A 72089-nucleotide genomic window follows, 5' to 3' on the forward strand; every position below is an offset into this window, starting at 1 on the left:
CTTAAATTTAACAGTACAAGGGGATTATACTGTTAAACGTCTGCGTAAAATTAATAACTTCTACATACGGACTCTGTTTTTGTCTGTCTTTTTACCGTTGATTTCCTATTAATGAGATCTTCAACTCTCATTTATGTTGCGTAAGCCAAAAACCGCTCGAACTAAAATTCGAGTTTCAGGCCGTGCACTGCTAAGCCGAATCTTAGAAAAATCATAACTTCTTCATACGAAGTCAGATTTGGGCGTTCTTTTTATCGATGTTCTTAGTTTAATATATTCTACGACTTTTGTTTATATTGCTAAGGCTAAAAAGTCTTCTATCGTAAATTCACTATTTACGTCTCCCGGTGTCGTGCCGGTTTTGTCGTAAAACTTTGGCGGGCCATAACTTCTTCGTTATAGCTCGGATTTCGGCATTCTTTATACGCACGGAAACCTTGAGACATATTCTACAACTTTATGTAGAGATATCGGGATTATCTCACACTTTAATTTTGACGCTCATTTTTATTATTTATTAATTATACATTTATAATTAAATAATAAACACATAAACACACATAATTCACATAATACTCAAATATTTCATATTTATTACTTCAAAAAGAGTTACAATAGTTGACTTAGACTATTATATTGACAAAAATGCTTAGCCCTGAAAACCCGGGCGTTACATCCACTTCATTCTCAGTCAAAGTTTCTATAGTCAATTGGCTAGGAAATTCAAAACCCTGCAACAAGCATATCAAGATAGGGTCAAAGACTTCATCCATCGCGAAAGGACACGAGCAGAATCGATCGATCGATTTGTCGGGAATAAAGGAGACGAGAAAAAAGGGTTTTCAAAGAAAACCTAAATTAATGAGGTCAAGGATACAGTCACCATTAAGATGCCATGTAGTCTTCTTTAACCGGGAATATAAGGGTCACCGGATGATAAGGACTAAATTGTTCGGTTTATCCAATTTATTGGGATTTTTCATTTAAAAAAAAATTAAGACTTTTTTAAAACTATTGCCAAAATATAGGGACTTTACTGTAGTTATCCCATTAAAAATGAGATGTCTTGTCTAAGATATTTTGAAGTTGTAGTAGCCTAAAATGTTTTATTTGTTGTGAATTTTGTGTAACACTCTAAAAATTCAAGCCAATTTAAATTTTTCAAAAACAACCCAATTTCGTTAAGTCATTACAAAAAGGTTTTCAATACAATTATTATCAGAGTCTTCCCAAAACCATATCCTAAAACGTAAACATGAGCAGCAGTACGATCACACTTTCGCCTTGCCACGGTCTCCTGAAGTACCTGAAAAACATTAAACCACAACTGTAAGCCTGAAAGCTTAGTGAGATACCCCCAAAATACCAACCACATATACCACGCATAACATATCATAACCGAACAGAACAGCCATGCACTTCGGGTCTACTGTGTGACTGGTCCGCCGCACCGGGCCTTCAATCCACCTGGTCCACCCTCCGAGTCTAGCCAGATCCCTCGAGTCTGCAGTGTGGTTGGTCCGCCCGCACCGGGCCTTCACACCACATGGTCCACTCTCTGAGTCTACAGTATGACTGGTTCGCCCGCATCGGGCCTTCAGTCGGCCTGGTCCACTCTCCGAGCCTCGACACGTCTGGTCCACCCTCGTGGGGCCTACAGCCTATCCGGACCGCTTGTTGGGCCTTCGGGATAACCGGTCCGCCCTGGGTATGTTGGCCTACAGCACAAAGCAAGACCCGCCTCAACCCAATCCAGTCCAACAACCATGTGCACATAAACATATAACATATGACATATAACCATTCACAACTAATCAACCGATCTAACAGATCACATAGCATAGCAACATCCTAACCATGATACCGACCTAACCGGTCACTAACATATACCATCCTACATACCAGGATATCAACATAGCAAAGCAATAACATATCACGACTACTATCCGGATTACAATCTGAATAAGGGTCGGTCTTGGTGCCTTAGACCCTATCGATATAGTGAGGATAACTCACCTCGCAACTGCTGACTGAAAAGATAAGATCACGTTGCTCCAACCTCCGACACGAACTCCACCACTGATAATACCAAAAGATGGAACCCAATAAATACCAATAATTACCAAAATACCCTTGGAAGTCAACTGGTCAACTCTTGGTCAAAGTCAAAGTCCTCAGTCAAAGTCAAACTTCCTTACTAACCCTACTCGCCGAGTCCCACGAACTCTGAGCCACTTCATGCTCAACTCATCGAGTCGTCCCTTGACTCACCGATTCACAGCTCAACCAGGAAAGGTTAGGACCTCACGATCAGACTCGTCGAGTCCAAGGCTATCTTCAACCAACTCACCGAGTTGTTCTTCCAACTCGTCGAGTTGCTGCCTATCTTCAAGCAACTCGCCGAGTACACCCATGTGACTCGCCGAGTACCACTAGCTCTTAACCCATACAAAGGCTTTCCAAGCCATGCAGGGTCTCAAATCCCTAGATTTACTCTTCTACAAGCCATCCATCATGTAAAGTGGCAAACTTTACGTGAATCCAAAGAGATCTAAGCATAAAACACTCTTGGGCTAGGGTTTGGGACAAGAAGGCTTCACTAACAACTCTTGGGCATGAACTTTATGGCTTCCTGGACCACTACAATCCTAGATCTGAGGTAGCAACCTCTATCTTACACCAAACTCGAGATGGACCTCATTTATGCTCCAAAAACCCCTCAATTGATAAATCTAGATGCACAAAAGCTCAAGAACAGATCTCTTACCTCCAATGCAAGCTCCTACTGGAGAATGAACCAAATCTATGCAAAGCCCCTTGCTCCAAATCTTCTTACTCTTCAATTCCCCTCCAAGATTTCCTCCTCCAAGGATCTAATTACTTACAAAGGAAAGCTCACACGAATCTAGGGCCTCTGGAACTCAAAGGGAAGGTAAAGAGGCTTGGGAGAGGGTATTATGTTCATTATATAGGGCTCAACCCCCGGGATTAGGGTTTTCTCCATACAACACCAACTCGCCGAGTCCACCCATGCGACTCGCCGAGTTGGTCACTTATCACGTGACCTGAAACGCGACTCGAATCGTCGAGTCTATCCATAGACTCGTCGAGTCGACCTTCTTATTTAAACTTTTAGCCCTTCCACTTTACTTCTGAATTCCGGGATGTTACAATTCTCCCCCACTTAAATTAGGATTCATCCTCGAAGCCTGCGATAACACAACTTTAGAAACTATTCTCGCAATGCACCACCTGGCATTAACCAAACTAGGTTCCTCAAAACACTACCATCGAAACCCGAAACCCAACTCTTCCCCTTCGGTGTCCTGACCATCGCCTAAAGCCGGCCACTGACTTCATCCTTTGATAACCACACTTATCAACCGAGTACCACTCCATGGTACTTCACTCATTCCAGATCACCATAATCACTTGACTCTTACGAGCTAGATATAACCTTGAACCACCGGGATCCCGACCCGGTACCGCACTGCTATCATTTTCCTCGTCAGACATATCCTTCACCAAATTCACTACTGAGACTTAACCTGATCCCTTTCTGAGTCCAACTCTATCCCTTCCATGCTGACAGGATGACACATCCTTCAGCTTTAGAGCAACTCACATGAGTTCTTCTCTGCCATGACATACACGTGCTGAACTAGCTCTAGCATTCTCAGGTTGGGAAAACCCGACACACTGACGACACCTCCAAACATCCCCCCATGATGAATTACCGCTACATGCATAATTTTCTTGTTCACACCAAACTGGGAATCCAAGGCTCCATCCTTGCACCCCTTCTGAGCCTCTTTGGCTCTACACCCTCGGAACTCCTTCCGTGACCTCCGCATACATCCAACCCGGATGTGATTCCATACCACCGGCGCAAACACACTGCTCAATAACCATGATTGGAACACCTCAATCATACCTACGCGCTACTGCTTTCGCTTCCGTGAACTTACACTCCCTCTCGGAGATACATACCTTTCCCTTTCCTTATCCAAGGAAATATACTTGGCCGCCTTGTCACTATAATAAGTGCCACGGTGGTCGCCCAACGCTATACCATTCCCTTATAGCATAACCGCTATCCCATGCACCACACATGCTATGAATCTACTCGCAAGGACTCTCGAGTCCATGCACTACCCTCCACTAATCATGATCAATACCCGGGGCCAGACCTTCTGATGCTATCACATTGCAATATACTCATCCCATATCCTCATACAAATCTATCAACACATGCAGAGTCTTCAGCATGACTGGACCGCCTTACCGGGCCTTCAGCCAATCTGGACCACTCTCAGAACCTTCAGCATGTCTGGACCGCCCTCTAGGGCCTTCAGCATGTCTGGACCGTCCCCGAGCCTTCGGCCTGATTGGTACGCTCACCGGCCTTCAATCTATCCGGACCGCTCGACTAGCATTTATCATCCCGAACTATCCCTTTGGAAAACTCTCCCATGCACTGTTCTAGCCCTCTAGGGGTTCCGAACTCTAACTCCAGCCTACATACTCACTCCCGCCCTGATCCTAGGCCTTCCACAATCAATCGCCCTTTTTACAAAACCCTTGGTCTGTATCCCACCCCGCTTGCCTGTCACTTGCTCATACCAGCCTACGCTCTTGGCTGACAGAACCGCTGCTGAATCCCAAATAGCTAATCAACCTCTCATGCTTGTCGATCTTCCGGAGAATTTTCCATTTCTCCCCACTTAGAGCTCTGACTATCAACCACCAGTCGTCATGACCGACTTCCCTTAACATCCCTACACAACACATTCCCTTACACGCTAACCGATTCCCACTAGAACGGACAACCTTCACAAAATCACATATCAACGATGTCTCGGACTTGAAAGAAGCCCGACCTTCAGCTAACCACTCTTCAGACTGCAGATGCTACCCGACATTCAGACCAAAAGCCTAATTTCCCACTAATAATCCCCATGGATGATAACAAATGAAACTCCCAATACCAAAACCCTTAACCATACCATAACCCTCAAGGAACAACAAATACAATACCAAAAGCCTGATTTGTGTTTGTTGTCTAGTCATAATTTGGTTTTTGCAAGATTACTTGCATAAATAATCTGCCTAAGGGCATATTTTCCTGATTACCCAATTATGAAAATTTGACTTGACAATGTTGGAGAATTTACATCATAAGCTTTTAATGATTATTGTATGTCGATTAGGATAACTATTGAGCATCATGTTGTATATGCTCATACACAAAATGGTTTAGTTGAGTCGTTAATCAAACACCTATAATTAATTGCAAGAACATTACTAATGCATTATAAACTTCCTAATTAACATAAGGGCATGAAATTTTACATGCAACATCACTTATATGCATCAGGCCAACCAGTTATCATTAGTTATCCCCTATTCAAATGGTTTGCGGTCAAGAACCAAATATTTCCATCTAAGGACGTTTAGATGTGCAATTTATGTACTCATTTCTATACCTCAAAGAAGAATGAGAATTTATGTTGGATATGAATCTCCATATATAGTAAAATATTTAAAATCATCAACTGGAGATTTATTTATAGCTATATTTGATGATTATTATTTTGATGAATAATATTTTCCAACACGAGAGGAAGAAATAAAGAAGCTGGAAAATAAAATATCTTGAAAGGAATTATCATTTTTAGTTTTAGATCCCCGTTCAAGTCAATGTGAACTTGAAATTAAAAAAAAAAAGATAATTCCTTTACAAAATGTAGCAAATCAATTGCCAAAAGCATTTACTGGCCCTAAGAAAGTAACAAAGTCTCAAGTACCGCCTATAAATATTCTAATTATAATTGATATCCTAGAACGAAAAAAAATAGAACTGCAAATGAATCTTAGGCACGCCTGAAGCGTGGAAGATCATCCGATTCCAAAAGATAAAAATCCTCGAAAATGAATTGGAGCAAATACAATTGATGGTCCAAAAGAGAAAACAAAATCTCTTGAAAATATTAATGAAGCTCTAGAAGAGCCCAATAACATAACAAAAGAAAATAAAGTACCTGAAAAAAATGAAAATGATGAGATCTCAATAAATTTTGTCATGACAGGAATAAGACGGAACCAACATAAGACAGAAGTCGACGATAATTTTTCATATGATGTTCCGTGCGTGATTATAAAGAAAATGAGAATCTTGAACCTAAATCTGTTGAGAAATGTATGAATATAATATATTGGCCAAAATGGAAAGATTAAATAAATAAAGAGTTTAATTCTCTTACCCAACGAAAAGTTTTGGACTTGTAGTCCGTACACCAAACATAGTAAGAACACTGGGACACGAATGAATATTTGTGCGCAAAAGAAATGAAAAAAATGAAGTTGTGAGATATAAAGAAATACTTGTTGCACAAGGTTTTACCCAAAGGTCAGAAATTGATTATGAAGAAACGTATTCTCCGGTAGTTGATGCAATTACATTTAGTTATTTTATAAGTTTAACAACATATGTAAAACTGGAGATGTGTCTAATGGATGTATTTACCGCTTATTTATATGGTTCACTTGAAAATGATATTTATATGAAAATCACAGAAGGGTTTAAGGTGCCAGAAGCACAAACTTCTAATTCTCGTGAAGTATATTTGGTAAAATTAAATAAATCTTTGTATAGATTAAAACAATTTGGCCGTATGTGTTTCAATTGTTTTAGTACAATTCTGTTGAAAGAGTACTATAAAATGATTCATTAAGCCCATGTGTATTCATAAAGAGATCTAGATAATTTTTTTTTTTCATAATTGATGTTATTGTAGATGATTTGAACATAATTGGAACTCATAGAGAATTGGAAAATGTCACTTCTTGTTTGAAAGAAATTTTTGAAATGGATGATCTTGGTAAGATGAAATTCTATTTGAGTCTTCAAATTAAGCACACAAAAATAAAGTTTTTGTACATTAATATCTAGAAAATGTGCTAAAAAGGTTTTATATGAATAACTCACATCCATGAGTAACCCGAATGTGGTAAGGCAATTAGATGCCAAAAAGGACCAACTTCAGCATCATAAAAAACATGAAAATCTTCTTGTTCCCGAAGAACTATATCTTAGTGCTATTGGTGCACTAATATATCTTACTATTAATACAAGACCTGATAATTTTTTTTGTCGTAAACTTATTAGTAATATATAGTTCTTGTCCAACAAGAAGATATTGGAATAGAGTCAAACATATTCTTTGATATCTTCGAGGTACAATAGATATGAATTTATACTAATCAAATTCATAAAATGCGAAGTTAATTAGTTATGCAGATGCAGGATATTTATCTGATCCACACAAAGCTCAATCACAAACATGTTATTTATTCACTTGTGGATGTAACGTAAATTATAACAATTTATAAGGTAAATCATGAATGTATTTGGTTAAGAATTTTAACTCAACATATTTGCAAGAATTGTGGTCTAACTTCTAATAGGAATGTTCCAACCATACTATATGAAGATAATACAACTTGTATAGCTCCATTCAAGGAAGGATTTATCAAATGAGACAGAACCAAGCATATACCACCAAAGTTTTTTTTTTTTTTTTTTTTTTTTTTTTTCACTCATGATCTTCAAAAAGAGTGTGACATCAACATCTAGAAAATTCAATCCACTAACAACCTTCTTGATTGGTTAACTAAAGCACTTCCTATATCGAAATTTAAAAAGATGGTACGAAACATTGTTATGCAGGAAAATCAAGTGATGTGCTAATCATGGGGAGTTGGAAACATATTGTACTCTTTTCTTTAGCTATGTTTTTCCCACTGGGTTTTCTTAGCAAAGTTTTTAACGAAGCAATTGTTTCCAATATCTATTATCAATCATGTACTCTTTTTCCTTAATAAAGGGTTTTACCGATTAAGGTTTTAATGAGGTATGATACAATCGTCATTCAAGGAGGAGTGTTATGAATTATTATTTAGTGAATTACTACTGGATTCTCCATATCCCCCGTTACTCTCCATAATTAGTGAACATTATAACAAACATTATTATGAGTTTTATGAGTGTAGTTATGCATCATTATAATATGCATTCATATGATATATGACCTTTCATCTTTTTTTGTTTAGTATAAATAATGAATATTATGTATTGTAAAGTTTGATGATTTCATCACAAGTATTGGAATAAAAGTTCTCTTTACTCTCATATCTTTCTTTACTTTATAATTTATCTTGTTATTTGATCATATTCTATAACAAAATTTAATATTTTCTTATATTAATTAAATTTCAACAATATCACATAATAGTTTCCGGTTACAGCTCCTAAAATATGGAACTGGAACTATTTGTACCCATTAGGACCAATTCTTGAAGCAAATCTCCCTATAAGAAACAATATGATAAATTGATATTTTGAATTTATTCTAAACGATTCTTAAAAAGTCGACTAAAGTCTCATCAAAATACATGGATGGTAATTAGAGCATGTTATATCTTTAGTATATACGCAAAGGAACTTCTAATTAGGTAACAATTACACCATAAGATATTGGTTAAAAACTTATTACATAATTTAATCATATTTATCCTAAGTTTATATGCAGTGGTGCCAACATTTTGACTTTTACAAGATTCTTTCTGATACCATTTTCACATTTGACGCATAATGTGAAATGTGAATATGAGGACACTATTATTCCAAACTTAATTTTCAATTTAGTTTTATGGTAATGAGCCAACAAGAAGCTTTATTCAGAAAAATAGTATCAATAAGAAAAGGAAATAAACAATTAAAAATAAATAACCTCAAACAAAAATTAAAAAAACAAAATATTAGGCGTAATCGGGCATAACCCGTCTAAGAAATCTGATCGGCTCCGATATCTCAGGAGCAACCTCTTCAAAAGAGATATAATTACGCTCCTCATTGTACACGTGGCAGACTGTCAATATTGTCTTCATTAACCGCCAGTTCCATGATGCCTCGTTCATATACTGTGTTGTGTATCACAATTCATACAAACAAAAATAATTAAATTTCTTTTTTACTTAATGAAAAAAAAAAAAACAACTTAATCTCATTTCCCAAATGTGAAAAAAAAAAACAAAAAAAAACTTACTTTTCCCCAATTTTCTTGAAGTGCTTTATGAGCCATTCTCAAATTGTAGCTTGGAATCTTTGAGGAGACATGGTGAGGAATATGAACATTGATATCATGACAAAGGATCTCTATCCTGTATACAATAATTTAAAAAAAAAAGAAAAAGTATTAGAGTAAAAATATTAGTTTAAATGAATTAAAAATACTAGTTTAAAAAGATACCATCGAGGATAATCACAATGCACGGTTCCACTAAGTTGGGCCTGAGCCGGATTCCACTCTTCCGACGATTTGAAAGGTATGTGAGGCGCCGTGTGGTGAACCATCGTGAAAGTGCTCATCTGCAAACACAACAACATCTACACAGTGACAGACTGACACTGACAGTGACAATGACAGTAACACAGACTGAGGAAATTCGTATTACCCAAAAATGATAGCCTAGCCACGGCATCAGCCAGAACTTTATCCATCCAACTAACCCCACTTTATACACAATCAACGGCCATCCAATTGCCATAAATGCGAAAACACAAGCCAGACTAATTTTCACTCTTCCAATTTCATTTGATCTAAATTTACTCAAATTAAAATGCCATATTAACCTGAAAACATTATAAAGTAATCAACAATATGTATTTTAACTATTTTTCATATCCAAATGTCAAAAATAAATTATATATGGAAAATTTACCAATGTGATATAGACATGATGGGGCGAATCGGACCATATCCGAATACAATTGCCTTTTTGAAAAATGGTGACTCATCAAAATGTTTTTTCATTACAGGATGCCAAGCAGTATCTTCGTTCAACCTAAAAGAAAATTAAAATAAAATTGAGCTTCTATTGCAAAAGGGTATTATTGTAATTTTTAAATAATACAATTACAATTACAATTACACGTACATGTTTGTTTTCGCGTGATGTCGATCATGCTTGAAGCGCCATGGCTCATAGGGGTATATTAAGGGTAAAAAGGCCAAAGTTCCAACAATATCTTCTAATAATTTGTTTTTTGAGAAAGATTTGTGTGCACAATCATGACCTATTACAAAGAACTTTTGAAGAAAAAAAAAACTTTAGAGTGATTACAAGAAACTCAAAAAGTAAATGAAAATGTTTATTTACGATTTTACCCCTGTAACTGCAGTTCCTGTCCATGCCCAAGCTAATGGAAGAAGATACCATGGGGATTTGGCAATCATGAAAAGCCCCAATGCATATGAAGTTGCAGATATCAAAACCGATTTCCATGCTTTCATGTTATCAATTTCAAATACCTTTTGAGAATAAAAAAATACATATGAAGTATTAGAGATGAATATGTTTTTAAAAAAAAGGATAAAAATTAATAAGTAAGAGTGTAATACGGATTTGGGAAGAGTATCGATGATGTTCTTCAATGTGATATTATCTGGAAGTGATTCTCCAATTTGTCTAAAACCGTAATTTTCGCATAATTCTTGTCTTCTTTCTGCACTGTCTGATGGTAATGGTGGTGTGATAGGACTGGCTACTGCTTTGACTATTTTACCCTTTCGTAAAGGAATTACATATTTTTGGGTTTTGGTTTTGTGTTGAGGTAGAGCTTCCCACTTTAAAAGAGATGTGCCTGTCTAATCAAGCAAGTATTGTAGAAAGTTACATTATTTAATTAACTATATCTATATACTATTCAGCACTAAATTTCTCTTTAATATGATGCCTAATAATTACAGTATATCTTAAAAATAACTAAATAGAAAGCATGGGAAGTAACTAAAGATATACTCATATACTAAGTTACTAACTATTGCAGCCTAAAAACAAGTAAACATGCATAAAACACCACTACCACCTTTAACACGTTTCATAGTAATTAGCTACTGTTCTTTCTTCTTACTCTTAATCTCTTTTAATTGGTGTCTGAAGGCCCTAACCACATTAGGGATTCTGGTTTTGCAGGTCTAGATAGCACTCTACTATAGGGACAACATTCAATATCATCATTCATCGACTATGTTTGACATCAACGAAGCAATATATAGGTCTGTTAACCACGTGGAGGTTTACATATCTATAACCAGAAAGCCATCACAACCTGATATTGGGCAAAATCATCGATTCTAATGAACAGACTTAACTGTTTAACTGTTTAAGACCGCGTCTTGTTACTAATGCATTGAGACGATAAAACCCCAAATCTCCAAATTAAACCACGAGAGTAAGGATTCATACCTGTTGGATACAGTGACACAAATCTGTGTCCATGAATTCGCTTTTGTTGAGGACCCTAAAATCAAAATTAACCAAGGAACATCAAACAGTGTCTAAGACGAACAAATTCAACTTCAGAGATTGACGGAATGCATGTTACCTTCAAAAGGAAACTAGAATCTGCGAGTCTGCAAGCCATTGGAAGCAGAAAAATGGCCGATTCACGAAACCTTTTGGAGATTTAAGAGGGTAAACAAGAGTGGGGAGCTCTAAAGAGAACCATAAAATACCGATTCGATTCAGTGGGGTTTAAAATGATAACACATAAACCCCTCTTCTCGCCCTCTTTATGGATAGAAGGAGTTTCGGCCCCTCGTTATCCCCAGGACCCAAAGTGATGTTTGATTCACGTGAGACAAGTAAAGTTTATATAAACAGTCCTTGTACTATGTTTCATTACAAAATTGCTCCTCATTTTGTGCAACTATCTCTATATATAGGGACGAAGATTTGGACGGGGAACCGGCCGAAACCGAATAAAATTGATCAGTCCGGGATCGGGACAATATTTTTGTGGATTTTTGAAACCGAAAACCGGTAGAACCGGCAAAAAAACAGAACCGTGTGTTGCTATTTCTCGATGATCGGTTTCAATATTGAAGACACAACAAGAACCAGTAGGAACTGGAATCGATGGAACCCAAGGACCAGTTCGGTTCCTATTTTCCACCAAGTTCGGTTTCCGGGCCGATTCCGATGCTCATCCCTATATATATATATATATATATATATATATATATATATATATATATATATATATATTAAAAAGGAAACTTGATGACATCATTTTCAACAATCGGGACCATTCATTGTATTTCCTTGATTAATTTCAACATTTGAATCGTTGTTGATTTCTCTGATGATGTCATCCTAAAAAAACAATTCATTATTGATTGAAGGCATTCCAAACTCGGTTGATTACAAAATGTCTGTCTCTATAATAAACACCTTCCATGTTGAAATTGATAAATCAACCACCTAGTTAGCGATTTTTGATAAGTCAATAACAATGATTGCAACATATTTGATTGAAATCCTTTCTAAATCACTTCCTCAATCTCAACTATTACGTGATTACAAATATTAGTATTAATTGCATATCTTTTTGTTAATTTAGTATACCTTTATGCTTTTAATTTAGTTAGAATGTTAATGTTTTTTTAAAGGCGAAACAAAATTTCCATCTTATGACTATAAAAAAAACACATGAAAAAGATGAACAACAACCCTCACATTTAAATTTTATAAAAGTTGATAAATAATTATTTGTGTGATAGATGAAAGATCCATTATAAATAATTGTCTAATGTCATGTATTGAGAAATATGTATTAAATAGTAACAAAAACTATGATAATTTATCGCGAATAATCATGTGACAATCGAGAAGATTCTGTCACTGACCACCTTTGGGAGAGAGTAGGAAAAGAAAAGTCATAGATTAATATTGTAATATTTGATTTATGAGATAATAAAAATCAAATATGCCTTTACATTTATGATTAAATCGACTGTTAGGCTCGAAAATAAGCATCTAAAACTTGTGTCGTCTTTTAAAATCGTTAATGTATTTAGAAAGTACTTGTCGACGTGATTTCAGGGATATAAAATTTATAAAAATCAAACTCCGGTTGGAGGAGTTATGTATTTAGTAAAAAGTACAAATGAATTGCATAATTAAAGTTATTTACGTCAAAACGGTACTTAGAGATTGGTTAATTTTTGACTAAAAGTGCAAAAAGGAGATTCGTACTACTCCTTGAGATACAAACTTGGACAAATAATGCCGAAAACGGGATCCGTATTTGAGAGATATGATTTTGAAAAATCATTTATTTTTACCTTTGTTAGTCACAAACAAATGAAAGTCAAAACTAGCTCAAACAACCTAAATGATAGTTTAGTACTCCTTGAGGTCATCGCATAGATATAAAGAGGGCTTAGATCGGAGCTCGCACGAAAGAGTTATGATTTTTACAAAAACATTTTGTGCGTGCGAGGTGTATGCTTATGCCCGTTGCGCACCTGCATGGGATTCGAGTAGATTGCGAGACACGTGGCCAAGTAGGGGAGGTGACATGTGGCAACCTATGGATGGAGCCACGATAATCATGCGCGACGCGCACCTAAATTCATGCCTATAAGTAGAAGGCAATACAAAACCATTTATGCACAACTTTCTCTAAATCTCTCTTTTTATGGTCTCAAATAGGTTGTTACCCTAGGCGATCCTCGGAGTCTCGAGCCCGATTCAACCCTACATCAACAGTTTCACGCGTCAAGGGTGAGTTTACAACCTCATTTTACTATTCCAAAGGTTTTAGGGGGGGGGGGGGGAGGATACATGCTTATCACACTGCTTTAGAAATATATATATTTTATATGTGATTATATAAAGCACAAAACCTTAGGATAATATACTAATAGATACTCTACCTAGTTGTAAGTTATGATATTATGCCTGAAAATTATGATGCATAATAGTCTAGGAAAAGTTTTTACCTAGAGGTTATGCTGACCAATTTCCTAGGATAACATAGTATCTAGAAGTAATGTTGGTCAATTATAGGGATATTCACTGTATCTAAGTCACTACTCCGAGTAAATATCATGTTTTCAACCATAATTAGGGTATATATAGTAAAATTATATATATATATATATATATATATATATGTGTGTGTGTGTGTGTGTGTGTGAGATCTGTAGTTTATAATTATCAAATATAAAGTAAATAAATTATATAGTAATAATTATAGGAGTTATTGAGTAAACGAATTAAAGAAAATATAAAACATCTAAAGTCAAATGTGTTAAAAGAGCTTTTATTACTCATCCAATAGTCTTGATTGAATTCGGCTACCCCAAACCTATAATCGTTACTCCTGCGAGAGCCAGAAAGATATGTATAGATAGATCTATACGGGTATTGTCACCCTCACCTACGATTGCTAGCTACAATCTCGACAAAATAACTTTCTTAATTATATACAAGTAATATTCGACGTCCGATGAAGCGTCGTACGAGGGAAACTATTAGTCTATAACGTCGATTATGGGGCTCATGGTAATGCATACTGAAAACCTTAGAGAACCAACTACCTAGAGGGACGCCTTCAAGTAGTTACTATTATAATAAATTACGGTTAATAAAATATCCTAAAATATATTATAACAAATTAGGATGAGTGAAATATTCTAGAAAGTATTTTAAGTTAGGATTGGCAAAATATCCTAACTATTTCTAAAAGAAAAATGATTATTAATTAAAACAATCAAATAAAATAGAAAACTATAAAAAAAAAGTGTGAACTCACCAACATTACGTATTTGAAATCATGTGTAGTGATAACGGTTTGGAATTCAAAAATTATGCGTTTGAAGAATTTTTGACCGACAAAGGGATTTCTCACAATTTCTCTTCGCATTATGCTCTACAGCAGAACTTCAGGTGTTTGAAGAAAACCAAATCCGTATAAACCGACCGGACCAAAAAACGTTTGGTTTAATCGGTTGATTTTATTCGGTTTTCAGTTAAACCGAAATTTTAAAACCTTATTTTATTCGGTTTTCGGTTAACATTTTGTCTATTTCGGTTAACAGAATAAACCGATCAAGATTTTAAAATAATAAACCTTTTTATTTTTTATTTTTCGATTATACATCTATTTCATAATAAATTAAACTATTAGTTGGAAACTCTTAATGAAAGTAATCGATTTATGAATCTGCTTTATATGGGTTGTGTATGGTTACGCTGTTATGTCTAAATCTTTAATTTTCGTATTTTTAGCTTAAAGTAACATATTTTTCCTTCTAACACAAAACAATAATATAATTATTTTTTAACCTAACCTTTTATTTTTCACCAAAAATAATAACAAATTTATATTTTTTAAACCAAAATTGTGGATATTTTTACTTTTTAATCTAAAACAACAATATACTTATATTTTTAAACCAAGACATGAACATATTTTAGTTTTTACAAACTACAATGTGTTTTCTTTAAAATATGAAATGTTTCACTGCAAAGAAATAAAAATCACCAGCCGAGAGAAAACCAATCGTCTCTAGGAAACTATTCACCAAAATGAATCTGTCACATACGTCGTAACAAGGAAATCATCTAATGCCACCGAAATGAAACCAATCGTTGAAATGAATTAATCTCCGCCGCCGCATCGCACGAGTATGCTACTAATACATCCTTATACATGTATGTAAATGTTATGTGTCTATACATGCCGCATGTTATAGAATTTAATTCTTATTTTATACATGTAAATTCACGTATATAAAATACAAAACATATATTTAGAATTCACAAAACTTGAATTTTTAAAACTCATATAAAAAAACTTAGTGTTATGTTAATCATTTATACGTATCAAAAAGAAAAAGAGAAATTAAATATTCTTTTATATTTTTTTCTCTATTTTAAATGGTGATTGAAATATTATTATTTCTATTAAATACGACATATGTGTGGATGGATATGAGAATACTATTTAATTTATGGTATCAAAATGTCAAAATAGAGATATACAAAACTTGGTACATAGAGGTAATCTTGGCAAATCCCAAAAATATCGGGTAATAACGATAATCTTCAAAAATATCCCTATTGAAAATTCGTAACACCTTATTGAATATACTTTCATGCTACAGTCATAGTTGGTCTCTGTCGAACAACAGTGCTAAACACGTTGTCGTCTGACGTGTAACTGTAACTCGCCTCCCAGAAACCTGATTTCAGACGTAACTTCAAGCTTTCCTTCTCTTTCAATCAATCAACAGTACACCACCACCTAATACATACTCAACCGCCATAGATTCACCACCGACAAAACTCGTCAGTTCTCTACCAGCTCCTAACTGCTACAGCAGCACGTATCTATCTATCTATCCATCTCAATTTCTCTGCACACATAGTTTGCTTTTACAGTTTTAGGGTTTCAAGTTCACTGATTAATACTAATGGCATTGTTACGGAAATTGTTTTACAAGAAACCACCTGATGGACTTCTTGAAATCTCTGAAAGAATCTATGGTAATCAATTTTACCCTTTCGATCTTTCAAGTAGCGTTTTACAACTGTTTTTCTGTTGTTTTAGGCCTAATAATTCGTTTATTTGTGAGCTTGGATTTTTCTCTGTTTGCTGATTGATGGTTTGCACATTTGGTGTTTAGTTTTCGATTGCTGTTTCACAACTGATGCTTGGGAAGAAGAAGATTATAAAAGTTATGTGGGAAACACAATTTCTCAGCTCAAGGACCATTATCCCGATGCTTCCGTCCTGATTTTTAACTTTGGTGATGTAAAATCAAGTCAAATCGCTTCTGCTTTGTCGGAATATGACATGACGATTATGGACTATCCTCGACAATACGAAGGTTGCCCATTGCTTCCAATGGAGGTTATCCACCATTTTCTAAGATCAAGTGAAAGCTGGCTTTCACTTGGCCAGCAAAACATTCTTCTGATGCACTGTGAGCAGGGTGGTTGGCCGGTTTTGGCTTGCATGTTGGCTGCACTTTTGATTTACAGAAAGCAATACGCTGGGGAATACAAAACCCTAGACATGGTTTATAAGCAAGCTCCGCGTGAACTATTACAATTCTTCTCTCCTCTAAATCCTTTACCTTCTCAATTAAGGTACTTACAGTATGTATCAAGGAGGAATGTCGCTACAGAATGGCCTCCATTGGATAGGGCACTCACTTTGGATTGTGTGATAATCCGAATGATTCCTGATATTGATGGAAACGGTGGTTGCTGTCCTATTTTTAGGGTTTATGGACAAGATCCTTTTTTTCCTGGTGATAAAACCCCTAAACTTCTGTACTCAACTCCAAAAGGGAGCAAGAATGTCCGACACTACAAACAAGCAGAATCTGAACTGGTTAAAATTGACATCAATTCCCATGTTCAAGGAGACATCGTGATGGAGTGTATCAGTTTACATGATGATCTGATTCGTGAAAAGATGATGTTTCGCGCAGTGTTCAACACAGCATTTATTAGGTCAAATATTTTAATGCTCAATCGTGATGAAATCGACATGCTTTGGGATGCTAAGGATCTATTTCCCAACGACTTCAGAGCTGAGCTTCTTTTCTCAGACATGGACACTACTGCAGTTTCTACAGTTCCAATAGATTCGACTTATTTTGAAGAAGAGGGCCTTCCTATAGAAGCTTTTGCTAAAGTTCAAGAGATGTTTAACAGTGTAGATTGGTTAGATCCTAAAAGTGATGCTGCAAGAAATGTTCTCCACCAGATAGTTGCCTCAGACATTGTTCAAGAAAAGTTGTCTGTTGAAGCTCATGTTCCTTCAAATCAAGAATCACAAGAAGTTGCAGATAATAAGGTTAAACTTAAACCTACTAAAACTCCATTAATCCCCCCCTCCATTCTTCTACCTAGCCCCTCATTAAAGGACACTGAGGGGGACACTAAGGAGGACAATAAGTCTCCATCCTCCCCATCCATCCTCCATCGTAGCCAGTTAAAAAGGGATAAAACAGATAGTAAGGTTGAACCTTTTCAATCTTTATCTTCCCTCAAATACCCTGCAACTCCTCCGGTGAAGGACAAAAGGGATACTATACTTCAACCTTCTCCACCACCACCACCTCCTCCCCCTCCGTTAAAGGACAAGCCAGTTATTAGAGCAGGTCCCTCTCCATCACCACCACCGCCACCACCACCTGTAAAGGAAGGTAGAGTTGAAAGAGTTGCATCCCCGGTTCCCCCACCACCACCACCACCTCCCCCAGCATCACGGAATTCTTCAGGCCCACCACCACCACCTCCTCCTCCAACATCACAGAATTCTTCAGGCCCACCACCACCACCACCACCACCGCCTCCTCTGGCTTCAAGGATTTCTTCAGGTCCACCACCACCACCTCCTCCTCCAGCATCACGAAATTCTTCAGGCCCACCACCACCTCCACCACCTCCTCCAGCATCACGGATTTCATCAGGCCCACCACCACCACCTCCTCCAGCATCACGGATTTCTTCAACTCCACCAGCACCACCACCTCCAACCTTCTCTAGTGGAAATGTGAAGAAGGGTGTTGTCCCACCTCCACCCCCACCAAAAGCAGGCAATAATCCTGGAGCTCCATCTCCTCCACCACCTTTAACTAAAGGGCGTAGTTTGTCAAAAACAACTTCTTTGAAAACTCAACATTCCAAGAAACTGAAGCCTTTGCATTGGCTGAAGATAACAAGAGCAGTACAAGGAAGCTTGTGGGCTGAGACACAAAAATCTGGTGATCTTGCAAAGTAATTTTTTTTTTTCCTTTTTTTTTTTTTTTTTTTTTTTTTTCTTTCTTGAAAAAGGATGAAGCCATTTCTCCCACTAACTTTGCCTTGATCCTCTGTTTTTCTTATGGTTCATTCACATTAGGGCACCCGAAATTGACATATCAGAACTCGAGTCTCTGTTCTCAGCATCAAACCCTAACCCTGACCAAGGGGCAGAAAAGTCAAAATCTCGGACAGTGGTAGCTAATAAACCTGAAAAAATACAACTGGTAAAATATTGAGTAGAATGAGGTTGTAATTCTTTGTACATAAAGTTATTTTACTATATTGTTCAATTTCCTGCAGATTGAGCACAGGAGGGCATATAACTGTGAAATCATGCTTTCAAAGGTCAAAATACCATTAAATGAATTGATGGTAAGGTCATTTAGATATCTATATTATTGTTTTTATAGTCTATAATTTATACTAAATAATGTTCTTCTCATAGTTCTTTGCTTGTGAAACTTAACAGGATCATGTCCTTGCGTTAGAAGACTCAGCAATGGATTCAGATCAAGTGGACAACCTCATAAAGTTTTGTCCAACAAAAGAGGAAATGGAGCTGCTTAAGGTAAAATGTTAATTCAACTGTTTAAAAAGGTTCTATGAAAGAAATAGCCCTTGCTTTAACTATAACCAACAATTTTTATGGTTAGGCTTACAAAGGAGAGACGGATAAATTGGGCAAATGTGAACAGGTTTTAACTTTGTAATATACACATTTTTCCTAAATTAATTTAAAAATATGTCCACAACTTAAATTAATTTGATGGACACATTTATATTTATTATTTATTACAACAGTTCTTCTTGGAGTTAATGAAAGTTCCGCGTACAGAATCTAAACTCAGAGTTTTCTCTTTTAAGTTACAGTTCAACACACAGGTGAGAACTAAGAAGATATTCATATTATTTATTTATTTTATATATAAATCTAAAACTTGAATTTTGTTGGCATTTAGGTTTCTGATCTTAGGAAGAACCTGAACATAATAAATTCTGCAGTAGAACAGGCAAGTTATGATAGTTAATTAGTTATTAATATATATATATATATATATATATATATATATATATATATATATATATATATATATATATATGTATTTGTCTAATTAATGTTGATGGTGTTTGCATCAGACCAGGGGTTCTGCTAAATTGAAGAGAGTGATGCAAACAATTCTTTCATTAGGAAATGCATTGAATCAAGGGACTGCAAGAGGTGAGTTAAGTTTGACTTTGACTTTGACATTTTATACTCACAGAAATATAAAAATTGATTTTGTTTTAGGGTCTGCGATTGGGTTCAGGTTGGATAGCCTGTTGAAACTTACAGACACACGTGCAAGGAACAATAGAATGACGCTTATGCATTATCTTTGTAAGGTATTTATTTTATTTCTTTTCCTTTTATTTTAGTAAAAGTAAAAGTAAAAAGAAAATTATCCTTTTTTCAACTTTTGTGAATCACGGTGGATGCATGTAGGTGCTTGCTGACAAACTACCTGAAGTTCTTGACTTTTCCAAGGATCTTCAAAGTTTGGAACCTGCAGCAAAGGTATATTCTAGTTTAATCTTCTACAAATTTTTAGCAATGTTTTTTTTTTTTTTAAATGTTTAATTATATTGATTATTTCTTTCCAGATGCAATTGAAATACTTGGCGGAGGAAATGCAAGCTATTACCAAAGGATTAGAGAAAGTTGTCCAGGAATTGTCAATGTCTGAAAATGATGGACCCGTGTCTGAAAATTTCCGCAAGGTAAGAATATCAGTCTGACATAACATGACATAACAGGTTGTACTGCATTTGACATGTATTGGAATGAAACTGATATCAATGGAACAAAAATTACAATTTTTTGTTCCACCAAAAAAAGATGGGTTATGGACCCACTCTCAATCTTTCGCCTATGCAAAAGACAAAAATGCCCTTTTTTTGGTGTGATTTTGTTCCATTGACATTAGTTTCAGTCCAATACATGCCAAACACAGTACAAGATAAGTCGTCTTAACTGAACTATTTTGTGTTTTATTGGCATAGGCTTTGAAGGATTTCCTTTGTTCAGCAGAAGGTGAAGCAAGATCATTGGCTTCTTTATATTCTACCGTTGTATGTCACATATATATATTTTTTTCTTTTTTAAATATAAAATAAGTTTTTAAACATTTTACATTTTTAAGCAAAGCTTCTTATTATTATAGGGTAAAAATGTGGATGCTTTAATTATTTACTTTGGTGAGGATCCAGTCCGTTGCCCATATGAGCAAGGTAATAATAAATTACAAAGAAACAGATTCTTCACATTTTTTATAAGTCTGATTATATTTATATTTATACCTTTTTGTTTTCAGTTGTTTCAACTTTGCTCAAGTTTGTGAGAATGTTTAATCAAGCACACGAGGAAAACACCAGGCAATTAGAGGCGGATAAAAAGAAGGCAGAAAAGGAAGCCTCAAATGAGAAGTTAAAACAACATATAAGTATAACACAATCTCCTGTAAAAAGTATCAAATAACTTTTTTTATTTTTTATATATTTTTATTGATGATCAGGATGTATATATTTAAAATGTGTAGTTGTATAGTGTCAAAGTTTTTGCAGCAGCATACAGAGCTCTCCTGTTTCCACTGAAGGTCAATTTTACTAACTGTTGACTTTTGAGGTCAACCATATGACTATTTAAAATGTACATTTTGATATGGATTCTGTTAGCATATAAGGAGGGCATGTTGGTAATTACCAATTACGCAGTGTTTAGTTTGTTAGCTAGCTGTATGACTACCAACAGTTGGCTGAAAAGTTATGTAATAATGGCAACGACTTTTTGGGTTCTTTAGTACATAGCATCGTGCTTTTCACCTTTTTGGTTTTATTGAAATTTTAAAAGAAAATTCAAGTACAATATTTTGAAATCCGTAATAACAATGTACTTCCATTTTCTTACAATAATAGCAACATACTTGGTTTCAATGTTTTTACTCCTTTTTACCTATATAAACAATGTACTTTATTTTTTTTATTCAATAATCAATATAGTAACACACTTGCATTTCCTTATTAATTATGCCAATCATGTTTCATATTATCTATTCTAATAAATAAATATTTTTTTTGTTATAGGATACTCTTACTCATTTTGCTATATGTTATTGTGTAGTTATTTTAAATTAGTTTTTTTTTTTCCACATCTCATTTTTAAGTTTTTTATTTTATTAAATTCCACATAATATTTAAATATAATAATTACAATAAATATAATAATATATATATATATATATATATATATATATATATATATATATATATCAATTTCATTAATTGATTTTTTTTTTTTGATTTCAAAGTTTATAAATTAAAACATCATTAGTTTATTTATTTATTTATTTAAATTATTTGTTTAAATTAAAAAAAAAAAACATTTTAATTTTAATAATTCAATATATATTTTTAAAAATTTTTCTTATAAATTCAAGCTTTTCGAATGTTTAGAATTTCATATTTAATTTTTCTATTAAATAAATTCATATAATACATTGATCTTATACCTAGTATTTTGAATATTCACCGAAATCAAAATATAACATTTTGAAAATTTTATACAATTACAAGATTTTACATTAATCCTTTTATATACCCGAACCACCCTCAACAAGGGCCTTATAACTTACCTAGTACATTCAAGAAAAAGCTAAAATAATAAGATAACATAAAAGAAATATCAATTTATTCTTCTATAATATTAATTCAAATCTTCTTCAAAAAAAAATATTAATTTAAATCAAATGGGTTGTGGTGACTTGATAAAGATTGTGTGGAAGAGGTGGCGAGTAACTTATCGATTCATGTCGAATTTTAACATTACTTATTCTTATAGACATGAAGGTTCAACTACAATGAGATTTGAACATGAAACATAGTCGACCCAAGGGCCGGACGAGATGGGCCACAACCTAGGACATCAATTGAGACGAGGATAATAAATTTTATAAAGTTCTGAGTATATTTTGTTTGGGCCAAATTTTAGATCCACACTAGAAGTCCAGCCCAAATAGAAGGGAATAAGCGAGAGTCGACTATAAAGGATGAAAAGCGAATGCGACAATTGAAATTTAGAGCATCCACAATGTGAGTTTAATGAGAGAGTTGAATGAAGTGGCGAGTCTAGGTGTCATTCAATGGATGAAACTCTACCATGGTGAGATGCCACCTAAGCATTCAATGGATTTGGAGTTAAATGAAAAAGGAAAGTTTTTAATCATTAAATATATACTATAAATTACATTTTGTAATATTCTATTGAACTTTGTAGAGTTTAATGCATTGTAGAGAAAAAATAATAGAGTTGTATGGATTATAAAAATATGATGTGACAATCCATTAAACTCTATGAACTTCAATATATAATGGATGGGGAGAAGCCGAGGTGACAAAAAATATGGCATAAAATCTGGTTGTATAGGAGTGGTGCTAAAAAATGGACACTTTTGTCCTTGATCTTTCTCTGAATTTTTTTTTCTTCTTCAGATTCCGAACAACACCACCCACCATCGTCCATCGCCTCTCAAAGACGATAACTTGTTACCAAAAATACTTGAATGTTCTTCATGTTTTGGTCCAAGATCTTTCTATGATTCTTCATGACATGTTGATTGACATTGATTGGAGCTTTCACAATAATAATAATAATAATAATAATAATAATAATAATAATAATAATAATAATAATCTTTTAGATAGATTATGCTTTCATCTTTTTAGTACAAATTAAGTTTTGCATATCCTCCCCTCTTTAATCTGCATCCAATAGCTCATTTCTTAGTCGCAGGTAATTCATGCTTCTTTCATGTCAATAAGTGAATGAATAAATGTTTATTGTTAACAATTCCATGTCGAATTGGGAAATCCAATTATACACTACTAATACACTTTACAAAATGTCTCATCATTGTTGTCTTAGAGCATCACCCTCTAATGAAGACTTATTTCAAAGCTTTTTTTTTTAATTGATTCATATCTAATTTTCATTTAACACTATTAACTCCAATGAAAACTTATTTTAAAGATTTTTTAATTGATTCATAACTTATTTTCATTTAGTACTGTTATAATAGATTGATTTATGTGCATTTATATTGATCACACAATATATATTGAATCGTCAATAATCATTATAGTATAAAGCTTTAAACATTTAACATTTTCTATTTTTAACATATATTATTTTTATCCCCTTAATTATATTTTAGTTTTAAATATTTTTCATTTATTTAACTATTTAATTATTTCTCTCATAAATTTTCATTTATTAAATGTTTATATACTAATTTCTAATGATAGCCTTAATTTAAAATATTTCATATTAAAGTATAATATATGTAATGACTACTAGTTAAATTATGAGGTTTTATGAAGATAAATGAAAATGAATAAGTTAAATTTATAAAAAAAATATTAGAAAAACTTAACAATCGAAGTGCTCATTTAATTAGAGATCAAAAGTATTAAAATAATAATTTGACAAAAATATTAAATGATAGAATAGGTTAACCATTAAAGATGTTTTTTTCAATGTTTTAAAACCCGGGTTGACCCGGCCGGTTCAAGCGGTTGGACCGTGACCCGGGATAGAAGGCGGGTCAATTGAGACCGGTTTTTTGTAAAAATACGAACCGGATCGAACCGGCCGGGTTTCCTCTAAACCGCGGTTCAACCGCTTATGTCGAACCGGTTAAAACCGGATTGACCCGTTTTAATAGGATTTGAATAGTTGAAAACAAGTAGCGAACGCCAAAACAACGAGCCGTTTGTGGTTTCTTCAATGTTTTTAAATATTTAAACTTTGTGGACATTAAATTATTGGTTTTATATGTTTATGCATTATGCATGAAAATAAAAATATATAAAAATAGAAAAAGATCATAAACCGGGTTGATCCGACGGTTCAACCGATTGACCCGTGAACCGCTCATCATACCGGGTCAACTAAAAACCCGGGTTTTAAAACATTGGTTTTTTTTAAGCTTATTACTATTTGATTTAAGTTATTTATCACTTATTATATATATATATATATATATATATATATATATATATATATATATATATATATATATATATATATATATATTTGATATTGATCACTCAATAAATATTGAGTGGTCAGTATACTTTTTAGTATATTTAACCATCTCATTTTCTAATCATATTTTTTTTTACCTTTAATTACATTTTAGCTTTAAATATTTTTAATTTATTTACTAATTAATTATTTCTATCAAATATTTGATGACATATTAAGAAATCCAAAATTTATAACGATTTTTAATGATTATAACATTAATTTTTTAATATTTCACGTATATAAAATAAAGATCCAATATACATTTGTTTCTATTTTTGTTTGTTTGTGGCGTTTATAAAACATGACATGAGTTTAAAAAATGACTAATTAAAGGGATAAAATTTTATAGACTATTTTGAATAGACAATGATATATTACGAAAAATAAAGAAAAATCTATTGGAAGAGGTTAATCATTGAAGATGTAATTTAATTATAGGTTAAAACTAATAGAATGATAAGGTGATAATAATTTTAAGTCATAGTATAGGTTAACAATTGGAGATCCAGGTGGAGGGAGTCATTTCCTCCCAACCCATTTAACATACTGTCATATAAATTTTTCTTTCTTCTCTCTCTTTTATCTTTTCTACCCCACAACACATGAAAAACTTATTTTTTCCAACCCACTCAACCCATTCATTTTTTTTTTTATTTTAGAATAAACACAAACTAAAAAAAATTATACAAAACTAATTTACATAATATTAAAATATACAAATAATTTCGAAACTAATTAAACATAAAACGGTTATCTACAATAAAGTCCCTATATTTTGGCAAAAGTTTCAAAAAAGTCATAATTTTTTTTGAATGAAAAAGCCCAATAAACCGGACAATTTAGCCCTTATCATCTGGTGACCCTCATTTAGCCCGTTAAAAAAGTCTACATGGACTGGGCATGCTTAGGTGGATGGTGAGTCACTTAACGAAACTTAAATATATACATCATTCATTCGTTCGTGCCCTAAAATCGGACCAGGCAAAAATCAAAGCAGGAGGAGTAGCTACAAATGTCGTCTTTATCTTCTGTAGGAAGCAGAGGTTCAAATCGAAGAGTGATGAATCGACTAAGAAGAAAGTGCTATTGTGGTGATCTCGTTGGCAAATGGACTTCGTAGACTCTGTTTAACCCATGAAGAAGGTTTATAGGTTGCCCAAATTACCAGGATGAACTCAAAGACTGCAAATTCTTCCATTGGGTGGATCCTCCTCAACCAAATCAGTGGTATGCAAATCTCTTACTAGAATTTCACAACAATATTAATTTGGAGAACAATGCAATTTTCGGGGACTATGGACAACAAAAAGTTGAAGGGAACTTTTTTGGGGACATTGTGGAATAATCTTATTATTCGGGAAGTCAATACATGAAAAGTGAAACACAAGAATAATACTAATCGTATATGGCCCCAAACTTTTGAGTATAAATAAGACACCTTTATTTAATCACAATATTGATTATGCATTATTTTTTGTTTCGGGTAATAAACTTATTACTTGAATTATAACAACAGTTGTCCCATACATCAAGCATGCACATTATGTTTACCTATGGTCCTTACTTTGTGAAATAGATCAATTGAAAACATTTCCAATGATGCTAATTTCACAATTCCTAATCCTTATCACTAGTGTAAGAATACCAAATTCTTCCCACTATTAGAATATGTTAGATTCTAACATTTTATGCAATGATCCTTTTGTAATCTTATTGCACAAAAGCCACCAAGACTTTGCCAATGAAATTACAAAGTGCTGTATTGGGATTGTTACAAGACAATTCCATAGATGTGAAGTTTCACATTCAAAGTACATTCCTTTGAACATCCTTCTTGCATAAAAGTTTCTAATCTATACATAGATTCTCGATATCCAATTCTCAATATGGAAACATTTCCATATTTTCCATACGACAACTCATTTTTAATAGATTCCTATCTATTCATAATAATGTCAATATGGTCCATCCATTACTATACTTCCAGCTGTCCACAAGCGACCAATCATTGGTGAACCTTAGATTGTCCTTAACAACTGTTTAATTAATTTAGTAATATCCGGTTCTAGTCTTTTTTCCCTCTTAATCCCCTAGACATTTGAAAATTTTTAGAACGGTCAAATATTACAGCAAATGCAATCGATCCTATACCCGAATCGTACATGATACAATTCATAACGAAAAACGTGATACTTTACCAGTTTCTTGCTATAATATTTCTATTTGCCATGTTCTCACAATTAAAAATATGAAGAGGGATTCCGTAATCATAATCGAATTTTGAGAACGCAAATAATATATACCATTGACTAAATTTGATTAAAATTTCTTGATCTAAGCTTTTAGATTTTGAAACGAAGTACAATATTCTCTCCCTTAATTATAGCAAAACAACTTTGCAACCCCTGTAACTTTGCAAAGTGAAACTTTTGTTTTCTTTAATTAATATTGCTAACTTGCAATACTTTTGAAATAATAATCATGCTCCCACTAACATGATGATTATATCCATACCATTTATGCTCCCACTAACTTTGATACGTATTCAGAAAACAGTTGGACTTCTAGAAAACAATACTTATTGACTTCCGAAGCTCATTTTTATAATACGATAAGCTTCGATAAGCTTTTATCTAAGCTTCTCAAACTCACACACCTTTCCTAAGATAACTCACATGTGTGTCTAAACTAATTCAAAACTTATATTACTAAGTCTCAAATGTTCAGACTAATCGCCAAATCTCACAATTCGAACTATGATGAGGGATGCCGTAATCATAATCGAATTTGAGAATACAATTTACACAATCAACATCTCCTTAAAATCTCTCTTAGTGAAAGCGTTTCCTCACAATCATTTTCATGAAATGGGGGAAACTTTATGACGCTTCGATTTTATGGTGTATGTGTTCCTATCAATATGAATTTTTCATAACCATAATCGTAAGACAAGGTTTAAGACAAATCCAAACTTATATGGACTAAACTTGTTCATCCTTAATTTCTTGCCATCAAGGGTCCCACTATTGCTTCCAAGTTGTTGAGCAGCTCACCCATACCTTTCAATGTACTTTCCATTGATCAGGGTGACTTGCCTCTATGCAATCAATTGAGAACTCATAGAACTCACATGCATAGTTGACCAAACCGTAATGACACATAAACAAGAATATGTCAACACGATAGGTTATAAACCTCAAGTCATGTGTTAGTGTCTAATAATAGGTTTACTCTTGATTAGTTCTTGAAACCTTTCAAGATCATTTAGACTCCCACTGACTACTTGACATATAAGATTCTCTTGTCAAGAAACATTTCTTGACAAACAAATATTCAAGAGTTAGTGAGGATTCTTATCAAGATAAACATTACACACAATTGGTCTTGGTTGGTCTTTGTCTTATTCAAGACATCATAACTTACCAATTTCAAATGTGCAAGAGTAAGAAAAGCATTTTTCTACTCCACATTTGATGAGTGTGTTAAAAAATTCTTAAGATGCGTCACTCAAGTCACAATCTTGGAGTATGACTCTAAGACTTGATTTTTGAACAAAGTATGATTTATCCTTTTGATTTAATCATTTCAACAATTTCCGATTCCTCTTCTTATCCATACTAGTGCACTAAGGTCTCATTAGAGGATCAATTATGATATGGTTTCATAATCAATAAGACGATCATAAAACATGATACTAAAGTACTCTCCCATCTTTTTAGATTGGAGAACTTTTTTCTTTCTGCTTATTTGATTCTTCTTATTTGTTCTGCCATTCATTGAATCTTTTCAATGATTCAAAATTATACTTAATCTTGTAAACATAACCACATTTACTAGACCTTTAGTAAATCATGATGAATAATCTTATCGTTCTTTGTGGTGGACTTGACCAGTGCACAACATTGTGTACCAATTCTCCTAGTCGTTCACTTGACTCTTTGTCAAGGATTAGTCTTAATTTTCCAAATATAAAGGTTCTCATTCATCTACAATACAAGTTCTATGATTCCAAGTTTCTGTCCAATTGAAACTCGAGCAACAAGAATCTTTCCTTAATTGTTAAATTCTCAACATTACCACAAATAACATAACTAAGAACCACATCCATTTCAACATTGCTAAAAAACATCAATTTTCATTCATGCCATTGCAAGGAAATATAAATAAGAGAAAACACAAAATTTATTTTATTTATAAAAGGTGCGGAAAAACTTGTCCTTACAATGCAATTCAAATGAAACTGTGCTATTACATATTCCTAAGCAATATATCATAACTCTAAAAGTAGCAGCTCAAAAATCTGATTATCAAACCATGTGATCAAAATCCATTTCTTCGCGATCAGACTCAACACACTTCTTCCTTTAAGCTTCCTTTCTTTTCTTTGATCCTACAAAACATTAAAATGCAATCTTATCACATCACGTATTAAGAATCTCTAAATAGGGACTTAATAGAGTTAGATAGTGGATTTTATCTAAAGCAGAGTCATACATCTTGACTCTCCCATCTCTTAGATCTCTCAGGTAGTCGGGGCAGCTTCGTAACCAATGCGCCCTCTTTTGGCAGTAGAAACATATGGATTCCTTTGGAATGGTACACGAGACTATCTCAGACTCAACCTTTCTCTTGCGTAGATGTGACAACCCAAATTTCTTCCGTTATTTCTAACCAATCTCTGTTAATAAAATTTGTATTTTATTGATTTTTCCATCAAACTTCTTGGGTTAGAAAATCAAATAATAGTATAGTTAAAATTTTATTCAAGTCAGAAATCAAAAATCACGTGAAAAACCTGCATTTTTCTCGAAAAACAATGTGTGTGCGGCCAGGACGAGTTTACGGCCGTAAACTCGTGTACAACCGTAAACCCGTTTGCGGTTGGTGCCAGGTGGACCCCACCATCGACCATACCCTCCAGCCTATAAATACAGGACCCCCACCTTCATTTGAACCTTCTTGGCCGAAAACACTCTCTTTCTCTCTCTAACTCTCTTGACAGTAAACACCTAAAACCCCTCCTTTCTTTCGAATAACACCAAAAGTCGTCATTTGGGGGCCGATTGGGAGCATCTGGAACACGTTTTCGTCGAAATCAAGCACCCTTGTTCTTGAGATTACGACTGTAAACCCTTCAAATCTTCAAAGGCCGTAAACCCTTCAAAGGACAGTACACGGCCGTAAACCCAATTCACGGCCGCAAACCTAGTTCTCAGCCGTAAACCCCTATTCATGACTGTACACATCTCTTGAGTGGAGAAAAGCCTATTTCCTCGATTCAAACAAGTCCCGGTAACGTTCCTTAACCGAAAACAAGTGTTTTCCTAACACTTTATCTAACGAAATCGCTAATTTAGATACACATATGTATGTATTAATATTAGGATTCCATTAAGTGCCACGTACATCGACTCGAGGATCTTCCAGTTCAATCCGTTGCACCCAACAAATAGTGAGTTCATACCCCTACGATTTTATGGTTTTTAAACGTTTTCAAGGGGGGGGGGGGGGTACAAGCCAAACATAAAGGTTTTCAATGAACCAAAACTTATGCAATTTATACAAATCCATGGTTTTCATAAAACACTTATATACTTTATCCCTTTTGTATTATACGGAGCATAAGGGACGTTTTCTAAATTTAATTGCATAGTTTTTAGAATAGTTTCACGAACATAACCATCAAACTATAATAGATATAGTTTGGGGAATTTCACTATCTTATAAACTATGACTGATTTAGTTTATGACATACATCATTACAAGAGTACAAAAACTAATAATTATTTAAGTATAATTATTTTTACTCTACAAGACATACATCGGATTCAAAGTACAAAAGAACATTACGCATTACATATTATTACTTGTAAATTCGTTAACCTAGTTGGGAGACACGTCCTTGGGCGCTTACAACATTAACTAAGTGGAGGACTACCCTTATGAACCACAATTTCCTGGAGGGAAAGCGTGACTTTTGTGTATAGATCTATATGGGACTGACTATCTCGCACCTTGCTGCTAGCTACAGTCGGACCGGCAGGTCTAAGGGTGACAAATGTCATAAAGGATATTGGCATCCAATTCACATCGTATCAAGTTTAAGTATGGTCATAAAACGCGCCAATAGTTACGACACTTTTACGTAATAATACACTGCTCACGAACAATTGCTTTAATCACATAAATATGGATTTTATTTATGCTTCACCGTTTCAGAATCATTAAAGCAACAACACACACAAGGGAAAATAAGGGATTTTCCTAGTTAAACTTCAGTACTTTACATACTAGTAATAACCAGGGTTTTCAAATAGAACGTACATTACATACTGGTAGTAGCCAGGGTTTTCAAAACGAATCATATTTTACATACAATAGTAAACAACCTTTTACACAAATTCAGTGACTAGGTTTCATTACAAAAACATGCTGATGAACTCACCAGCTTTATGCTGATACGTTTTCAAAATCGCTTGTATTCTTAGGACAACAATAGACAGGTACCCTTGCCAGCTTTTGGAGAAGACGGAGTATTTTGGAGTCTTGTCTTTATCTTTTTGCTACTTTTGATGTACATGAACCTTATATTAAACAAATGTAAATATTCATATTATAATGTAATGATTGTGTTTACTTTGATTACTATGATGCAATTGTTGTGATACTGCATATGACATCCTCCACCCCTAAACGTTTTCATTGTTTGTTTTTATGGTTTAGGGGTGTGACAGATTGGTATCAGAGCTATTGTTTATAGTGAACTTTGTATAACGAACCTTACAAGGTATACAACTATAAACACTAAGGGCCTGAAGTGCTCTGAACTAAAAATATATATTTAAAATATATGTATTTTACAAAAAGTATACAAGTATACCTACATACCAGAAACAATATCATAAGTAGAACAAAACAAAAGTATTTAGATGTTGGATACTGCAGTTAAACATGGGTAGTTATGTAATCATATCTAGGGTCAATATAGCCTGATCAACTATATTTATTCGAGACATGACCAACATGTGCTTGGGAGTGACTGTGGTGTTGCATCAGGCCTAAAACTTACCAAGTATATACAACAAGATATCAATAGAACAAAACATACAACTTAAAATACTATAGGAGTATTTTAGCTAGAGCCTAATACATTGTAAAGATTCATTCCAAGTGTTGCTACTCATTCTTTCTTAGCGATAGTTTACTTGTATTAGTAACTCTTCCTTGTTTATCGCTTAGTAGGACACTTTATCTATCAGCTGAGATATATCTTGTTTCATATCTCTTAATTCGGACTTACCATCCTTTTCTTCCTGACTCTTTATAGAAAAAGATGCCTACCAAGAAAAGACCCAAAAGAAAGAACAACAATCCTCCAACAGATCCAGCGCCACCACCTCCTCAGTTCGATCATGCTATGTTTTAGGCAGCAGTCACGGCCGCTGTGGCTGCCGCAATGTCACAGATAAATTTTGGCAGCTCTAGCGGGTCGGGAAGTGGTGCCCAACCCCTCAATCTCAATGGAAGCCAGGGACACCAGAAGGAGTGTTCCTACAAAGATTTTATGAACGCAAAGCCCAAATCCTTTGACGAACATGGAGGTGACATTGCCTTAACTCGTTGGATCGAGATGATCGAATTTGTCTTCGAGATTTGTGCATGTCCTGAAGCTAACAAGGTGAAGTTTGTAGCTTGCACATTCACCGACAGAGCATTGTTCTGGTGGAATAGTCGGGTCAAATACCTAACCCTGCCAGTGGCAAACTCCATGGGTTGGGATAGTTTGAAGGAACTTATGCTCGCAGAGTACTGTCCAAGGGGCAAGATGCAGAAACTGGAGCACGAACTTTGGAACCTGAAGATGAAGGGTTCCGACATTGCCTCCTATACAACTAGATGATGTGATTTGGTACTCCTATGTCAGGGAATGGTCACCCTGGAAAGCAAGAAAATAGAAAGGTACATATGGGGATTGACGCCCCCAACTCCACGAAATGTCTTGGCTGGTAGGCCAACCACTTTTGACAACGCCAAGTGCCTGGTGTAGACCTTGATAGATCACAAGGTTGATCTTGATGAAGTGGCAACCACTCCCGAACCAGCAAAGGCAAGTGCTGGGAAGAGAAAGTTCTGGAAACAACGTAAAGGCCAGTCTTCGCAGGAGTCCTCCAAGATACAACAAACGGTGGCAGTCCATGCTGCTAATAACACTGCCATTGTTCTTGCAGCTCAAGCACCTACCAACAGATATGTTGGAGCCCTTCCTCGGTGCGACAAGTGCAACTATCATCATCACGGACCATGCCGTGAATTTCTCTGCAACAACTATGGCAAGAAGGGGCACACAGCTTGAGGTTGCACGACACTAGTCCAACCAACCAATCAGGCCCCTGGAGTGGGTGTTGGTCAAGCCTATTATGGATGTGGAAAAGTTGGGCACTACAAGAGAAACTTCCCCAAGGCATCAACAGTTGGCAACATGGGGAAAGTGCTAACAATGGGCCAGGAGGAGGCAATTTATGACCCTACCATTGTTACGAGTATGTTCCTCCTTGACAACTCTTATACATGCATTCTTTTCGATTCTGGTGCGGAGAGAAGCTTTGTTAGTCATGCATTCAAACATCTCCTCAAGCATAAAACCCAACCCCTAACTGAAACGTTTACCGTCGAGATGGCTAACGGTGAAAAAGAAAGCACTAACGATATATTCCTAGGCTGTACCCTTACCCTAAATGACCATTTCTTTCCCATCGACCTTATGCCAATTTCTATAAAGAGCTTCGATGTCATCATTGGCATAGATTGGTTAAGCCTCATTCGTGCTGATATCCTATGATATGAAAAAGCCATCTGTCTCAACCTATCATCTGGTGAAATCCTCATGATTTATGGCAATAAACTCACCTTGAACCTTCGTATCATTTCATGCATCAAAGCCCAAAAACTTCTGCGAAAGGAGTTTCATGCATTCCTAGCTCATGTCATTAACGAAAAACAGGAAGTTAAAGAGCTCGAGAGCATCCCCAAAGTCTTCAACTTTCCTGATGTCTTTCCTGAAGAGTTTCCGGGAATTCCTCCTGAGCGCCAAGTCGAGTTTCGCATTGACTTAATCCCTGGAGCTACCCCCATAGCTAGATCCCCTTACCGCTTAGAGCCAATAGAAATGCAAGAGTTATCCAACCAACTCAATGAGCTACTCAACAAAGGATTCATCAGACCGAGTTCCTCACCCTGGGGAGCCCCGGTCTTATTTGTGAAAAAGAATGATGGATCTTTTCGGATGTGTATCGACTATTGGGAACTGAACAAATTTATTATCAAGAACCATTATCCCCTTCCCTGAATCGACGACCTTTTCGATCAACTTCAAGGATCCAACTACTTCTCAAAAATAGACCAAAGATCAGGGTACCACCAGCTACAAGTCCATGAGGGTGATGTTCCCAAGACAACATTTCAGACTCGATATGGACACTACGAGTTTGTAGTAATGCCCTTCGGTCTAACCAATGCACCGACGAAATTCATGGATTTGATAAATCGAGTGTTCCTTCCTTTTATAGACAAGTTCTGATTATGTTCATTGATGATATACTTGTGTATTCCCGCAGTGAGGAAGATCATAACAAGCACTTGAGACTAGTACTAGAAACTCTAAGGGCGGAGAAGCTGTACGAGAAATTCTCCAAGTGCGAATTCTGGATTCGAAAAGTAACTTTCCTAGGTCACGTGGTAAGTGAGGAAGGTATACACGTGGACCCTTCTAAGATCAAAGCGATAGAGAATTGTTCAGCATCGAAGATGCCCATAGATATCTGTCAATTGTTGGGCCTTGCTGGCTACTATTGCAGGTTTATCCAAAATTTTTCCAGAATTGCTAAGCCTCTAACCACCCTAACTCAGAAGGATGTACCCTTTAGTTGGAGTGAAAAGCAAAACATTGCGTTTTGAACATTGAAATAGGCCCTGTGCAACACACCTATTTTGTTTCTTCCCAAAGGGACGGAGGAATTCATTTTCTACTATGATGCATCCAATCAAGGCCTAGGCTGTGTGCTCATGCAGCGGGGAAAGGTTATTGCCTATACCTCAAGACAACTAAAGGCACACGAAGTCAATTATACAACTCACGACCTAGAGTTAGGAGCAGTGGTCTTCGCATTGAAGATATGGAGGCATTATCTTTACAGAACCAAGTGCACAGTCTTCACCGACAATAAAAGCCTACAACACATTTTCGATCAGAAGGAGTTGAACGTGAGGCAATGACGATGGGTAGAGCTACTCAATGATTATGAGTGCGAAATACGTACCATCCCGGCAAGGCCAACGTGGTAGGATATGCCCTTAGCTGGAAAGAGTACTCAGGTCATAGGGTAAAGGCACTAAGAATGACCATCCATTCTTATTTATCCGAACAGATCATATAGGCTCAACTGGAAGCTCTAAAACCAGAGAATGTGGTGGATGAAGCCTTGAGAGGAATGGAGAAAAACTTAGAGATCAGGGGAGACGGAGTCTATTACTTCATGAACCGGATCTAGACCCTAAAGTTCGGTGGTTATAGAGAGGTTTTCATGAATGAAGCTCACAAGACTAAATACTCCGTTCACCTAGGTTCGGATAAGATGTACCTCGACCTCAAGAAGCTATATTGGTGGCCAAACATGAAAGTAGAGATTGCTACCTTCGTGGGCAAGTGTTTGACTTGCGCCAAGGTGAAGATTGAATATCAGAAGCCCTCAGGTTTGCTCCAGCAGCCAGAAATACCTGAGTGGAAGTGGGAAATGATTACTATGGATTTTATCACTAAATTACCCAAATCTCCGAGTGGGTATGATACCATAAGGATACTAGTCGACTGATTGACAAAATCCGCTCACTTCCTGCCAATCAAGGAGACTTTCAAAATGGAAGGACTCATGCGAATTTACATCCAAGAGATAGTTTGACTGCATGACGTGCCGGTGTCCATTATCTCCAATTGAGATAGCAGGTTTACCTCAAGATTTTGGCAGTCATTGCAGAAAGCTCTTGGAACTAAGATGGATATGAGCACAACTTACCATCCTCAGACAGATGGGCAGAGTGAGAAGACCATTCATACATTGGAAGACATGCTGAGAGCATGTGTCATAGACTTCGGTAAGTCGTGGGACACCCATTTTGCCCTTGGTTGAGTTCTCCTACAACAAAAATTATCATACCAACATCAAGGTTGCGCCTTTTGAAGCCCTGTATGGCCATAAGTGCAGATCCCCTTTGTGCTGGGCTGAGGTTGGTGACACGCAGCTAGCCAAGGGACAAGTCCCCGATATTCCATGGTAATTTGTTCCCACTTCCACTCAGGAATCTCCAAAGGATGCAATTTACCATGCGAACACTGGTGCTCGGCCTTAATCCTGTGACAGGTCAAACACCTCTCTATGAACCATGCGATATCGCTCTTCATACAGGGCCACCGATACTCTCTCTTCAAGTCTAAATACATCTTAGTGGCCCCGGGATGGATTGAAAACCTCGATCGGTGTGCCTCCTCCATCAGAATGGTACGTGCCCCGCCCACAAATGGCACCCAAATCCGACCCTGGAAGGTCATAAGCCGCCAAATATCGGTGACGAACTCCGATACCTGTCCGATAACCTGCTCCCTCTTACGGTTCTCCGGTCTCACGGCGTCAACCTGGGCCCCTCGAATGGTGTCTAGCACCAGAGTCATCACTGTCAATCTCAAACAAACGTCTCGTATCAGAGCGCTCTCTGCCCTACGACTCAGGGCATCAGCTACAACATTAGCCTTGCCCGGGTGATATAGAATCTCACATTCGTAATCCTTTACCACATCCAACCATCTACTCTGGAGCATGTTCAGGTTGGGCTGATCCATCAAATATTTCAAGCTCTTGTGGTCCGTGAATATGGTACACCGAACCCCATACAAATAGTAACGCCAGATCTTGAGGGTGAACACCACGGCCCCCAACTCCAGATCGTGCGTAGGATATCTCATCTCATGAGGCTTCAGCTGCTTCGATGCATAAGCTATGACATGTCCTCTCTGCATTAGTACCGCACCCAGACTTGATATCGACGCGTCACAATATACCATAAAGTCCTCCATTCCCTCCGGAAGGGCCAACACTAGGGCTTCGCACAACGTCTGGTGTAGTGTCTCAAATGAGGCCTGCTGCTCCGGGCCCCAACTGAATATCACGCCCTTTCGGGTCAGCCTGGTGAGTGGAACCGCAATCTTGGAGAAATCCTGAATGAATCTCCGATAATATCCAACCAACCCCAGGAAACTCCTGATCTCTGAAGGGGATCTCGGTACTTCCCAGTTCATCACCGCCTCGATCTTGGCCGGATCGACCAATATCCCATTCTGGTTGACAAGGTGCCCCAGAAAATGGACCTCCCGTAACTAGAAATCACACTTGGAGAATTTGGCGTACAACCTTTCTGATCTCAGAACTTCGAGGATCTCCTTCAAATTCTCCTCGTGCTGCTCTCTGGACCTTGAATATACCAAAATATCATCAATGAGCACGATCACCGAACGATCCAACATCGGTCTGCACACCCTGTTCATGAGATCCATGAATGCTGCCGGTGCATTGGTGAGCCTGAAAGGCGTCACCACGAACTCGTAATGCCCATAACGAGTCCCGAACGCTGTCTTCTGAATATCCTCATCATGCACCCTCATCTGATGGTATCCAGATCTCAAATCAATATTGGAGAACCAAGACACTCCCTGCAACTAATCGAACAAATCGTCGATCCTTGGCAAAGGGTAACGGTTCTTGACCGTCAGCTTGTTCAACTCCTAGTAATCAATTCACCTTTGGTGTGAACCATCCTTTTTCTTGACAAAAAGGATCGGTGCTCCCCACAGCGAGCTACTCGGCCGAATAAACCCCTTCCCCAGCAGCTCCTGAAGCTGCGAGGATAACTCCTGCATCTCTGGAGGTGCAAGGCGATAGGGCGCCTTAGCGATAGGTGCTGCCCCCAGAATCAAATGAATGCGGAACTCTACCTGCCTCTTGGGAGGCGCACCCGGCAACTCATCGGGGAAAACATTCGGGAACTCGCGTACTATCAGTACCTCATTAATTGACCTCGGTCTCTCTGAATCAACTCTCGTATCCATCACGTAAGCCACAAACCCACTACATCCCTGCTGTAGACTCTGCCTCGCTCTAGCAGCTGAACAAAACGTTGAACTAGTACAGGTACCCTCACCGTACACCGTATGAACTCCCCCACTAGGGTCTCGTATGGTCACCATTTGTCGCTCGCAGTCAATAACCGCTCCGAACCTGCTCAACCAATTCATGCCCATGATAACACAGACGTCCCCCATAGCAATCGGGACCAAATCAATTGGAAACCCTACTCCGAAAATCTAGAGTACACATCCTCGAATCAAATCAGTGGCATACACCGCTCTCTCGTCAGATATGGAGACTCACAAAGGTCGACTCAACGCCTCACGACAAATACTGATGTGCTGACTAAAGGCTAACGACACAAAAGACCGACTCGCACCCGAGTCAAATAACACCAAAGCAGGCACAAAACATACAAGAAATGTACCTACGCATATCATAATATAAGCATATCACCACAATCTCAAAATAAACATGAGAAAGAATACATACCAGCCACAACATCGGGTGCAACGCGGACCTCCTTCGTGGTCAACTGGAAGGCTCTCCCTCGTGCCTTGGGTGCCTCGGCCTTCACTAGCTAGTTCTCTGTAGCTTTGGTAGTAGCAGGGATAGATCCCTGAGATGCTCCCTACGCTGACCCTCGCAACTACGGACACTCTGCCTTCCGGTGTCCAGTCTGCTTGCAGTGGAAACAGACTGAAAACCCCTTGGGGAAATCCTTGGCTATATGCCTCTCCTTGACACATTTGTAGCAAGACACTGCTCTGCACACCCCATCATGAATCTTGCCGCACTTGCCGCAAGTGCGACCCCTCTAGTTCCCTGTCCTCAAATCGGCGGGCTTGGCCCGCTTGGCTGCCGGCTGAGACTGTGCCGGTCGCCTGTCCCTCCCCTGAGACTACGCCTCCTCCCTAGCTCGAGTCTCCAGCTCTATCTCCCTCTTCCGATCATTTTCCTGAAGCTTGGAAAATGTCTGGTATGAAGAGTTTGCTGTGAACTCTTGAATATCCCTCCTCAAAACGCTCAGATATCAGCTCATACGTGCCTGCTCGGAAGACACGTGCTCTGGGCAGAACATCGCCCTCTCCTGGAACATCCTGGTAATCACTGTAACAGACTCAGTACCCTGCTTGAGGGTTAAAAACTCCTGGGCCAAATGCTCCCTCTCCACCTAGGGAACATACTCCTCTCGGAACATAGCGGTGAACCTCTCCCAGGTCACTGCAGCAAGCTCAGCAGGCGAATAGTGCGCCGTCACAAACTTCCACCAATCCTTCGCTCCCAAGCGAAGCTGGTTCACCACGAACTGAACCCTCAAATGCTCTGGACATGAGCATGTGAAGAAACACCCCTCAATATCCGAAATCCACCTCATTGCTGCAATCGGATCCTGTATCCCATCAAACTCTGGTGGTTTTATGCTGAGCTGCAGTGACTGCAGCAACAACAGCATCAAAAAGAGCATTATATCTCTCATCAAAAGTCTCTATCAGCGTGGTCTTGATAGACCCAAACATCTCTGGTATCTCTGCCGTGATGGTCGCAACCACCTCCTCGTGAATGATCCTACGAATCTCCTCCATCACTAGCACCACTGCTCTCTGGTGTAAGGCGTGTCATGACCATGATGTCTCTAAAATACAACATAAGAAAATATCAGGGACTCGATAGAGTATACTCGCACTCGATAACTCTACCGTGCTTGATTTTTGATGCTCCATGGATTCTTACTTGAACTGTGCACCGCTCCGGTGTCTTCAGTAGTACGGGCCCAATACTACTGTCCACACCGCATCAGTATACACCCCAAGTCCTCCTCCAAGGCTCCCAGATTCCAAGTACTCTACTCTCACTAAGCAAAGTCTACTCCCCATCAGATCTCTCATAAGCCTCTCGCTGCTATCTACCTCCTCTCAAGCATCTCCTAGCAGCAACCCCTAGGCTAAGGCATCACAAATCAGGCCACTCTAGTCCTAATAGAATACCTATCCTGCTCTAGCATGCAAAACGTATCATATCTTCTCATAACATATAACATAAGGGTATTTTGGGAAATCACTGTTCGGGCACTGGCTGATCGTACACACGGCTCTTATATGTTCTTTTCAAATTCTTTTACCCTTTTAGAAAACCTTGTGTCACTTTTTAAAAAAATAACTCTCAAATCCTCAGTTTGAGTTCAGATACGCCCGAAGGTGTACTCGAATCCCTCAAACCAAGGCTCTGAGATCAACTTGTAACACCATAAAATTTCAAACAAGTTTTCACATTTTAAAAAGAATTTAATTCACAATACTATAAAACACATTGTTACTTATATTCCACATAAGTCAAAATCCCAAGATCATAACATATAAATAAGCTCCGCGTGTGTGTACTGATCATGTCGGTGCCTTCCCGCGATCCTCACTAGTACCTGCAACAGATAACACAAACACTGTAAGCACAAAGCTTAGTGAGTTCTCCAAAATACCACATATAGCACACATTAGCCACTCAAGGCTATAACTCTGGTGGGCCCATAGGCCCTAACTCTGTGGACCCACTGGTCCTAGCTCTGTGGACCTTCCGGTCCTAACTCTGGTATACTCACAGCATATATCACATAGAAATAATGCAGTGCAACACATCACATAGATAGAATACAAGGTACACTATCACATAACTCTGGTTACCTACGCAAGGTAAATTATAGTGAGAAGACTCACCTCGGATGTCTCGGTAATATCTCGCTCGCGTAACACTGATCTAGCCTCTGCCTAAACACATAAACGATCATCTCAATTAATAACGACTCTCCAGGCTAGACTAAATCATCACACGCCCTCTAAGAAGGCTAAAAGGCCATTTTACCCTTCAAACAGTTCACAAGTCCAATTGTTGACCAAACCCTAAAAGTCAACAAAAGTCAACGGTCAACCCTTTGACCTGACTCGCCGAGTGCACAATTATGACTCGGCGAGTTCAGTCATGAACTCGAGTCCTCAAAATCCCGAATGACTCACTGAGTCACTTCCCCAACTCAACGAGTCACCAACTGTATGATTCATGGGAGAAAAGTATCCTACTCGCCGAGTCTGTTCTTGGACTCGGCGAGTTCATGCCATGATCAAACTCAAATGACCTCCTGAGGTCAGATATGTTCCTCCAGTCCAAAGATCTGGCCTTACCAACCACTATAATCACATAAAGTTCTGACCTTTACACTCATGCAATGACCAAAAAGCTTCTTTGGGTGAAATAACCCCTAAAATGGCAACCTAGGGCCATATCTCTAATGGAGTAGCAAAAAGCAATGTGAATGGGACTCTCTGGACCTCTTAAGGTCCAGATCTTAGAAGAACTCCACCTTGGTATCTCACATACATCGAATCCAATCCAAAGAATGCACAAGGAAACCCTAGATTCAACTAGAACACCAAACACACGAGTTTGAGCACAGATTAGTACCTCTAGTAGTCTCCTCTGATGAATGGATGATAGATCTGATCTCCTCAACCTTGCTTGTTTGTCCTCCTTCCTTCTTTCTTGCAATATCACACTTAGAATGATGAAATAACACTTTTCTTGCACTACAAGCCTTCCCTCTGCTCTCTAGGGTTCTCAGGGGTTTGATAGCCGCAAATGGTGGCTAAAAGGTCCTTAAATAGGGCTCAGGCCCCGGAGAATTAGGGTTTCATTAAACAACATGGACTCGCCGAGTCCACGCATGGACTCACCGAGTTCGCCATTAAATCAGTCCGACCATGCGCGATCCTACTTGGTGAGTCTAAGCGCCTACTCGCTGAGTCCCTCTCAAAAACTCAATATAAATGCACAAAATAAGATACTTGGGAATCCGAATGTTACTCCGCCCTCCGGTGTTCCATGTCTGGCCCCTGTCTGTACATAGTGGGTGAAGAGTATTGTTTAACGCTTATATAATAGTAATAATGGTTAGACTATTAATTAGTCTCGGTGAATATTAGTCTAAACTCTAGTGGTAATGATACTAGGTTCTGTCAAAGGAGTTGTTTAAAGTAAACGAAGTGCTGTCCGAGTACCGAGTCACCCCCTTATCAATTGAGTGCAAAGTTACTTTCATCTTACACATAGATACAAAGTATTTTATATAAATTACATGCTATGTGTGCATATTATCTGAATACTTGCTGTCTATGTTGGATGAACGATTTTATACATGCTTCAAATGAGTTAAACTGTATATGTATTTTATATCTACAAAATATGTTCGGTAAAACATGGGTAGATGAAATATGAGTCGAATGATAAGATGAGAGGTGATATAGACCATGAGATAAGGGTTAGAGGTGAACAATGAGAGAAGCCTTTTACCCAAATGATGGACATGTGATCTAGCAGAGTATGGATGACAACCACAGACTATTCTAGATAGTCGAGTGGAACACTAGCAGGCTCACAACTTGTAGGTGTTGTGAATGATGTGTTCACCCAGTGTACTCTAAACCTTGGCGACTATGCAGACTTAGTGTCTAAACCTTGGCGATGATGCAGACTTGATGCCTAACCCTGGTGACGATGCGGGCTTAGTACCAAAACCCTGGCGACTATGCAGACTTAATGTCTGTTGTATAAACCCTGGCGACTATGCAGACTTAGTGCCTAAACCCGGTGATGATGGACTTCGTGCCAATTCCTTAGGATACGCCTTAGGAATAAATGAACAAGGAATAGGTGATTTTTAGGGTAGATCCTTAAGAGTAAAGAAGATAATGGGGTTGATTAATTGTTTGAAGATTAAACATAATAATTATATTATTGTAGGTTGAAAACCCTATGTACTCACCAGGTCTTCCAACCTGACCCACTCAGTTTATTTATATCACAAGTGTTGATATGAAGTCACATTACACTGAGAGATTAAGGAGATATAAATCACTATTGATAATGAATGTAAGTTCTGTTTATGCTTATGTTTATGTATTGACGATGACATCCCAAATGTTTTAAAATGAATAAAAATACTTTTCTTCAGAAATGCCTTGATAACGTATTTATCATGTTTTACTGGGAATAAAATTCCGCAACATTTTTATTAAAAGAGTTACTATGATTTTTATAAAGCATAAACAAAATCGGTCTTTTCTGGCCGTGAGGATGTCACAGAAAGCGTGGCTTTTGTGTATAGATATGTATGAGACTGACTATCCCACACCTTGCTGCTAGCTACAGTCGGAACGGTAGGTCTACGGGTGACAAATTTCATAAAGGATATCGGCGTCTAATTCACGTCGTATCAAGTTTAAGTATGGTCATAAAAGTCGCCAATAGTTATGACACTTTTATGTAATAATACACTTCTCGCGAACAATTGCTTTAATCACATAAATATGGATTATATTTACACCTCACCATTTCAGAATCATTAAAGCAACAATACACACAAGAGAAAATAAGGGATTTTCCCAGTTAAACTTCAGTACTTTACATACTAGTAATAACCAGGGTTTTCAAACAGAACGTACCTTACATACTGGTAATAGCGAGGGTTTTCAAAACGAATCATATTTTACATACAATAGTAAACAACCTTTTACACAAATTCAATGACTAGTTTTCATTACAAAAACATGCTTATGAACTCACCAGCTTTATGCTGATACGTTTTCAAAATCGCTTGTACTCTCAGGACACATAGTAGACAGGTACCCTTGCCAACTTTTGGAGAAGACGAAGTATTTTGGAGTCGTCTTTATCTTTTTGCTACTTTTGATGTACATGAACCTTATATTAAACAGATGTAAATATTCATATTATAATGTAATGGTTGTGTTTACTTTGATTACTATGATGCAATTATTGTGATACTACATATGACGTCCTCCACCCCAAACGTTTCCGCCCTTTTGTTTTTACGGTTTGGGGGTGTGACAGTAGAGAAAACTTTTCTGGACTTCCAATGTTGCCATTTCCCGTAGAAGGTTGGGATATTGATTTACCAGATAAATTTGCTCGACCAGTGTGCCAAATCATTGCTGATTCAACAACAATAAGCAAATACGTCAAATCAATAAGGGACACGTTGTGATCCATCATATAGTACTCTCTAATGAACTTACTATATGAATCGGGAAGTGAGTGAAGAACCAAGTCAACACCCAACTTCTCCGAGACATCTATGCCCAACATTCCCAATCTATCAATATGCAACTTCATATCCAAGACATGAGCACATACCGACTTTCCATCTTCGTGTCTTTTTGTCAATAGGGCTTGAGTGACCTTGAACTTTTCAAGTCTTCGAACACGTGGGTCAGGGAAAATTATTGGAGCAGGTGGAGGAAGTGAAGAATGATTTCCATTTCCACAATCCAATCGTGGAACATCATCTTCAATCGGAAATCTTTTTCCAACGGATTCAGGAAGACCATAGTTGTTAGACTTTAACATCTACAAAATGGGAGAAAATTCAAGTTAGTTGATTGAGTCTTTAATAAAACACCCAAATGAGATATTAAGGCTAGGACCCAACACACAATATTCTACAATTTGAAGGTAGGTAAATGATGATTTACCAATTTCCACCATGAAAAACGAAAAGGACATTATTTTAAGTTTTAAATGAATTGAAACTCCTAGATCTTATGAGATTGATTGAACTTTTCAATGGCATGTTTAAATATCGATTATGCCCTTCATTTGTGACTGGGATGCCGAGGATCACAAATAAGTTGTGGATAACCGTGCAAATTAGCTTGGTACTCTCGATGTTACAAATCACCTAATCAATGTTCCGGTTAACCACACATGCTCCATTAATCTATGATAAACATTAAGCTACCGATTGCAATCCTTTATTGGTTCCATATTAGTGTGCTGGTTAACCACACATGCTCCACTAACGACCAATAAATGTGCAATGTGTAATTTCATGGATTAGCACAAATTCCACATTTTTCTTAAAGTAACTAATATTTGGGAATTTATAAAAGTGTTTAGTTACTTCGTATTTCATTATACTTATAATGGAAGGTTGTGTACTATCCTACCCGTTCGGCTAACAACCCTCCACTAGTCAAGAGTGCGGTGGGTAAGAGTGAATACCCATTCAATCGTCATTTTATAGACAATTTCCTTAAATACCCCTTAGAGACCAACTCCGTGAATGAGGCCTACTAACGGTAAGACTAACTTTTTACTCATACATATATAATATTAGACTTTTAATTTTATATATAGTATAAGGGTGTATTTTACACTTTTAAAATACTAGGTGTTCTAATTTAATAAATTATAGCTTTTAATTTAATTAAATATAAACCATATCATTATGGATTTATTAACTCTCTTTTAATTATACATTTAATTAACAAAATAAAACCATAAAGGTGTAATTTGAACTTTTCAAAACTTAGGGTTTTAGACTTTAATATTTCAAAATTAAACTTTTTAAACAAATTTAAAATTCCAAAACTTGAAGACAAATTTTGAAAGTTTTCAAAACATTAGAGATTTAGAATTTAAATATTTCAAAATTAACCTTTTAATCAAAAATTTAAATTTCAAAACTTGTGGACAAGTTTTGAAACTTTTCAAAACTATCAAAATCAAATTAGAAATAATACAATAATCGAATAATTGGTGATTATCTAAATATGACCTAATTCAATTTCTTGCAAGATAATTTATCAAATAATTCAAATAAATCAAGTTTATCACATTAGGCAATGATTATCTAATTAATTTGACAATTATCTACTATTTTGGTAAGCATAATCACATAATATCAATAAAAATAAGATTTTATCAATAAAAATAAGATTTTATCAATAAAAATCAGATTTTATCATCAAAAAACGTTTATGGTAATTATCCCACAGCCAAATCAGTAAAAATCCTAAAATATCCTCTGTCTGACCCCTGGACTCACTGAGCCAGGATGACTCGCCGAGTTCATCCACTAACTCGCCGAGTCAGTCAGGCAGAGGACAAAAAAAAATCAATTTTCAGGCCAAGAATAATCATACAAGCATCAAATACATCAAACAAACATCCTAAGCTCTGATAACACTGATGAGTTTTGAGAAAAAACATCAATCCTAGGGTTTACATGCAAACCCTAAAGCTTTGGATCAAGATTGTCTAATGAACATGCAATAATCATCCAAAGTTCATAAACCTTAGATCTAGCATGTGATAATCGATATTAACATAAGAATAGGGTTTAGATCTTACCTTGAGTGTTATGTAGCAATAACAATCTCAATTCCTCTTGATCTTGACTTCTGAAAGCTTAGTGCCTCAAATGTTGCACCTCTAATTGAGTCACAAACACCATGAGCAGCAAGATGAACAAGGAGAGAGGGAGGAGGCACCAAAAACATCCAAGATACTCCAAGGAATGCTTAGCCACGTTTTTGGGAGCCCTAGGGTTCCTTTTTATACTTGTGTGGGCTGTTAAGGTTTTGGGTGAAATCCTAATTCTCTACTTAGGCCTTAAGCAACCCATAGAGTCCCTTTAGAAAGCCCTTGGATGAAATCCATATGGGCTTCCCATAGATTTCATCCTATTCCCTTTTCATTAGGAATCCATAGCCCACAATGCAATTATCTTATAATTATAATATTAGTCCCCAAAGTTTAATTAATCTCTTTTAGCCACAAAATTAATTCTTAATTAATTCTTGACTAATATTAATTAAACAATATGATTTCTCCTTTAATATATTATTCAAATAATATATTAATAAATCATAATTAATCATCTTCTGCTTAATTCATCCTACCAGTTGCTATGGTGAAGGCAACCCAAAAGGACCATGCTCGTAATCGGGTCAAGTACATACCAAAATAGTTATGAGCTTAGACACATAATCCAACAGTTCCTTATATGTTCCATGAAATTAGTAACTCAATTTTTTTTATTATGATTTTTCGATGGTGCTATTTCAAGAGTCTTAAGTGGCATTGCCGAAGAAGATGTTGAAAAACTTGATGATGTAATTGAAATCAAGAAATTTGATACCATAGCTAAACTGGTAACATTTAGAATATTCCGCTATCATGTTAGCTTTTCCTTCTTTATTAGTTAATATTATGAAAATAACCATCCGACCCATATTATTACCATTTTATTCAAGTTTTGTAGATATGATTTGTCTTTATTTTCTTATTATTTTATTTTTCTGCAGATGAGTCATATCATGGGGCTAACAATGAGTTACGAGAGTTGGCGGCAATATGTAACAACCCGGATTCCCATGTATTATTCACTCTTATATTTTTGGTATTTTGTGAGGAGACTCGGCGAGTTGGAGCTCAAACTCACCGAGTAGGATCACGATTTGGACGAGGGTTCGCGTCTGGACTCGGCGAGTCCACGCTGTTTAATGAAACCCTAATTCTCCGGGTTTAGAGCCTATTTAAGGGCACTTATAGCCTCCCATTGCGGCTACCAGTCCCTTGAGAGAACCCTAAGAGAGCTAATTCGTTTTGGGAAGAGAGGAAGTCACTTTTGAGCCTTTGTATTCTTTGTTTAGCAAGAGGAAGGTGGCAAGAGCAAGGAGGAGGTGAGATTCCAGCATATCCAAAGTCCAGAGGCTTCATTTTGAGGTAATGGTTCGAATATCCTTCAATTATAGGGTTGATCTTTAGAGTTAGGGTTTTATAACCCCTTTGGAGAGTGATTATGTGAAGCAAATGGTCCCTCTTCGAGTTTGTGCCTTGGATTTGGACTCAAAGAGGTCCAGAGACCTTAACCATTGGAGCTTTTTGGGTTATTATGGAGTCATTGGACCTAGGTGGTTATTTTTGGGACCAAATCACCTTTTGATGCCTTGTGGGGGTTATACAAGCATCAAGTTCCGAACTTTACGTGACATTCATGCTTGGGAAGGACAAATCTATGGTTTGGGAAAGCAGATCTCACCTCAGAAGGTCAATAAAAGTGTGTGCATGGCATGAACTCGCCGAGTTGTTCTTGGGACTGCGAGTAGGGTTGGGGTTTCACGTAAAGTGTTCAGCGAGTGGACTCGCCGGGTTGGGGGATAACCCAGTGAGTTAGGGAGAGTCAATATGGGGTTGAGTCAAGCCGGAACTCGCCGACTGGTTCTTGAGACTCGGCGAGTTGAGTCGTGGTTGCCCTGCGATTCATGCCAGGTGGAACTCGTCGAGTTAGGGGAGTGCTCGACGTGCCAAGAAAAGATCCGAGGGAGTCAGTGAACACGTTAGACTCGCCGAGTTGCTTTGGTGCACTTGCCGAGTCCGGTCAAAGTTGACCGTTGACCAGAGTTGACTAGTGTTGACTTGATAGGGTTAGTCAACCTTAGTTGTAAAAGTGTTAATTAGAGTTATATTTGTATTATAGGAAGATTATAGTTCGGGGGATCGAGCACGAGTGATTCCAGGGATTTACGAGTTATCGAGATACACGAGGTGAGTCTTCTCACTATACTTTACCTTGAGTAGGTAACTAGAGTTATGAGATACAGTGCTTGTATGCTATATATGTGTTATGTGTTGCGCTGCATTATTCTATGTGATTTATGCTGTGCATGTTTACAAAGTTAGAACCTGAGGGTTCACAGAGTTTGGGTGCACGGACCCACAGAGTTATAGCCTCGAGTGGATAATATGTGTTATATGTGGTATTTTGGGGAACTCACTAAGCTTTGTGCTTACAGTGTTTGATGTTATTTGTTTCAGGTACTAGTGACGACCGTGGGAAGGCGCCGGCTTGATCAGTACACACACTCAGGATTTTATGTTATGAGATCTTGGGATTCTTGTATGACATGAATTGTATTTCAAACATGGGTGTTTTTACGAATATTAAATGAATTATGTTTTTTATAAAATGCGAAAAATTGTTTTGAAATTTACGGTGTTACACAATAGAAGTTGGTGTTAATTGTTGTTCTTATATAAATATATTTTTACAGTTGAATTATTATCTAAAATTGGTGTTGGATACTTTCTTCATGCTGATTGGTTTATTTTTTTGTTTTGTGATGTGGAAAGTGTTGGAATTGCAATTACTAACAAATGGATTTGACTGATGTAAATTTTTTTCTTGCTTTGACCCATGTAATTTTCTAATAAAAAGCTCTATCGGATACATCTACAAAGTAACTATGATGAACTCTTTGGTGTGTCCAATCACGCAAAGCGGAGATTCTTCCATAGTTTGTTATAATTATGAATAACTACAACCATATTAAGAAGAGAAAATTAATGAAATAACCAAAAGTTAGGGGTTGTTTTCAACAAATAACCATGGGATTTTGAGATTTGGAAAATGGAAAATGACACGAGATCCGCAGAGGAGGTTCTGCGGATCCCTTTAATCCTCTAAGGAACGACGCACGGTACTGCGGAAATGACGTGACACCACTAAAAGACAATTTTTTTTTTTTTTGGGTTCTAATGGTTCCGCAGAGGTGTCTCTGCAGATCTCGTGAACACCTCTGCGGATCGCTTAATGTCTATGAGGAATGGGTAAATACTTAAAAATCCCAAAAAAATTCTCTTAAAATTTTGTTCATACCCATTCGTAAGAGATGTTAAACAATCCGCAGAGGTGTTCACAAGATCCGCAGAGATATCTCTGTGGAACCTTAAAAACCCAAAAAAAATTATCTTTTAGTAATGCCACCTCATTTCCGCAAGGTGTGCTAAGTTCTTCAAAGACATTATGTGATCCGCAGAGCCCCCTCTGCAGATCTGATGATCATTTTACAAAACTCAAAATTTCATGGTTATTTGCTGAAAACACCCCCAAACTTTTCGTTATTTAATGAATTTTCTTTACTTAAGAATTGTTCTAAGCTTAGAACTAGAAAAAGTGTGAGTCCTAAAGCATACTAAATGTACCGTATATTATTCATATTTGTAGACTACCATGACCCATTTATATTGTTTTAAAATATGCTTTTATGAACTAAAATTTGTATATGATTGAAACAAATGAAGGGGTATAATTAAATATCTTCGTTAAGGGCATAAAAAACTAATGAACCGGCCTTGCAAAGGAAGATTAGTCTGTATACAAAAACTTAACCCTTATTAGGGAAGTTTTTTTAAAAAAAATTAAGAAAATTAAAACTCGATAGTGTAAATATATTATTTATCATGATTTTTACTTGCAATATGTATAATACAAATGCATTTTCACTTTTTAAAAAATTATAACAAACTGCCAAAAAACATATGTGCAATAACCGGTTAAGAATGACAATAATAAAAAAACAAATTAAAAATTGTACAAAATTCATTATATTTTGTATGTTTAAAAAAAAAAAAAAATCTTTTAAGACATTGTTTGAACGAGTAGAAATACAAAAATTACCTAAATCTTTAGTTTTAATGAGCCAAAAATAGGGTAAAACTTATATGACATTAGCCCATAGTTTCTCGATAGAAAACGAATTTAAATATTTAGCTTCATTCATAGAGGGTTTAGGGGTGTTTGTGTAAGCTTATGAAAAATTGTTGGACCTAATCTGGAAAAAGGAAACCATATAGATCAATTTTGTAATTTTGTCTTTTTCTTTTTAAACATTGTTCCCCAGTATGAGTACGTAGAATGATAGAATCTGTTATAGAAGATAAGACAAATATTAGAGGGTTTAACTAGGGTTCTTCCAAATTTCCCATCCACACTCCAACCATGACGGTGGCTCGATTAATCCTTCGCTCCCTCCGCCGTCCCGTATCTCTCCGCACCACCACTACCACCATCATAACCGCCGCCATAAACCCTCAATCTCTACCACTCCAGTCTCAAACAACAAACCTTAACTCCTTAATCCCTCTTAGAACCTTCGCCCTTTCTTCGGCCGCAGAACACCTCGACCCTAATATACCTGATTCTTTAACAGATCTCGCTCATGGACCTCGACTCAGTCTCCACAACCGCGTCCAATCGCTAATCCGAGCCGGTGATCTCGACAACGCCTCTGCTCTTGCTCGACACTCACTTCTTTTCAGCATACGTCCCACCGTTTTCACCTGCAACGAAATCATCGCCTCAATGTATCGTACGAAGCGGTATTTAGACGCCATAGCTCTTTTCAACTACTTTTTCAAACAATCGAACATAGTTCCTAATGTTGTCTCCTACAATTTCTTGATTGTATCCCACTGCGAAAATTGAGAAGTTGATAAAGCCATACAAGTCTACCAACACATTAAGGATAATGCTCCTTTTACTCCCTCTCCAGTTACTTATCGTTATTTAACCAAGGGTCTGATTGATGCTGGGCGTATCGATGAAGCAGTGAGCTTACTATGGACAATGATTTGGAATGGCAAAGGCGCTGACTCTCATGTCTTCAACAACATATCATATCTGGATATCTCAATTTGGATAATCTGGAAAAAGCGAATGAATTCTTTGATGAACTTAAATTCAGTTGCAGGGTTTATGATGGTATCATCAATGCAACCTTCATGGAGTGGTTCTTCAGTAAAGGTAAACCAAAAGAAGCCATGGAGTCTTACCAGTCTTTGTTAGATAAAGAATTCAAAATGGTTCCTGCTACATATGTAATAAGCTATTAGAGGTTCTTCTCAAGTGGGACAAGAAACCAGAGGCCGAAGCTTTGTTCAATAGCATGTTAGATACACACAACCCACATGTTTTCTCAGCAGTGAATTCCGATACTTTCAATATCATGGTGAATGAATGTTTCAAAATCGGGAAAGGGTCAGAAGCTTATAGTGTTTTCAAAAAGGTTGGTAAATCACCAAAGTCAAAGAAGCCTTTAATTGACATGGATAGAGAGACGTACTTTGATAATGACGTTATGGATAGTGTTTTCAAGAAGATTTTTAACGCACCAATGACTAAGTCTTTTTCAATGGATACAGCGGGTTATAGTAATATCATAATGAGGTATTGTGAGAATGACATGATAGATGATTCAGAAAAAATGTACGTGGAAATGCTTATGAAGTATTTATCACCTGATGTCAACATTTACAAGACTTTGATTGATGCTTATTTTAACGCTGGAAGAATTGATAAAGCTATTGAGAAGTATACGACGATGGTGGATGATGGTTTGAGAGTGATTCCTACTAATGCCAACAAATGGTTCTCTAATATGATTGAGAATGGAAAGGTTTTGGAGTGTGAGCGAATTTTGACTAAAATGGGTAAAAGAGACCCGAAACCGGATGCTACTACTTATGATATTGTGATCAGAGCATGTTGTGGAGCTTTATATTATGAGAGGGGTTTGTTTTTGTTGCAACAAATGGTTAATTATGATGTTGGGATTGTCCCTGTTCTTGGGGAGTATGCTTTAGAGGTGTTTGGTAAGATGGGGCGTGACAATGAGATTTATTTGCTTCTAAATGGAAAATGCTCTGGTTATAAAGAAAATATGTCGGCTTTTAATGCACAAGAACATGGAGGTGAAACCTGAATAGTTATAGATAGTAGAATGAACATTGAACGTCAAATTGTGAATGGGTATGAATAGAGGCATCGGTTTTTTTTTTTCTTTTGTTAGGACATAAAATTGAAGATTATAACGTTATTATTATGGAAAAAATTTATTGGTTGATGACACAAAACATGCTTTTACTATTTTCAAAGGATAGTGCGGATTTTTTTTTTTTTTTTTTTTTTTTTTTTTAAATGACAACTAAAAAGAATAGAGGGAAATTATCCTTAAGTAGAACCATGAAACAGTAATCAAAGTCTAGGTGGCAATTTCAACCTGGTTATCAAAAGTTAATGATCAACTTTGGTTGTATTTTGCTTGCAACAGATCTATGATATGAACCTACAACTTGGGTTATATAGTCTTCAGTAGAAAATACCAGCAATTTTCCGGATGAAAACTCAGTCCATTTCCTTCGAAATCATTAAACACTATGATTCACTTCCTTTTTGCAGCAAAAATATGTACTCTCCAGAGAGAAGGAATACAACATCATATTCCTTGTCCAAATAACGGACGCTAAGTAGATAACACCTAGAGGGAACATTTAAAAAAATCAATATCAACTTTGTAACATTAAATAATTTTATGGAAAGTTTGTATGAATGACAATGAATTTTGTCAATATAGATTGAATTTTCGGATTCACATTAGAAAGAAAACAATTTTCATGCCGGTATTATTTATAGGATTGATTATGATTTATTTTAAGATTGATTTTGCATTTGAGATTTAAGAAAAAAATATGTGAGTATGTGACATTTATTTGTTCAGATAATTACATGTAGACAACAATAAAATCTAAAAATATGAGAAAATATCATTTGTCCAAATCAAAGAAAGAATGACACGTGATAAAAATATTTTCATTTATTAGGGAGTATATATAGTATTTATCACTTTGTTTTTAGTAGTTGTTTTACTTTAACAACGAGCTCCAGATACTTTTATGGGCTTATTAGTTTAAGGGGGTGTTTGGATAAATTGGTTTTTAGCTTATTAGTTTATTGTGGTGGGAATAAACAGTCTTTTTAAAAAGTATTTGGATTATCTTATTGCGGTGGGAATAAACAATAAACAATAAATATTTTCAAGTGTTTGGCAAACAAAACAATTTATATGAGTAAAATGACCAAAAATGGTTTCTTCTTATATGTTAACATATTTTTCTTATTAAAACAAAACATTTTTGTTTTTTAAATAATAATAATAATTTTCTTATTTATAATAACTAAAAAAACATTTACCACATTATTTTTACACCTATTTTTAAATTGATCGAATACACCTATCGAAATATTCAAGTAACATTAGACCATAGTGTTCTTATCTATAAGAATTAAAAAAATATTTATCATGCAAAACCATATGAGGCCACAAATTTCATTCCAAATCCATATTATCCAACATATTATCCAAAATATCCAAAATATTATCCAAAATAGTTTCATGCTACTACATTAAACCATTAAATGAAAATACCAAAGAGTTTCAAAACAAATCATACGCCGTTACGTGCACGAGTGTTTGACCTTGAGAATATATGTCCCGTAATCATATTGCGTATTGCACTTATATACATATCATCACTTCTACGTTGTCTACTTGATACTTCGTCATGTGACTCAATACCATCATCTGGTCCTTCATCATTGCGCGGAATATAAGATTCTTCTTGCGCTATTTGAAATGTTGCATCACCACTACCGCTCATTCTAATGTAATTGTGAATTGCCATTGAAGCTAGCACAATTTTAACTTGGGTCTCGAAGTTGAAATTTACATGCATATCTCTTAGTAACACCCATCGAGCCTTTCAGACTCCAAAAGTTCGTTTAATTACATTGCGAAGTGACAAATGATAATAGTTAAAATTTTCTTTGAAGCCTTTTGGTTCCCGCGAGGCACGAGTTTGTCCACGTCAAAAATCAGGAATACGATAATGGATGTTTGAACCTTTGTAGGGAGTAAGATAACCTTTTGTATTAGGATATTCGGCGCCTACAAGGTAAAACTTACCTATAGAGGTACAAATAAAGCATATGATTGTTATTCAATTATACCGTTTGAAAATATAAAACTTCTATTAATAAGTAATGATACTAACCATCGGCTGGAAGTGGAAACTTAACTTCACGTCTCCTTTGTGCTTCATTGAAAATTCTCGTGTCATGTGCATTTGATTTGGTCACGTTGCGGAGCAGAGGCCTTCATATGTGTTCCATCGATGACACCAATACAATCCTACAAATTCAAAAAACATAATAAGTTACTAATTATTTTTACAATTACACAAATTCACCAAATAACATAACTTTGCAACAAATAAGTACCTTGAAGTATGGATAATATCGAGGTTATTTAAAATATGTTATGGTATAGTTTCGTTGTAGTTAGCATTTGGTTTAATGATGTCCTTACTTAGGTTAACCACAACATCCAATACTTTATGAAAATGTCTATGGATTGTTTTCCCAGAATGATTAAAGAATTCTTGAACTAACCGATTTCGTTCAGTTTTTCCTTCATTTTTCCCTTCAAATTTTCGTTTGTTGTCACGCTTGGGAGTTAACTTCTTTCCCCTCCTTTTCATACTAGAGCTATCTTATGCGAGAAAAGGATCAACATCTTCGAATAAGCGGACTTCGTCAGTATCCATTTTTCCATCCGTAATATCCACAAATTGTACATCATCTGGAGTGCTACCGTCGCCAAATTCGCAAGGTACCTTAGCCTTGTCTCCAACAACTATGGTATCCCGAAATAAAGCCTCGTAATATGTCTGATATACATCCAAATTCTTATCCTTACACATAGCATACTCTTTATTTTCCCATATGTACAAAATGAGAATGTCATGAAAAACACAATACAAATAATATATTGTTGGATAAAATTTTTAATTGTTACCTTTATTTTCTCATCCCACCGTTCCTTTGATGATGAGATTATATTTCTCATGGGATCAGTTGAAATTCCTATTTCTAGTCTTGTTAAACGGTCATAATATTTGAACTCTTTCCGCATAATGACCCATTTGTTTTTCATTTGATTTTTGTCCAATTCTTTACCCGTTTCTTCCAAAAGCCTCTTACATATATTTTGGCACGCAGGCTGTTTGAAATAAGCACCCGGTGTATTCCTGTTTTTTTAGCTCGGTCATACATTCCTCAAGAAATATCTTGAATGTATGAGGATCCCAATAAAACCTATTTGTAACTTTCACTTTGGGTGTATCAATATCCACATCATGAACATTGACAGTGTCCATTACCTATATTACAACATGATAAGGAATGAAGAAAATTCTTAAATTTCAACCTAATGTTGAATCAAAACAGGTAGAGGAATTTATGAATACAAACAAGAATCAGTACCATCAATAGGAGCAAATAACCATAAGAATAATGAAGAAAAAATAGAAGCATCACATGGAAGTTTATGATCAAGCATTACAGGGGAAGTTTACCATCACAGTGGCAGTTTTTTAGCAGGTAGGAGCAAAAAAAAAAAAAAGAGAAAGAAACAATATCACAGGTAGAAGCATTAATAGCAGCAATTAACAAGAACAATCAAGAATGAAGAAAAAAAGAACAATCAATGGCTTCATCGTCAATTTATGCATGACCAAACAAAAAAATAAAGAAACATAAACAGGTTGTGTTACCAGACGAGAAAAAAAGGAAGAAGCAGTAAAGCAGCAAACCTACTTGATTGTCGATGGTCGATGGCTTGAAGATCATCGATGGCTAGTTTGAAGATCGTTGATGGCTAGTGGAGAAGAAGGAATAGCGATTGGCAGCAGATGTGAAGCAATTGATCGAAAAAAGGGTTTGTGGGTTTATGTATCATTTTTTTGAAGGGTAATTAGGTAATTTCCGAAATCATTAAAAATAAGCAATAAGCAATAAGCATTCCCCCATTGCTTATTAAAATCAGCTTATTTAGCTTATTCCTACCACAATAGGTTGGTTTTCTAAACTTCCTATCCAAACACTTCAACTCAACTTATTGTTGTGAGAATAAGTAATAAGCAATAAGCAACCACTTTTTTCCCTATCCAAACACCCCCTAAGTTCCATTCAAAAATCTCAAAAGTGATTTAGAGAGATGCTAAAATGAGGTTAGTATCTTTTCACAGGAAAATTTGTCTTTGTATTTTTGAACCATTACAATTTTTTCATAAGGAATGATTTTTTTTGAACCATTACAGCTTTTTCATAAAGAAATGAAAACTTTGATGAGTTTATTAGTTCAAATTCAAATTCCATTAAAAAATTTCAAAAATGATTTGTAAAGAATTCTAAAAGGTTGTATTTTCGAACCATTAAAAGAAATGAAAACTTTGGTGAGTTTATTAGTTCAAATTCAAATTCCATTCAAAAATTTCAAAAATTATTTGAAAGAAATTCTAAAAGGCAGTTAGTGTTTAGAGTATTTTGGTGGTAAAATTGTATTTTACAAATCTTTTTGAACCATTGCAACTTTTTGTGAAGAGTTGTAACCATTGGAATTTAAGTGCTATAAATATATCGTTTGGCTTGATTTTATGATCATTCACTTTTTTAAGTTTTCCATTTCACCACAAAAAATTCATTATTTCGTGTTCATGAGTGAGAATTGTAGGATTATTGTTGGCATTCTTGGGTGATGAAAACTTCGATGAGTTATTAGGTTAGAATCCCTTCAAAAATTTCAAAACTTTTTGGAGGGGATTCTAAAAAAAATGGCTAGTGTCTACGGTATTTTGGTAGGATAAAACATTTTTACAAGTATTTTCGAACCATTGCAACTTTTCATGAACAGTTGTAACTACTGGAATTTGACTTTTATAAATATGTTGTTTGACTTGATTATCTGATCATTCATTTTCAAATTTTCCATTTCATCACAAAAAAATGCATCGTTTTATGTTTATTAGAGAGGATTGTGGAATCATTGCCTATTAAGCTTACACATCCTTCACAACTTATCTTGATTTGGTTATGTGTTTGATCCTATCCATTCTTGTCTCTTATTGAAGATCCACTTACACCTACTGGTCAAGGTCAAGTGCTTAATCTACCAAGTTTCAACATACATGGACATAATCTCGCTTTCCATGTCTTCCTTTCATTTTGTAGCATTTAGGCCCTACCATAGATTCCGATAGCTGGTAACTCTGATTGCTACCTACCAATGACTCATATACCTTAGCAATATAAACTCTTATATAACTAGGTGTATAACTTCCTCTATCGGATCTATAAGGAAAAAGTGTAAATATGTCAGTTTCCTTAATAGCTCTCACTATCCCTATTGGATATCAGATCCCTCTCCTGGAAGACTGCCCTTCGAGCAACATACACTTTGTTGTAAGAAGGTTTGTTAAACAACTATCCAAAATGTTTGATCGGTTCTCCAACAAGATAAAACGTCTCTATTCTAAGTTCTAGATTGTCGAGTGCTTTTCGAAAAACGTAAGCCTTATAATCTTAAACTTACATGTGTGCTAATGAGGAGTGAATCCCACTTCACATATCATATAGTGTTTCATCAACCTACTTAGTTGGTACAAGACCAAAGGACTTCTTGTAACACTTGTCACAATTAGGAATTCTGATGCTTTGTAAACATTGAACAATGATAACAAGGTGATTGAAACTTCGAAGCATGTATGATGTTTATGCAATGACAACAAAATTTCCATCAAACACTCTATATGTAACGCCCGTAGATCCAGGCTAATCAATTTAGAGATAATAGGGGTCGAAAACGACTTTTCGACAAAAGATTATTTAGAATAAATAATCTTAACCAAGTTGTAGAATATGTCTCAAGGGTTCTGTACATATAAAGACGCCGAAATTCGAGTTATAGCGAAGAAGTTATGACCCGTCGAAGTTTTTCGGCAAAACCGGCACGACACCAGGAGACGTAAATAGTGAATTTAAGATAGAGGACTTTTTAGCCTTAGTGATCTAAACAAAAGTTGTAGTATACGTTAAACCGATAACATACAAAAAAAGAACGCCCAAATCTGACTTTGTATGAGGAAGTTATGATTTTTCAAAGTTTCGGCTTAGCAATGTACAACCCGAAACTCGAATTTTAGTTCGAGCGGTTTTTAGCTTACACGACCTAAATGACAGTTGAAGATCTCATTAATAGGAACTCAATGGTAAAAATATAAACAAGAATGGAGTCCGTATGAAGGAGTTACGAATTCTTCGCGGTCATTTAACAGTCTAAACGCCTCCTACTGTTAAATTTGAGATCGGTCGAGAATTAGCCAACAGAGTCTAAATAAAAGTTGTAGATCTTGATTTTACCTACGCGTGGATATAAAGAATGTCGAAAACGGAGTTTGTATGCGAAAGTTATGAATTTTTGAAAATCGGCTTATTTCCACCTTGTGTGCAATGTCACGTGCAGCACCAGGTGAAAACTTGGAGCCTACGCAACACCACGACGTGGTGAGGGCCACCACGACATGGTGACCCTCCAGGAGCACTATAAATAAAGGTTTCGGGGCAGCCTTCAACCTCACACCTTCACCCCTTCTTTCTCTCTCTAGAAACACTCTCTAAACCTCCCGAAACCCCCCCCCCCCCCCCCCCCCCCCAAAAAAAAAAAAAAAGCCTAGGGAACCCCCTAGCATGAGGCAGAAGCCCCGGAGCGCCCGATGGCTCCAAAAATAAGAGCTTTCGACTCGGAAACACTTCTCAAGCAAAGCCTAATTTTCAGTAAAACCTGCTGTAAGTGAGCTATGTCTACCATATCTTTAGTATAGCTTATGTTTTAATATAGTAACGTTATTAGGAACTTATCATGAGTATTTGGGCTATTATTATGAGTTATATAAGAGTGTTTCTTAACGTTTATATAATAGTAATAATATGTAGACTATTAATTAGTCGCGGTTAACGTTAGACTAAACTCTAGTGGTAATGATACTAGGTTTTGTCCGAGGGAAATTGTTTTAACAGTATCGAAGTGCTGTACGAGTACCGAGTCATCACCTTATCAACTGAGTGCATAGTTAATTTCATCTTACACATAGATATGAAGTATTTTATATAAACTACGTGCTATGTGTGCATATTATCTGTATACTTGCTATCTATGCTGGATTAACGATTTTATACAAGTTTTAAATGATTTAAACTGTACACGTATTTTATATCTACAAATATGTTAGGTTTAACATGGGTAGATGAATGATGAGAGATAAAAGATGATATGAATGATCATTGGTAGCTATGGACTTAGTGCCTATTGAATAAATGCTGGTAGCTATGGACTTAGTACCTAGACATCGGTAGCTATGGATTTAGTACCCAATGAATGAACTTTAGCAGCTATGGAATTAGTGATTTACGAATGAGCCTTGGCAGCTATGGACTTAGTGCCAGTCCTATAACCCTGGAAGCGAAGGACTTCAGAATGAACGAATGTCGGATAGATGACTCTTAGGATAGAATCTTAAGAGTAAGGAAGATAATGGGGATGGGTAATTGGGTTGATTGTTTGATTGTTTAAACATAATAATTATATTATTGTGGGTTGAAAACCCTATGTACTCACCAGGTTTCCCAATCTGACTCACTCAGTTTATTTATATCACAGGTGTTGTTATGATGTCACATTATACTGAGAGATTAAGGAGATGTAAATCACTAGCGATAATGAATGTAAGTTCTGTTTATGCTTATGTTTTTGTATTGACGATGACATCCCAAATGTTTTAAAATGAATAAAAATACTTTTCATCGGAAATGCTTTGATAACGTATTTATCATGTTTTACTGGGAACAAATTCCTCAACGTTTTTATTAAAAGAGATACTCTGATTTTTATAAAGCATAAACAAAATCGGTCTTTTCTGGCCGTGAAAATGGGGATGTCACACTATACACAACTTTAAATAGTCAACAAAGAATTGGAAATCCTAGAAATGCCGGTTTAAGTCCATTATGGACTAGGATATCCTTATTGGGCCTAATGGGCCAATAAGCTTCCAGTTTGACTATTTTGGGCTTAGAACTCTTAAATAGACCCTAATTGGACCCACTTTCATAAAAATTAACATTTTGGACCATAAGGAATCCAAAATAAATTAGTTTACCTATAATAGGCCTTATTGGGCCATAATAAATTCAATTAGCTTTAATGGACTCAAATCCATTCATTTATGCTAAATTAGGCCGTGAACCATACAAAGGAGCCCAATCGGCCAAAAACCTTTCTAAGAACCTCATAATTTCGAACCTAGGCTAGTAGTGGGCCAAAATTCATTCATACCATCTCCCAGTAGGCCCATTTCGGCCCATGTGTAAAAAAAAAAAAGAAATTGCATGGAAAGAGGTTGACACCTCATTTTTACATATGGGATTTCCATACTAATTACACATCATGTATCTATATTATGATCCTAATCCATCATGCAATAACCCACTTGGAAATCCTCCCCTCTCTCTTTATCCCTCTCGGCCGAAGGTAGTAACACACACACACACAAACCAAACTCCATTCCAACACTATCAAATTCTCTGAAGAACATCTCCACTATTCCTTCAAAATTTCGAGACTTTCTTGCATGCCAAGAAGATCTTTCACTCATAACACAAATCTTTGAAGCAATCTAAGCCCAAAGACTTCTAAAGAAGCTTATTAGGCCGAAAGATCTCATCATTTTTATCCTTTCTTCTTCAAAACCGTGAAAATCAAATCAAGGTGAGTTCATACCCCTCTATTTTCGGTTTTCACATGTTTTATGGGGGAGAATATAAGTAAAATATATAGATCTATGTGTATTTGTATGTTATGTGTGATTTCTTGTGTTTATGTGGTAAATATGTGCCAAAAATGAAAGATATTTCAAGATATATAGTTCAAGGAGGAAAAATATATGATCTAGGATGTATTACACTTAACAAGTTAAGAAAAACTACTATATAAGGGTTATAATAAGCGTGTTACAACAAAAAAACTCATTATTGGGCTATTTTTGTCAAATAAACAAAAGTTGTGGAAAAAGTTGTCATTTACGGTTTTGATAAGGACCAAAAGGGTCAAAACAGTTAAAATAGAAGCTTTTATGAATATTATGCTCTTCAAAGGACTAGAAATGTAAATTGTAGTCTATTGGGCCAAACTTTGGGCTTTTCGGCCCATAGGCCCAAATTTGCGTAAAAATGGGTTTTAAGGGACTAAAATGGTAAATTTCTTAAAACAGTGGGTAAAAAGGTAAATAAATCTATTTCAGGGGTTAAAATGACCCTTTTTTGCCAAAAAGAATAAAAAATGCAAAGTTTTTGGATTTTGGGTCAAAGTTGTGAAAATTGCGAAAAGTTTGGACTATAAATGAAAATCCTTTTACTAAAGGGGCTGAAACTGCCAAAAGGTAAACTTTGGGCTGAAAACCTTATCTAGATAAGTCTTTGGGCCAAAATGTTAAGAAAAATAGTTTAAGGACCTAAAATGTCATTTTTCTATAAAAAGGAATTAAAATTGTCATTTTTACTAAAGAAGGGCTGAATAGGTCAAACCAATATTTTTGAATCAATTATTTTATTATTAAGATTTTTGGATCAAAAATACCAAATTATAACTTATGAATTTAGAGTGAAAAATATACGTATATTTTCATAAATCTAAATATCGTTATAAAACAATCGACAAACTTTGTGCCTTTGCGATTCAACAATTGTCAAACAAAATTCCCAACAATTATACCATACTTAAAACAAGTAAATATTCAAACCGTTGGGCTTGAAAGATTCAAATCATGCTTATTGGGCCTTCTTGACCCATTAAATATGACTTTTGGGTCTAACATTAATAATATGTTATTTGGGCCTCCTGTGACCCAATTACATGCTTGAGGGACCCTCAATGGTAACTACATGTTGTTGGGCCTTAGTGGCCCACTAGTATTGCTAGTAAGGTCCAAATAAATCATATGCGAAATAGGTCAACGCGTCCTTCGTATACTCGACAACCTTAAATAACAAACATGATTAGTAGGACCTCGTGGTCCTCTTCTCCTCGTCTGTTAGGCTTACCGTCTATTCAAGTAAACAAAAATCAAGTCGTTAATCAAATTCATTTGGATTAAGTGAGTAATAACGGGCGACACCAATAAGTGTCGATCGTAGTCTGTAGTTATAAACAAAGTCTCCTGGAGGGAGGGCGAGAGTTTGTGTATAGATCTATACGGAGGTGACTCCCCCACACCTCAGCTGTTCGCTATAGTTAGACTCTGCCAGTCTAGGGTGACAAAAATCTTAAGATCAATTCTGGCGTTCAATAGAATGGCAAGACAGACGAACTAGTCATTATCATGCATGGTTATAACGACTCACATAATAAATCCAATACTATCTAAGTAATCAAGGGAATTCATAATCATTCGTTGTGACGGTATGATAATTCGAAATAATCATACTATTTTTTATCGGAAAACATCGAGTTTTTCGAGGAAATCAACATTTTTCACTTGTACTTTCAATAACTATAATGCAAAACTTCTCATATATACACGTTTTGAAATCATTCATGCATATACCTATGGATCTTCACACTTTTTGTATAAACAATTGTCGTTTCAGAAAATATCGGATTTTCTGGGTTTTATAAACTACACAAAGCATTTTCATACCAAACCTGTTTATGAACTCACCAACATTCTATATGTTGACGTTTTTCAAAATAACTTGTATTCTCAGGTAATAGATAAACTGAAGGACAATACCAAGTGTGTTAGAATGTTATGTTTTGAAAACTTGCAAACAACTTATGCTATGGATATGTAATATTTAAACAATGTACTTGATGTGAACAATGTCAGTTGTAATCTATTAATGCATGGTGATGTTTATGTTATGTTTTATGTATATTCATTGTGATGATATTTCAATTTAAGTCACGCGAGCCCTCGGAAGTTTCCGCTGTCTGGTTCGGGGGTATGACAACACTATCCATGGTACAATCCACGAATTGTTAGTAAGCATAGTGTGACTTATCTTGTAACATTCATAAAGATCTCAAAAATTTTAAACTTTTAAAATTTACTCAAAAACCATCATTGCTTACAAATTGTTTTCAAAATAAGTTCAACATCAGAGGAATCTCAAAATCGTGAAATAAAACACGAGGAGGTGCACGATCACGCCTCGCCTTCCCGCGATCATCTGATGTACCTGAAACATAATCCAAAACTGTAAGCTTAAAGGTTAGTGAGTTCCTCTGACATCCCCATTTTCACGGCCAGAAAAGACCGGTTTTGTTTATGCTTTGTTTGAAAATCAGATTAACATTTTAAATAAAAATGTTGCGGAATTTGTTCCCAAAATAAAATATGATAAAGATTTATCAAAGCATTTATGAAGAAATGTATTTAATTAAAAACCTCGGGATGTCATGTTCGATACAGATCAAAAACATAAATAGCACAATATAAGACTTACAACATTTATTCATATCTACAGGCCTATAGTCCAAAATCTCTCATCCAAACATCACATCTATGCTCGAGTGCCACTACCTGTAATACAAGAAACTGAGTGGGTCAGACTTGGGAGCCAGATGAGCAGATAGGGTTTTCAACCCATAATAAATAAGTTTATTAATTTCATCAACCAACAATAACCCGATTACCCGTTCCCGTTATCCTCACTTTATATCCCTAAACACCTATCATAAGGGACCTAGCCTAAGGATCATCACCGGGATGGACACTAATGCTAAGGGGGTTCCTCAGAAATAAATGTCCTAAAGGCAACCATGAGGGGAATGGAGTACACTGGTGAACACATCGTTCACAAACACCTACAGGTTGCGAGCCTGCTAGCGTTCCACTGGACTGTCTAGAAAAGTATGTGGTCGTCATCTATGCTCCGCTAGATGACTAGAAACATCGTCAACATCGAGGCATCTCAACATTTTATTGCACATCGTTTATTTCATCTACCCATGTTTTACCCCAACCTTTTTGTAGATATAAAATACATATACAATTTAAATCATTTAAAACTTGTATAAAAATGTTCATCAACCATAGATATCAAGTAAACAAATAATATGAACACATAACACATAATTTATATAAAATACTTCATATCTATGTGTAAGATGAAAGTAACTTGCACTCACTTGTTAAAGTGATGATTCCAAACTCGGGCAACGCTTCGCTTTTAACAATATAATTTCATTCGACGAAACCTAGTATTATTACCACTAAATTTTAGTCTAATATTTACCGTGACTAATTAGTAGTCTTAGCCTTATTATTAGATAAGCATTTAAACAAGATTTTCCAACCACTATGTACAGACAGGGGCCAGACATAAAACACCAGAGGGCAGGACCATTTTGGCATATAGTACTTCTGAAATCCAACAACCCTATGCGACCTTTAAACCAGATTCTCCGTACTGTGAGTAGTTAAAAAGATATTATAACGACACTTATATAAGTGATAATAATAGCCCAAATTTATTATAAGTTCATAATAACAATACTAATTTAAAATATAAGCTATATTTAAAATAGGGTAAGCATAACTTACTTACAAGGGAGTTTTAGCTAGGAGCCGGGCTCTGTAGGGGTAGAACTTTGTCGCTGAATCTTTCTAAGAAAGATTCTTGCAACACTTCAGCACTCACCTTACTATACTAAAAACTACAGAAAGAGAAATGTTGAGTTTAAGGGGTTGTGCCATTGGGCCATGGTAGTTCAGTCCATTTTGTACTCACGGTTTGGGCCTGTCCAACCGTGTTTAGTTTTAGGGTTTACATATATATAGTGTATGCATGCATTATATTGATTACGCTTCTAGATCATTATTTTGGATATCAAGCATTGTAACCCTAGCATACCTCTACAGTAGCAATTCACATCAAATTCTTCTGAGGTGGAGCATATTAATCATTCGACATACGTTTGATTTATCTTTGTGTTTTATTTCTTGTCATTGATTATTATCGTTCTCTTGATATCTGCTGAATCTATCGATCTTATAGAATTAATTCTCTACAATTGGTATCAGAGCAGGAGACTGTGTAATTCATACACATCTCTTCTGTTGGAAGAATCTTTTTAGGGTTTCCGCTTTTATATAAATCTTTAGGAGTCGTCGTCTCTCTCTATTGACGTTGTTTCTTGATTTTGATAAAACCCTAATTCAATTTTTACAAGTTTGATTCTTAGCATATATCTAAAAGTTCATCATGTCTCACGATGATTCTCAAACCAATTCGATCAATATCTCCAACAACATTGGATCTACAACTAGGATTCCAATCCTATACACTCAAGATTATGAAATTTGGACGCATCACTTTGAAGACTATGTCATCCATTTTGAAGACAATGGCTATCTTATATGGGAAGCAATAACATTGGGCCCTTTTGTGCATCCTGGAACAAATAGAACTATAAAGACTAAAAAGGAATACAACTAACTCTTGACTGATGTGGAGAAGATTCCTGAAGACGAAAAGAAAAGTTATTGTGTAACGTAAAAGCCATGAGAATGATAAGGTTTGCCTTGTAGTTTGATACCTTTTGTCTGGTTAGCCCATTCACCACAGCGAAAGAGATCTGGGATAGACTCAAGGAGTTATATTCAACTGATGAGTACTTGGTGTTGGATTAATGTCTAAGTCCATAACTATAATTGGTAAGACTTGAACCGACCCGGCATGGTCCATTTGGGTTGCATGGCATCATGCACTTGGATAGACTAAGTGAGAAAAATAAGACACTTATGGTTATTAATATATTATAAGTTCTAGTATATTAATAATAAGAGTAATAATATTTAATTAGTATTGATCAAGAATTAATTTAGAATTAATTATGTGATCAAAAAAGACTAATTAAATATATGGGTTGATTGTGCAAATCATCCATAACTTATATAGTGGGCCAAAGCTCCATGGATAATCAAGTTGGGTTAAACCCATAGGATACTTCATGGATGCTCCATGGAGGTTACATAAACCATGGGTCATGGAAATGAAAGGTCATGACAATTAGGGCTTACATGGTGTAACCCTAATTGTAACACACTATATAAGCATCATATTATTCACCAAAACCGACACTATGTGTGAGTGTGAGGGCTAGACGATTTCAAGTAGTGTTCAAGTTTCTCTCAAGTTATTCCAAGTGTATTTGGTGTTGTGTGAACCATTTGAGGTGTCACACTTGGGGCACTAGGCACTCAAGCTTCATGAAGACTTTCTACATCAAAGAGGTATGTAATTCTAACTTGATATATTCATATGAATCAATGTTATTATGCTAGTTAGGATGAATACCTTGGAAAGATCATATTTGCATGTATAATAGAGAAAACATAGATCCAAGGTATTTAGGGTTGCATGTACACTTAGGAGTGTTAGAATGCTCAAAACCCAACAGTGGTATCAGAGCATGGGTTGTTTTCTGTTATATTGATGCAAATATTTTATTTTCAAAGTTGAAAAAAAAGGAAAAAAAAACATGAAGTTTGTTAAATTTTAAGATAATTACTTGTTCTTGTGAAAAACTAATTATTTGTAAAATTTGAATAATTTGCTATATGAGTTGAATTAGGTCAAATTTAGTAAAAGATAAAATGATATGATTATTTTATTAGTTTTAAAAGTTTGATCTAAATAGTTTTATTTTTTGAAACCTCCATAAGTTATGGATATGAAAAGGTTTAAAAAAAATATATTCAAAGTTTTTATGGAGTTACAAAATTTGGTGTTAATGTTTTAAAGAATTACATAACTTAAGAATAAGTTATGGATCACCAAAAGTTTTTTGTGTTACCTTGTGTTATGAGTGAATTTAGATTAATGAAAAAAGTTATATGATAGTTGGTTTTAATCCAAATTAATCCAAGAGAAGTTCATAAAATGTGTTTATGTAACTTAAAAGTCACATTTATGAATCTTAAAACTCATAAAAGTTAACATAGGTTACAAAAATGAAGAGTCTTGTTTTCATTGAATGGTTTGATGACTCCATAACTTATCCTCAAGTTATGGAGGTTCAAGAGTCTCTTCATTAAATAAAGAAAATGTGTAACCTTAATTAATTCCATAAGTTACAAAATAAAGAAAAGTTACATTATTTTATTAGTTTAAATTCTTCCATAACTTGTCCTCAAGTTATGGAACTTGAAGAGTCTTTTAATTAAAACTACTTTAAACACATAAGTTATGGAATTAAGTAGTTTTGAATCGTTTCAAAACTTGCCCTCAAGTTTTGGAATTTGAAAAGTTTTCACTTATGAATACTTTAATTCCAAGTTAGCCCTTAGAATTTTAAAAGTTAAAATTCAACCCTTATACTTTATAATATTATAAGTTAATAATATTTATATATATATATATATATATATATATATATATATATATATGTATAAGAGTAAATTCAGTTTTACCGTTAGTAGGCCTCATTCACGAAGCTGATCTATAAGGGGGGTATAAGGTTACTGCCTATAAAATGGCAGTTTAATGGGTGTCCACTCTCATCAACCGCTTCCTTGACCGATGGAGGGTCGTTAGCCGAACGGGTAGGACAAGGACTATAATTCTCCCTTTATTAAAAGTATTAATGATAAATACTAAGTAACTAAACCTTTTATAAATACCCAATCTTAGTTATTTAGGAAAAAGTGAATAAGATGCTAATCCATGAAATTACGCTTTGCACTTTGTTTAAATCGGTTAGTGGAGCGTGCGTGGTTAACCGACACATTAACTCGTATTTAACAAGGTAGGCAAAGGGTAACTTAATGTTTATCATAGTATCGAAGGAGCGTGTGTGGTAAACCTGCACATCGATTGAGGGGTAAACACTTAAGGGTACCAAGTAATTTGCATGGTTACTTCACACCTTGTTTTGTGATCCTCGGCATCCCAGTCACAAAACCTGAAGGGCACACTCGAGATTGAAACATTCCATTGAAAAGTTCAATGAATCTCAAAGATCTAGGAGTTTCAAAACCAATTAAAACCTAATAATATATATTTCGTTTTCATGGTGGAAATTGGTGAATCATCATTCACCTACCTTCAAATATTTATAGCTTGGATTACAACATCCCTCTTCCAAGTTATAAAAGTATTGTGTTGGGTCCTAGCCTTAATATTTCATATTGGGTGTTATATTAAGGACTTTAAATCAACTATCTTGAATATATCCCAAAAAGATGTCTGGTTTAGACATTTATGATCTTCCCAAATCTCTTGAAACAAGCTTTCCTAAATGAAGATGATGTCCCATTGAAATCATACTTCTTTCACCTCCTCCAAATTATTCTCCCTAACCCACAAGTTCTTGAAAAGTTTAAGGTCACTCAAGCCCTATTGGTAAGCAAAGGTCTATGTGTGGTCACATCTTAGAGATGTAGTCACATATTGGCAAGCCAGGAGAGTTAGGTGTCAAAGTCTTGAGAGAGTTGGTGGTTCAATCACTTTCTAAGTCACATAGTGAGTTCCTTTGGGACTCTTATGAAACAGACTATGACAAGACCCTTAATGATCTTATCTAGTTGCTAAGATCAACTTCCTAAAACTTGTGGACATTGACAATAATGACATTGGATATATGTAAAGCTCTCTCTTCCCAATGGAAAGGGATCGACCATAGTCAACCCGGTTGACCAAATGGTAAAGAGAAAGGCTAAGTCTGTAATAGTCCCATGTTCCATTATCAAAACGTCCATATGTTAAATTGCCAAAGGAAGGGGCATTGGTTGCAAAGCTGCCAATTTTACCTAAGGATGTTAAAGTCAATAAGTTTAGCTCTACTTCAGGTAAAGTCCATTGTCTAACTTTTTTAAGTACATGCTGATTCTGATCGCGAAGATGGATTTCAATCGCATGATTCGGTGATCAGAATTTTGGGCTATTACTTAAGAGTTATGATATTTATATTGCTTAGGAATAGATAACAACAAGGTTTTCATACGTATTGTAAGGATAAGTTTTTCCGCAAAGTTTTAAAATAAATGAAAAAGGATTTGATTTTATTTATTTTAAGTATCCTTACAATGACATTTGTGAAAAGTTGTTGCTTATAAGATTCCACTGATAACAATATTGGAAAAATGGATTTGATTCTTTCGGTTGTGGTAGTGTCTAATATTACCAAATAAGGAAAGATTCTCATCACCCAAGGTTCAATTGGACCGAAACTTGGAATCATGCAAGTTGTATAGTATGATGAATGAGAACTTTCAGCTTGGAAAATTAAGACTAATTCCTTATGTGAATAAGGAAAGGACTAAGGGATCGAGTAGACATTCTTGTGCACTGGTCAAGTCCACCATAAAAGATCAAGAAGACTATTCGTCATGATTTACTTAAGTTCAGTAAATATGGTTATACTAATAAGTTGAAGTATAAGTCTGTAGCATTGGAGAAGTTTCAATGTGAGATAGAATGAATAAGAAGAATCATAGTATGGTAGAAAGATAAAAGTTTCTCAAGTCTGAAAAGATGGGAGAGTACTTTGGTATCATGTTATATGATCATCTTAATGATTTAGAGACCTTATCACAATTCATCCTCTAAGTGCATTCTGATAGTTAAGAAGAGGAGTATTGTTGAAGTGGTTAAATCAAGAAGATGAGTCATACATCGTTCCAATACAAGTCTTAGAGTTATACTCTAAAATTGTAACTTGAGTGACATGTCTTAAAGAAGGTTTAAACCACTTGTCAAATATAAGAGTAAATGTTTTCTACTCCTGTACATTTGAAATTGGTAAGTTGTGATGTTTTGGATAAAACAAGACCAACTAAGGCCAATTGTGTGAAGTGTTTTTCTTGATTAGAATCCACACTATCTCTTGAATATTTGACAAGAGAGTCTTATATGTCAAGAGGACAATAGGAGTCTTAATGCTCTTGAAAGTTTTAAGACATAATCAATATTATAACCTAAAGTCCTTCATTAGCACACGACTTGAGGTTTATAACCTATCATGTTGAAATTTTTGTGCCTATTCAAGTTGGCTTTGCATAGGAGTTATGAGAGTTCTCAATTGGTTGCACAACAACTTGGAAGCAATGGCAGGCCCTTGCGCTGCCAGATGGCAAGAATTTAAGATTACACAAGTTTAATCCATATGAGTTTGGATTTGTCACTAACCTTGTCTTGTGATTATGGTTTTGACAAATTCACATGGATAAGAACACATACACTATTAAATCTAAGTTTCATAAGGTTTCTCTCCGATTCATGAAAATGATGGTGAGGAAACACTTTCACTAAGTAGATTTTAGCTAGATAGCAATTGTGATATTTGCATTCTCAAAGTCGTTAGTGGAGCATGTGTGGTTTACCGACACACTAACATGGACTTGTGAGAAGTGACAAAGGTCTAAAAAATTGAGACTATGATTACGGAATCCCTTTTCATAGTTCTAAAATTGTTTAGACACACATATGAGCTATCTAAGAGAGGTGTATTATTTTAATAAAGTTTTATCAAAACAATCTAGTATCAGAAATCTGAACTTTGGTAAAAAAGTCAATAAAGTATTGATTTCTAGAAGACTAGCTGATTTCTGAGTACATGTCAAAGCTAGTGGGAGCATAAGTGTTATGCTAATAATCATCATGTTAGTGGTAGCATGATAATTTTGATAAAAGTTGCAAGTTAGCAATGTTAATTATAGAAAACAAAAGTTTCAATTGGGAAAGAGTTGTTTTGCTATAATTAAGGGAGAGGAAATTATACTTCATCTCAAATCTAAAAGCTTAGATTAAGGTTTTAATCGTATTTAGTCAAGGAAATATATATGAATTTCATGTTGGAATGGATCAACATAAGGAAGTTCTGTATATGGGTCCATTATTTGCGTTCTAAAATTCGATTATGATTACGGAATCCCTTTTCATAATCTGAATTATGAGAACTTGGCAAATTGAAATGGAAATATTATAGCAAAATATTGGTTTAGTCTTTATGTGAGACATCATGAATCGTGTCCCATATGCTTCAGATATAGGATCGATTACATGTGCTATATTTATCCGTTCTAAAATTTTCCAAATGCCTGGGACATTAAGAAAGGAAAATGTCTAGAATTGGATATGACTAAAAGGATTAAACAATTGTCGAGGACAATCTAAGGTTTACCAAAGATTGGTTGCTCAAGGACAGTTGGAAGTATAATGATAATTCTGGAAGGACCATATTGACATAATATGTAAGGAGGTAACTCTTGTTTAGAAGTGATAGTCAAAATGGAATATGGAAATGTTTCAAAGTTAGAAATTATTCAATCTGTGTAAGATTAGGAAACTTAATGCAAGAAGGATGTTTCCAAGGAGTTGATCTCCTTTGGAATGCTCTGTAATGGTTGTTGTCAAGTCTTTCTGACTTTGTGCATAATCGTTACAAGAGGATCAGTGCATATAAGTTTAGAATCTAATAGATTTCAGTAAATGGCACGAATTTGGAATTCTTGCATTTGCAGTAAGGATTTGGGACTGTGGAAGAGGATCTTTGGAGTTATGTTCAATTGATCTAATTCACAAAGTAAAGATCATAGACAAACATAGTATGCATACTTGGTGTGTAGCATGACTAGTGTTTAGAAAAACATAGTGTACACGCTTGGAGCATGGGACAACTATTGTTTTAATTATTCACCAAAATTGGCACTATGTGTGAGTGTGAGGGCTAGACGATTTCAAGTAGCGTTCAAGTTTC

The 72089-nt window shown here is 35.8% G+C and overlaps 2 protein-coding genes and 1 pseudogene across 9 annotated transcripts; 2 read left to right on the forward strand and 1 right to left on the reverse strand.

Moving 5' to 3' along the window:
• Positions 1-8718: 8718 nt before the first annotated feature.
• FAD6 (fatty acid desaturase 6) lies at positions 8719-11642 on the reverse strand. 2 transcript variants are annotated; one of them, XM_078957723.1, is made up of 10 exons: positions 11450-11642; positions 11311-11365; positions 10464-10709; positions 10230-10373; positions 10000-10151; positions 9784-9906; positions 9517-9694; positions 9312-9430; positions 9108-9222; positions 8719-8982 (listed from the first exon to the last, which is right to left on the reverse strand). In XM_078957723.1, the coding sequence occupies exons 2-10, from the start codon at positions 11341-11343 to the stop codon at positions 8821-8823; spliced, it is 1272 nt and encodes a 423-aa protein (XP_078813849.1). In that variant the 5' UTR covers positions 11344-11365; positions 11450-11642; the 3' UTR covers positions 8719-8820. The 2 variants fall into 2 exon arrangements, with proteins under 2 accessions (XP_078813849.1, XP_078813848.1); XM_078957722.1 differs by having other exon boundaries at positions 10464-10705; positions 11450-11641.
• Positions 11643-16008: 4366 nt separating this feature from the next.
• Positions 16009-21535, forward strand: LOC144997862 (formin-like protein 13). 7 transcript variants are annotated; one of them, XM_078957725.1, is made up of 15 exons: positions 16016-16401; positions 16542-18648; positions 18773-18899; positions 18976-19047; positions 19145-19243; positions 19329-19370; positions 19477-19557; positions 19635-19685; positions 19813-19894; positions 19964-20058; positions 20159-20230; positions 20317-20433; positions 20716-20784; positions 20877-20943; positions 21027-21535. In XM_078957725.1, exons 1-15 carry the CDS (start codon positions 16329-16331, stop codon positions 21188-21190), a joined length of 3318 nt encoding a protein of 1105 aa, XP_078813851.1. In that variant the 5' UTR covers positions 16016-16328; the 3' UTR covers positions 21191-21535. The 7 variants fall into 7 exon arrangements, 3 of the variants coding, with proteins under 3 accessions (XP_078813853.1, XP_078813850.1, XP_078813851.1); XM_078957724.1 differs by having other exon boundaries at positions 16015-16401; positions 19813-20058; XR_013659963.1 differs by lacking the exons at positions 20716-20784; positions 20877-20943; positions 21027-21535 and having other exon boundaries at positions 16012-16401; positions 19964-20053; positions 20317-20393.
• Positions 21536-50599: 29064 nt separating this feature from the next.
• On the forward strand, positions 50600-52361 carry LOC145046030 (pentatricopeptide repeat-containing protein At1g10270-like; annotated as a pseudogene).
• The last annotated feature ends 19728 nt before the right edge of the window (positions 52362-72089 follow it).

The sequence above is a fragment of the Lactuca saligna genome, chromosome 5 (genome assembly GCF_052625555.1).
Source record: "Lactuca saligna cultivar CGN05327 chromosome 5, ASM5262555v1, whole genome shotgun sequence".
NCBI classification, from domain to species: Eukaryota; Viridiplantae; Streptophyta; class Magnoliopsida; order Asterales; family Asteraceae; genus Lactuca; species Lactuca saligna.

Coding starts and splice junctions, on each gene's coding strand:
- FAD6 (XM_078957722.1), bottom strand. CDS start 11,488: ATGGCTTGCAGACTCGCAGATTCTAGTTTCCTTTTGAAG. Junction 10,374..10,463: donor TCGATACTCTTCCCAAATCC/GTATTACACTCT, acceptor TATTCTCAAAAG/GTATTTGAAATTGATAACAT. Junction 9,695..9,783: donor ATCATGTCTATATCACATTG/GTAAATTTTCCA, acceptor TAATGTTTTCAG/GTTAATATGGCATTTTAATT.
- LOC144997862 (XM_078957724.1), top strand. CDS start 16,329: ATGGCATTGTTACGGAAATTGTTTTACAAGAAACCACCTGATGGACTT. Junction 18,900..18,975: donor AACCTGAAAAAATACAACTG/GTAAAATATTGA, acceptor AATTTCCTGCAG/ATTGAGCACAGGAGGGCATA. Junction 19,686..19,812: donor TAAATTCTGCAGTAGAACAG/GCAAGTTATGAT, acceptor TGTTTGCATCAG/ACCAGGGGTTCTGCTAAATT.